Here is a 60,889-nt window from a genome sequence, read left to right on the forward strand (position 1 = left end):
AACACCAGGAAAAGACCTTTTTATGTTCCCAAACTGTATTACTCATGCTGCTTGGAGTTTGTTTTTATTTCTGCTGCTTTTATATGTTCTTTTATACCATATTAACGTTTCAATTTTTGTTGTTGTCATTTTAGCTTTCTAAAAGCTGGCTTAGGAACCTGTTGAAGGGTCCGTATGAAAATTGTAATACAGAAAAATAACTGTCGCCTTGCCCACATAGTTTGTAATGCCATTTCCAAAATTCGCAATAGCCAGAAAGCGAGAATATGCCTATGAGCAAAGCTGAGCCCTCTTCCTGTTTTTTCTTAGGCATAGAACATCTACCAGACAGATGAGAGGCAGTCACAGGCTAAATTTAAAGAGAGGAGCAATTGCATAACAGCCTAAGATATTTTCAGGACCTCCTCCATCTATAATTGCCTTCTCTATATGAACCTTCTTGAGACAGTGTGCTAGAGACCTCTGAAATATTGTTCACAAGGACAGGGCCTTCTCAGTAGTGGTGCTGTGGTTTTGGAATACATACCTGAGTCTGAACAGTGCTAAATCAGACATGATATTTTTATTCAGACAGACTAAATTTCATTTCTTTTCTATAGATGATGCTTCATTTCACCTAGTAATATTATTGATTGTGCACTTAATTTTGTTACACTCAAAATAATGGTTAAAAATTGTGATTTTTTTAATGCAGAAAAGTGGCTTATAAAATATTAAATACATAAACCACCTTGATGACCAGTTTACTATTTATATTATTTATTGTGTTATTAATACTGTATTGTATTATTCAAAAAATAATGGCTGGCTTCAGGTTTATTATTCCTCTCACCTCTGGAGACCAATGATAGAAATATGTATTCTAATCTCAAACAAAAGAAAAGGCTGACTTCTTTGACAGGGCATTGTTTTTCAACACTGGTCGTCAGGACGCATTAGAGCTTAATTCTGTTTTCCTCCTGAAGTGCTTTTAAGTAACATTGCAGCCAGTGTTGCATCTGGAATGGTTCTGAACTACTTTATGCAGCCAAATTAGTTTGCCATTTTATTAATGCTCCCTGCATGTTTGAATTTCCTTCCCCAATTCCCTGTGAAGAGTGCTACTGCTCTGTATCACATTTTTAGGAATAGCCTTGCCTATTCCCAAGTCCATCTTAAAACTGATGACAGAAACCCTGACAGAAAAGTGTTTACAACACAATCACATCCTGTCAAACGGGGTGATATGCAAAGATTTCATGAGGCACTTTGATGTGATCAGTAATGCTATTATTACAACTTACAAGCGATTCACAATTTATGTGACAGACATGTCCAGCATTCCTCTTAAAGACAATGACAATCTATTGTTATGCAAGGCGCCCACAAGAATGAAAAGTGGAAGAGAGATTTGACTCATTCTGCCCACCCCCCTTCCAGGACTTCAGCTGTGAATTATATTGGTTGCTGTTGCATTGCACCACTCAAAAAGCACCACTGCTGATCACTCACATGGCTTTTACTGCGGCCCTAAACCCTCTCCTAGGGTGTATGGGGTGCTAAGTGAGGGGAGTACCTCTGATGGGGGCACACTGTGCTCCTTCTGGGATAGTTTTCCACCTTTGGTCCCCACCTTGCACTCAGCTCTCACCTGTGGCTCCTATAAGCTGTCAGTATGCAACAGCAGCCACACCCCAGGAATGATGGGGTTGAGCAGGCAAAAGCTACAGTCAGGCAAAGAATCATAGACACCGAGAGACAACAGGACTGCTCAAGGTGCCCCGACTATAAAACTGGAGAAATCGAGAGAGAGATAGCTGCACCGGCAGCATATCTCTTCTTTCTCGTATCTAAAAATGCAAGAAGGGCCTTTACACTCGCCAGAAACTCGGCTCTGCCCTCGCCGGTCCTGGAAGGAGCCTTTAAAAAAGTCCCATATGCTCAGAGACTTTGTGCCTGTTCTTTGGGAGAGATAGGAAGCCCAGAACACTTGTTCTTTAGATGTCCCTTTTATGAACAGGCACGTAGTAAGACCATTGATCCCCTACTCATCGACCTCCCAGAAAAGCAAAAATTTGACCTTTTCCTGTTAGGCAAAGATCAGTAGATGACCTGGATGGTCGCCAGATTCTGTGTACAGATCTGTAGGTGCAGACCATCTCCCAACTCAAACTAGTTTGTTATGAAAATCCCCAAACTCGGCTCCATGTGTGACTCTGGATCAACTCCCTGCGGTAGTTTATTGTTGTACATTGTTTTTAAATTTATTGTTGTACATTGTTTTAATTGTTTGTTTTTCTTCTGTGACTGTACCCCCAAGTGTGTTTGATAAGCTGGTCTCCGACCGTAATAAATTATCTATCTATCCCAGGAATGACTTAGACTGGCTGGCTAAACCAGGTGAGGGTAGCCGATGGATCTCAAACCCTCAGTGAGTTATGGAGATCCCCTGCATGTGAAAACAGGCTCTGGCGGATTGAGCGGACGAGACCAAGAGTGGATCCAATGGTCAAGAAGGCAGTTTCTGCACATGCTGTTGTGGGAAGTGAGGGGCAGATGGGGCCTGTCAACCTGGGAAAGTAGCCCATCCAGAAGGAAAACTCTGATCCTAAAACTCAGCTTCCTTGAAGGATATCTTCTAGAAAAGAAAGGGCTAAGGAGTAAACCCTATACAGATCCTTAGTGGAGTCCCTAAGGCAGTTGGATGGCGCCTTGTGCACCTACTTCCAGCAAGTCCTGCAGCCAAAGGTATTCCTCTGCTTTCCTTTGGACAACATCAGCAAGTCCCAGGACCTCCATATACGCTGCCCAGGCTTGAGGTGCTAGTTTGACACACTAACCACTACAGTCATACCTTGGAAGTCAAACGGAATCCGTTCCAGAAGTCCGTTCAACTTTCCAAATGTTCGGAAACCTTCCTGCAGCCCATCGGAAGCTGTGAAAGCCCCGTTGGACGTTCGGGTTCCAAAGAACGTTCGCAAACCAGAACACTCACTTCTGGGTTTGCGGCATTCGGGAGCTAAAACATCCAAGGCATTTGGAATCCAAGGTAAGACTATACACCACACTGGCTTCCTAGAGTACTTCTGCTATGGGGCAGCTATATAAATTAAGTAGGTAAATAAATAGGAGGAAAGCAAGGTGTCACTTAGAGAAGGATCTGAACTGTTTTCCTTGAAGCTTGAATTCGTTTTATTCTGGATTGTTCTATTTTATGTTCTAATGTGTTGTAAACTGCTTTGAGATTATTTTCTCTTTAATGGAATAAAATAATAATTATTATTATTATTATTATTATTATTATTATTCATGGGGGGAATGGCACCTAAACATTCCATTGTGATGACCATAACCTAGGTTTAATGTGCCATCTGACAATCAGCTTATAGATCTGAGTTTCTAATAAGGTCCTTCTCCATACCCTCCTCAACTGCTTTGGCATGGATGACGGATGGGGGGAAATGTGTGTAGCAACCTCTGGTTTTTGCATGGTTGGAATGTAGCCTACATTACAAAGTGGTGCCACCCATCACTAGCTTGTATGCCCCTTCCCAATATCTCTCCTAGGACATGTAGCCCTTGGACTGAAAAAAAGTCACAGCAGTACACTCACAATGGGACATTAGTACATTGTACAGGAATATATTGGAAGATGAGGTGGCATACAATGGAAACATAATAAGAATAAGATCATTAGAACAGCTTTCCACATCCATAGTTCTCTTTGGAGTCCTAAGAACGTGAGCAAATATTTTGCACCATGTTCTTCGGGACAGATGCTCGCGAACGAGGAGCTGCTCTCAGCGATGCTTCCCAGTGCGGTTATAACGCCTGTACAAATATCTAATCCTCTTGTTCAGGTTGTGGAAATCATCCACGAACATTCGGTCACCCACCATTTTCTTTTTGCGGATGCATCTCTGAAGTTCATTCCCCCGCCAGCCGCGTAACCATTTGGGGCCGATGATCAGGTCCTTGGGGTGGGCCTTAAAGTCCCCTAAAAAGAGAGAAAGAGAGACAACAGACATAAAAAAGAGAGAGGTCAGCCTTGGGGCTGTAGGCCAGACACTGTCCCCCTTCCTCTTTTGCACACACCTCCCAAGGCACCCATGCTGCCCTGCCAACCTCCTGAGCACGAAAGTAATAATAAAAATGCTGTCAGCGATTGGCAGAAGCTGGAGTCTGACCCGGGGCAGGGGGGTCAGTGATTTTGGGGGAACTATATCGGCTAGGGGGCAAGAGTCGGAGGCAGGAGAAGATTCAGAGCTGCAGGATGGAGCACAGGATGGGTTGAAAGAACAGGAGGAAGAGGCAGGTCAGGTAAGTGTAGGGCCCATGTGCTTCTCCACCCTCTCCTGCACCACTGTCTCCCAGCACCAGGAGAGGACTGAAAAGGGAGGAGCAGAGGCAGTTGCCATGCAGGCAGTCTTGGGCTGTGAAGGGGGTAGGTACATAAAGTGGTGGAGGGGGAGTGTTAAGTATTATCCTTGACAATAAAGAGTTAACTATCTGCCGTGTGCATTCCTTCGGTTGAGACACACTCCTAACAAATACCTATTAACAGATAAACATGTCTTTCCCTTATTGCTTGTCACCAAATGCCAGCATATCTCCCCGAGAGTGAGGCTTTCATGTCACCTGCCTTCCCCCTCCCTCAAAAAGCAATGGGTTGAGGGACCCTCCAGAGCAGACTGGGGAACTGTGGAGGGCTGAAGGGTGGGGAGGAGAGGAAAAGAAAGCCTTTGTTTGCTGACATAAAGTTGCACGCTGCCCAATTTATCTGTTCAGTAACTCTGCATTCCCAATATTTACCCAGAATGCCAATATTGTCATAGACCCCAAACAGTGCTCGTTTCTCTGTCCATCGATCAACTGGTTTAGGGCGGGGGGGCTCCCTCACACGCATTTGGTTAGGGATTCCTGGAAGAGAAAAAGTGACCAGAAATGGTAGGTCTGTCATTGTAAAAACTCTACCTTTGGGATCTCTTCTTTAGGTACTCGCCTTGGAAATTCTCACGTTGCATATGTCCAAAAATACTACTTACTCAGATTTAGATGTGGGCAACTTGGGATCAAGGCCCACCCACGCTAATATAATAATAATAATAATAATAATAATAATAATAATAATAATAATAATAATTTATTTATACCCCCCCCCAATCTGGCTGGGTTTCCCCAACCACTCTGGGGAGCTCCCAATCGAACATTAAAAACACAATACAGCATTAAACATTAAAAACTTCCCTAAACAGGGCTGCCTTCAGATGTCTTTTAAAAGTAGGATAGTTGCTTACTTCTTTGACATCTGATGGGAGGGCATTCCCCGGGGCAGGCACCACTACCGAGAAGTCCCTCTGCCTGGTTTCCTGTAACCTCACTTCTCACAGTGGGAATGAGGGAACCACCAGAAGGCCCTCGGAGCTGGACCTCAGTGTCTGGGCTGAATGATGGGGGTGGAGACGCTCCTTCAGGTATACTGGGCTGAGGCCATTTATGGCTTTAAAGGTCAGCACCAACACACTGATTTGTGCTCGGAAACATACTGGGAGCCAACGGAGGTCTCTCAGGACCGGTGTTATATGGTCCCAGCAGCCACTCCCAGTCACCAGTCTAGCTGTCGCATTCTGGATTAATTGCAGTTTCCGAGTTACCTTTAAAGGTAGCCCCACATAGAGCGCATTGCAGAAGTCCAAGGAGGAGATAACTAGAGCATGCACCACTCTGGCAAGACAGTCTGTGGGCAGGTAGGGTCTCAACCTGCGTACCAGAAGGAACTGGTAGACAGCTGCCCTGTACACAGAACTGACCTGCGCCTCCATGGACAGCTGTGAGTCCAAAATGACTCCCAGGCTGCGCACCTGCTCCTTCAGGGGCACAGCTACACCATTCAGAACCATGGAGTCCTCCACACCCGCCTGCCCCCTCAAAACAGTACTTCTGTCTGGTCAGAATTCAACCTCAATCTGTTAGCCGCCATCCATCCTCCAACCACCTCCAGGCACTCACAGAGGACCTTCACCACCTTCACTGGTTCTGATTTAAAAGAGATGTAGAGCTGGGTATCATCCGCATACTGATGAACACCCAGCCCAAACCTCCCCGCGCCAGCCTTCGGAAGGCTCCTCCGAAGGCTGGCGGTGGGGCGGAGAGACCTTCTCCCCGCGCCAGCCTTTGGAAGGCTGCTCGGAAGGCTGGCGGTGGGGCGGAGAGACCTTCTCCCCGCGCCAGCCTTCGGAAGGCTCCTCCGAAGGCTGGCAGTGGGGCGGAGAGACCTTCTCCCCGCGCCAGCCTTCGGATGGCTGTCCTGAAGACTTGCGGTGGGAAGAGGGTTTTCCTTCCCACCGCCAACATTCAGAATGCTGTTCTGAATGTTGGCGGTGGGGAGGAAAAACCCTCCTCCCACCGCAAGCCCCGGGAACAGAGGAGAAGCGCTGCACGCCTTCCGCTCTGTTCCCGTACCTGTCCTGAAAGCTTGCGGTGGGGAGAAAAGCCCTTCTCCGCACCGCCAGCCTGGCAAGCGGTCTCCATAGGAACGCATTAATTGATTTTCAATGCATTCCTATGGGAAACCATGCTTCGCAAGACGAAAAACTCGCAAGAAGAAAAAACTTGCGGAACGAATTAATTTCGTCTTGCGAGGCACCACTGTATTCCAAAAGGACTGGAGTAAATTTATATGATATTTGAAAGATTATTGTTGTCTGAAGACTTGTAACGAGAAATTCTCTCCCTTTTTATATTTATTTAAATTTTGAGGTATTTTGTAGCGAGCATAATTAGAATTGGAAAATGTATAAAATGCAGTGATATAAAGGTTAATTTTGAAAGCCAGGAGGGAAGGAAGTTGAGGGGCTCTATGGAGAGATAAAGTTGATAATAAGGATGTGATTGTATATTATTAAATTGAAAACTCTCTCTATATATAGAGTTAAGAACTTAATTCGTTCTGGAGGTCCATTCTTAACCTGAAACTGTTCTTAACCTGAGGTACCACTTTAACTAATGGGGCCTCCCGCTGCCACCGTGCAATTTCTGTTCTCATCCTGAAGCAAAGTTCTTAACCCGAGGTACTATTTCTGGGTTAGTGGAGTCTGTAACCTGAAGCGTATGTAACCTGAAGCGTCTGTAACTGGAGGTACCACTGTGTGTGTGCGCGCGCACACGCACACACACACATTAAAGTTGGGTCCCTACCTACTGTTGGGACTACAATTCTCACCACGCCTGACTACTGGTCCTGCTATCTAGGGATGATGGAGGTTGTAGTCCAACAGCAGCTGGAGACCCAAGTTTGAGTAACCCTGATGACACGACACACGAGGTCCGCCTTCTAAGCATTCAAATACTGTAATGGGAACTACGGCGGCATGGCTCCGGTGACGTCATCGCCAGGCGACGACCCCCAGCCCCCAACTACTACTTCTCCGCGCAGACGGGCTGACTCACCCGTACTGAATGGCCGGCTCACTCCGGGAGCAAGGAAACTGCGGCCCAACAAGCCCCGCGAGGCTGACAAGAGCAGCGCCGCCGCCGCCGCCGCCATCGAGATCCCGAGTTACTAAACCGCTTCAGAGAAGGATAGCGGCCTCACCAGTCAACTTCCGCCATCTTGGGACCTTCCCAGAATGCATCGCTTCCGCACAGCTTCCGGTCAGGGGTTTTCTTTTTTCTTTTAATGGGAAGTGAATGAAATTACCATAGAGCTAGGAAAAGGAAAAAATGGCAAGCCAATCTGCAATGCGTGTTTAGGGCTGAATAGAAGGGTCTTTAAAAAAGAAACAAAGCACGCTTTAAATAAATTAAAAAATTTTTTTGGGGGGGAGTGAGCTGCTTAAAGAAATCGGTGAAGGAATTCGGGATTTTATGATGACTTCGAATGGATTACAGTATCTCCCTACCTAGAAGGAAAAGGCAGCAGAGAAGACCTGAGATCATCCTTTTTTCAAACGTGCGTCATATTTTGCGTGCTTAATTGGTTGTTGCTTTCAAACATTCCTTGAAATGTTTTGATAATTCAACTGCGATCGAGGAGGGGCGTTTTAACTGACAGTAGCCTGTGGGTAGGTTATACCTCCAGTGCAGTTCACTGTGGATATAGCAGGTTAAAAGGTGGGCTGGTGATGAGACTATTTGAGACTCTTACGAACCAAAAACCCTCCAGGTATCTGTAATTGTCACTTCCTTAATTTGTAATCCTCCAGATCCAGTGCTTAGGTCTATGCAGAAACATTGAGCTTTACTGATTTGCATGGAGCCGTATTATACTTTTAAGATGTTTTAAAATCTCACTTTAAAAAATCCATGAGCTCTTGTTTGGCGTTTTTTTTTTTTTTTAAATGTATTTTGTTGATTTTAAATGGCAAATAACAATACGGTGCACAAAAAACTTAATAAATAATTGTCGAAGTGGTATGTAAAGCCTTAACAAAAAGAAGAAAGAAAATATTGACGAAAGAGTTGTGGTGACTTATATTCCAATGAAAGCTGTCAAATAAAAGTGTCGTTCCATAATGTTTCCATGTGGTGATGGTGGGTGGAAAGAAACCATGTTCAGTTGTTTTTTCAGAGTCTAAGTTGTACAGAAAGTATTGGGGTTCCCGCCCCCCCACCAGTTTCTGTAAAAACAGTTAATTTGTCCATATAGAAACGGTGCCCATACTTGCGAGATCCAGCTTCGAAAAGGTTTGCTCCCCAGAGATTTCCAGTATTTTGCTGCCACTAATTTAGCCACGGGACGTGGGTGGCGCTGTGGGTTAAACCACAGAGCCTAGGACTTTCCGATCAGAAGGTTGACGGTTCGAATCCCTGTGACAGGGTGAGCTCCCATTGCTCGGTCTCTGCTCGTGCCCACCTAGCAGTTCGAAAGCACACCAGCGCAAGTAGATAAATAGGCACCACTCCGGCGGGAAGGTAAATGGCGCTTCCATGCGCTGCTCTGGTTCACCAGAAGCGGCTTAGGCATGCTGGCCACATGACCCGGAAGCTGTACACCAGCTCCCTTGGCCAATAAAGCGAGATGAGTGCCGCAACCCCAGAGTCGGTCACGACTGGACCTAATGGTCAGGGGTCCCTTTACCTAATTTAGCCACAGTTGATGATGAGCGCAGAATGAGACCTACCTCGATTCTGTGGGGCAAAGTAGGATCAACAAGGCTGCTTTCGTTCCTTATTTGAACATGATCTAATTAATTGTGTCCAGTACTTTTTTTTTCTTTTAAAATGTTTAGAGGTGCTCTCATTTTCCTACTGATATTAAAATATACTGCCCCTCAATGAGGCCAAACTTAGAGTCACCAAATGTTTAGGGGTACGCGTCGTCCCCCCCCCCCGAGAAAAAAAAACACTGATTGTGTCACTTAATAAGGGAACCGGAGGAACGACTATATTTCAGTAGCCCTAAAAAGAAAAGACAACTTTCCTCCGCTGAAGAAACTAACGCCAAAGGCAACCAAAAAGTTCCGTCTCGGAAGTATCGGGTACTTTCACATCTCTATACTTTTTGCTAAGCTCTAATTGGAATTTTGGGCCGTTAGAGAACCTCGCCCTCTGCACGTGATTGGGGCGGCCGGGCTCAGCGTCTTGATTGGGCGAGCGGGTGGCGTTCGAAGTGGCGGCGCGCATTTCGTCTTCTCTGTCTCTTATTGGGCGGCGGGTGCGCGCGCGCGCTGGGGTGCTTCGTTCGGTGCTTCCCGCGCTTTCCCCCCATTTGCTGAGGCGCGGCCGGCGGGCCGGTCGTGTTCCGAGGTCTGCTCTGCGGGTCTCTCTCCTCCTGAGGGGATTCTTTTCCGAAGCGGCCATGGCCGACGCTCCTCCGCCCGCGGCCCCCTCGTGGGAGTTCAGCCTGCCCTTGTCGCCCGCCGACTTGCTCCGCGGCGCGGGGCCCTCGCAGTACGTGGTGCAGGAGGTGCTGCCCCCGAAGCAGCTCCCGGGGCAGCTGGCAGGTGGGTAGGAGGCGGGCGCTGACGTCGCCGGGGCTCGGGGCATGCCTACTCGGGAGTAAGGCTCCTTCCCGCCTTCATCTGAGCCGGGCTTACTCCCGAGTAACCGTGCAGCTTGAGAGGCGGTGATATATGTGTGTGTGTCGAGGTCTGTTCACAGATACAACAGGCGGACTGCACGAGAATCACAGAATTGAGAGTGTGATTAGAGTGTAATTAGAATAGGAAAACGTACAAAATGCAATGATATAAAGGTTAATTTTGAAAGCCATGAGGCCGGAAGGAAGTTGATAGGCTCTAAAGAGCCAGGACGGTAAAGTGGACATCGAGGATGTGAATGTATATAACTAAATGGAAAATAAATAAAAATTTTATATATATATATATATATATATATATATATATATATATATATCACAATTTTATAGTTCAAATCGGGAAAAATAAATACAGTAAATGAACAGAAGTACAAAGATTCACAAAATGTTTAGGGGTATGCGTACTTATGCATCCCCCCAGAAAAAAAGCACAGATTACCTGACTGCGACCCCCTTGTCACATATAAAACAGCCTTGGCAAAAGCTGCTAAAATTATTTGCTAGTCACATAAAAGAAAATGTAGATTGTGCAGGGGATTCATTAATTTGATTTATTGTAAATGGTTGCTTGTTTCTGGATCTTAATGGGTTTTATTGGGTTTGGTGCTGTTGTAACTGGATTTGTAATGCCTTTTAGTCAAATACAATAAATGACTGATTGATTGATTAAAGAGAGAGAGAATCACAGAATTGTAGACAACCCCGACCAGAGAAGAATGGCAAACCAAGTTGATGGACTGTGCTGAAATGGCAAAATTAACTAGGAAGCTCAGAAACCAAGGAGACAGTTTTTGTCTGCCTCCCCACCCCCATGCAGAGCGTTTCCTATGAGAAGTTCCAGTACTACCACCACTAAATCAATAGGACACACATACACACCATCCACTGTTCTGTAAAAACACCTTAATCCTGATTTTATTTTATTCTGTAGTAGATTTACAAAAAGAAAAACGCACACCAATAAAGAAATTAGAAGGGGGCAATATTAGACGTGGACGTACAAAGCATTTTTAAAAAAAAACAGGACTCCTTGCGCTCCGCTCCCCTTTTATTCTTGCCCCTCAGAGTTGGCACATCACATGGGCCTGGGCCTTGGTAGTGGCAGCCTCTCCTCACCCGCTCTCCAGCAGCCGCTATGAGCTGCCTAGGGAAGGAAACTGTCAGCGGCAGCCATGGAGAGGCAACAGGATGCTCCCTCGCAGCCACCGCTCTGGACAAGTGTTGGCTCATCATCCTCTCTGAGCTCAGTGGCAGCAGCTGGCATCCCATCTGTCTTGGGAGACAGTGGAGGAGTTTGCCTTTGGGGGTGAGGTCAAGCTATGGGAAAGTTGCAGCGTCTGCTATGGCTGTGGAGACCAATGCGGGAAAGACATGCTTTGTGGCATCTGAAGGCATCCAGTTATTTTGCTGCAGGTGCACCATGGTCTTTCTTATCACTGCTGCAGCTCTGGCAGGGAAAATAGGGACATTCCAGGATCAAATCAAGCTGGGATGGCTTTCGTCGTTCCAAGACTGTCCCTGGAAAATTGGAACACTTGACGAGTATGCTTTTGTGGCTAATAGCTGTTAATAGATCTGTCTTCTGTGAATGAGTCCAATCCCTTTTTAAAGCTATCAGAGCTGGAGCTGAACCAGCTTTGCTCCGTTGTTTACTTTCAACATTATTCTGATACTGAACAGCATTAAGGGCAGTAATTGGAAGTACACTCATTTAAGTCACAATGAGTCATAGCCTAGTCAGCTATATAAAATTTGGCTCTCATGTGTGTGGTCTCTCTCTCTCTCTCTCTGCAGCATTTCGGACAGTTTTCCGCACACAAGGAGCTCTTGCTATCCTGCAGCATTTTGATACCGTGTACAGTATCCTACAGTGAGTTTGCATGCTCAGAAGCACTATTGCTATTATTTGAAAGAGTTCAGCCTTTTGGGGTTGAGAGTCCCTGGGGCCCTTTTCTTAACAGTAATGCAGCTCCTCAGTATACCAAGGAACAAAGTGGGCTGCACAGCATAGTGGCCCTACAAGTCTCACCATTCCATTCTAAGACTAGTGTCTCAGTAGGATCATCTGCTCTATCCACTGGGGAGGAAACCTAGAGCAGTTAGGAATAAGATACCTTCCGTCTGCAGGGGTGGGCTATCCTAACTAGTCCCCCACCCTTGCAGGGGAGAATTGTCACTGTAAATCCGAACCTCACCTGTAAGTGGACTGCCCATCGCAACAAGGTGATAACCGCTCCACCTATTTTCAGACTGCCACCCTCCCCAAAGTGCACAGGCTAAATGGAAGGTGTGCTCTGCTCTGTGCTTTGGACCAATGACCAATTGAGAAAGACCATTGGAGGCTGTGAACTCCCAAGCTGGATCCTAAGTGAAGTCATCCAAAACCCCTGTTCTGGGTTTCTCCAGCATCACACCTGAGACAACCTCAGTCAGGGAAGCTGTAAAGCAGTAGTGTGGGTGGTAGCATTCCTAACCGGTCTCTGACCCAACAGCAGATCCAGGCCTTGCATTACATAATGTACTTTAAAAGTATGGCTTAGGAGCTGGGGTCACTGAATGCAGTTCTGAACTGAACCTGGCTCTTGCTTTCCCCTTCTTTGAACTTCACATCTCTGCCCTGCAGCCACTTCAGAACTGTTGATGCTGCTCTTAAAGAAGATGCGCTAGAACTGATGATGAAAGGTGAGTGAAGCCCCTTGAGGTTATAGAAAGTGTGACTTCTTTTTTGGCAGCTTTATGATGCTATCAAGGCAAATGTGACCTCATTGGCAGGCTGCCCCCTCAGCCCATTCCCCTTATAGAGGTCTGTAATCTTGGTGGTCAGTGCAAAGCTATGTGTGTCCGCTGTAAGGGCAGACCTACAGGACATCCCATTCCTTCTGCCTTCCTCTCTAGAGGAGGCATCCATCTCTTGCAAAGTGTTGCAAGGAGTGGTCAGGGGCATGGACACAAGACAAGCCTAGCGTGCCTGGGTTATGGGTTGCTGGGTGCTGCCAGAGTTATGGCTTTTGAGGCAACATGATCACAAGTCTTTGGTAATCTGAAAGCTGTAGTGGGTTTGTATTTAAGGCAAAACATGTGCCAAGAGCATGCCTGGTGATCCATCTCCCCACTTCTCTCTACAGTTGTCGCCAGTCACTCCAGTGCCCTGACAGCCATCATGAACAATGCTGACCTAGCACCTTCACTTCGTGCTCTTCACCATAATGCTCTCAAGATGAATTGCTACCTACTAGCACGGATGGTGGAGGCTTTTGAAATAGAGTGTGGCAAAAGCAACCTGGTGGGGCTGGATTCCAAGAAGAAGGTAGAAGGCTGAGTCTGAAAACTTACTGGGCTGAAGACGGCCCTTTAGTGTCTTTACCTCCATCATTCTGCCCGGACACTGAGGTCCAGTGCCAAGGGCTTTCTGGCGGTTCCCTCACTGCGAGAAGCCAAGTTACAGGGAACCAGGCAGAGCGCCTTCTCGGTAGTGGCACCCGCCCTGTAGAACGCCCTCCCACCAGATGTCAAAGAAAAAAATAACTACCAAACTTTTAGAAGACATCTAAAGGCAGCCCTGTTTAGGGAAGCTTTTAATGTTCAATAGGTTATTGTATTTTAGTGTTTTGTTGGAAGTTGCCCAGAGTGGCTGGGGAAACCCAGCCAGTTGGGTGGAGTATAAATAATTTATTATTATTATTATTGTTGTTGTTGTTGTTGTTGTTGTTGTTGTTGTTGTTATATTATGACAGTTGCCCCAAAGTCAAATTAAAATTAGTCTTTCAAGTTGTATCATAAAAATAATTGATACATAAAATGTAAGCTAAGAACTTAAATAGGGACATGGCCTTCCACCACAAGCTCCACCCACTACCACTTTCATGTGTTGTATGGAACATCTGAAGGGGGGAAAGACACATTCAGCTGCTCAATGTCCATTGATCTTGGGACATGTGGAACCTAATTCGTGAAGGGTTGCTGTGTGTGCTCATTTTTCTCTTCCACTCACACCTGAAATTGATGCCTTGCATTTACGTTAACAGGGTAAGAAGAGCCAGGCTAAAGGCTTTCTCTGGGAGGAAGAAAGGCAACACGTTGTGCAGCTGCTCGCGCAGTTACTTCAGCTGGACCTTCATCGCCTGTGGAACAGTTTTGTAGTGGAGGAAGAGTTTATCAGGTGTGAATGTTGGGGGGGTTGAACAGGAAGCTGTTTCTGGGCAAGGTCTCTGAAAGCATGCTTTCTTACATTGTGGAAGAGTGGCAGGGATCAGTCCATTTGCGAGGAGGAAGGATTGATTAGGGCAACAAGGTAAACTTGAACTAAGGAAAAATAATTCAGGGATTTATCATCAGTAATATGTGTGCCTTCGAGGCTTACAGTGTTGTGAGTATCTGATATCCCTCCCATTTCTCTGTTCTCCCCAATATAATCCATATCTTTTCTGATTTTCCCTCCAGTTTAGTGACTGGCTGCTGCTACCGCATCCTGGAGAACCCTAGTATTGGCCACCAGAGACATCGGCCTACACGAAATGCAGTGATTCATCTGCTAGGTGTCGTTTTACTGCGTTATGGCCATATGCTCAGTAAGTCTGCTCTTTTCTTTTAGAGCTACCCTAGTGTTCGACATGATATGGTCCAGCTGCTGTTGCTGGTGCACCATAAACCCCTAACCTAAACTTCCCTACCTGTCTTCTTATTGAAAATGAGTCTTCTCTTACCGCAGCTATCTTTGGTAGGTGCCACTCTAAAGGTCGTGCAGATGCTTCAGCACTTTGAACACGTAGCTCCCGTGTTTGTGGAGGCTGTGGGTGTGTGGATCAAGGAATATGGAATGAAGAGCATTGTGGGGGAGCTGCTAAGGTGAGAGAGGCTCTTGTCCTTGTTCCCACCCTGTTCTCGGCAGCTTCAGCCACTGACTCTTGGTTCATTGTTCAGGGAAATCGGACAGAAGTGCCCTCAGGAGCTGTCCCGAGATGCCTCAGGGGTGAAGGGCTATGCTGCCTTCCTTGTAGAACTGGCTGGACAAGCACCAGCCATAGTGCTGGCCAACATAAGTGTCCTCCTGCATCACCTGGATGGAGAGGTACTCAATATGGGACCATGTGAAATGTTAAGACTGCACAACTCTCCTTTTGTTTGGCCTGAGATCTTGAGCATATATGGGAGGACGTAGTTGTACTGGCTTATTTAAAGCAAAGAAAGTCACCACCCCCACCTGCCCAGCCAGCATCTTGCATCTGTCAAGGCTCTGTTATTTTGTCTGCATTTCTTTGTTTTGGTTGCACCTCAGTAGACCAATCTTGTAATTCAGAACCTGCTTTCAAATGGGTCGTCAGCTTTCCTGAGGCTGCAGACAAATCACAGAGCTGCACAGAAGAGTTTGGTTCAAAGACAAGAATCAGCTCTGTGGTTCTTAATTCATGAAATCCTCTCTTCTGTGGCATCAGTCCTGCTCATGGTTACTTGGTAATGAGTGGTGTTGGATTCTGAGACTTTCTTTGGAGAAAACCTTGTTTGGATCAATGTGCAAGTCAGCCACAACCCTGTGCTGCAGCTGGAACACTAGGGGCACACATGTGCCAGCCCAGAAATGTCTTTCCAGCTATACGAAACGGGATGTGTGTATGGCATCTTAATTCTGTGTCTCTCTAGCTCTGACTCATCAATCATGTCCAAGTATTGCATCAGGATATTCTGGTTTTGGATTGCCTTTCCCTGCAGCTTCTAGCAGTCCATGACAAATAGGCTCAGGCTGGCACAGAGCTGCTGCTGTAGCGGGCATCTGGCCTACAAGTGCTGCAGAGATGATGCAATTCAACCTGCTTCGTATTGGAAGTTTCCTTGGGACGTATGCCTCCTCGACCCCTTGTTTGTGAGATTTTGAAAGCGCCAGGAGAAATGCCCTTCTAAACCATATTGTTGTCCTGCAGAGCTATGGGATGCGCAATGCCATTTTGACTGCTATGGCAGAGGTGCTGCTGCAGGTGCTAAATGGAGAGCAGTTGGAAGAAGCTTCCAAAAACACAAGGGATCAATTCCTGGACACCCTGCAGGCGCACACATGTGATGTCAATAGCTTTGTGCGCAGTCGTGTGCTGCAGCTCTTCACCCGAATTGTGCAACAAAAAGTGAGTTGTGAGGGAGGGGGCACTCTTGAGTTGAGCATCCTTTATCAATTCCATACCTCAAAGGGTAGGAGGATAGTTTGCATTGGGAAATGCCATCTCTCTTGACTTGGAGGCTTTTGGTAATTGTAGATTGTGGGGGCTTTGTTCTAGTTTTCCTGTCCTGCCAAGTTTAATTTGCTTGTTTAGGGTTAATTTTTCCTCCCCTCTGCACAACTGGGAGTGCGGTTGTGTCTGCTGAGCATCTACTCCCCTTCAGCCCTTGGTTCACCGTATTTTGTCCATCCTCTGCAGTTGAAGAAAGCAGGAAATGGGCAGCCATGTGTGCTAGCCGGACCTCCAGGTCCCCTCCTTATGGAAGAGGCTATGAGAATATCCACACCGTTTGTAAACACGGGCATCCCCCCACTTACGCACAATGGGCTTGTGCATGACCACACATATGTGCAGTACCAGGAAAATGATAAATAATTCAATTCAAACCTGGACATGGCGGGAGAGAGCTGGGGAGTTTTTGTGGCTCATGAGGAGACCCTCCTTGGATCCCGAAAAGGATGTCTGTGTGGGTGGAGGAAGCCCCGAGGATACTGGAGGCACAGTAGTGCTTTGTTTAGTCTGCTCAGCCTCCCCGCCTAACAGCTGATGCTTGTGATAGCGCAGCAGCCACTTATCCTACAGCCTCTTGCTGGCCCAAGAGCTTCAGTTCTAGTTGTGGATATTTATTGATACAGGTTTTTGGTCTGGATTGGAGAGACAGTGGCAGAGAGGGCATTTAAAAGGTGCTTAGATGGTCTCCCCACTTTTTCACCCAGAACGTAACCTCCACATACTGAACACTGAAACAATACAAGATTGGTGGGGGTGGAAAGGTGAGAGGCAGGGCAGTGGGCTTTTCCAGGTCGCCCTTCCCAGTCTGGTTTGTAGAGATTTGTCTCTATCTGGACTTTGTCAGAAAATGCTACGTGTGATGGCTGGAGAGAGCTGTAGGCCTTCAAGGGAACAGTGCAAGTAGGAGCCAGTCTATATTTCAAGGGCAGTTATAAACATCATACACATGTTTAGGACCAAAAGCAAAATACAGGTTTCTAGTACCACTTAATCAAGGTAACATGGCATTGGTGCCACTTACTGTTTCTACAGTTGTACCTGTTTATAGCCTCTCATCTCTTTCTTTCTTTCTTTCCTCCCTGCTTGTAGGCTTTGCCCTTAACTCAGTTCCAGTCTGTAGCATGCTTAGCTGTGGGTCGCCTACAGGATAAATCTGTAAATGTGGTTAAGAATGCAATTCAACTGCTGGCTGCCTTCCTTTCCAACAATCCTTTCTCCTGTAAGGTAAGCTCTTTATCTCACATTTTGCTTGGTACACTAACACCCTTTCCTGCCACTATAGACACCCCCTTCCCCAAACTTTGGTTCCTACTCATCCACAGTTGGATGGAAAAGAAGAGGTAACTTGGTAGATAAATCTTAAAGTCACACTGCATGAAATGTAACATGTGCAAGATAGATTAGAGCATCAAGCATTTGTCGTTATGCTCCTCCTGATAACACACACACACATAAACCTTTTCTGATGGCTTATTCCCCGCCCCCAATTTCATAAAATACAGGGGGGCACACAGCAGGGGCAGTAACTCTTCATTAGTTAGTTTGGAAGGACTCTTCCTCTGAGTAGCTTATGGGAGCTGACTATTTTTTTAAAACTATTATAAGTTACTTATATCGGCATTTGCTCAGGTAACTTGAACACAATCTAACTTTTGGATCACATTCCCTTAGATCTCACAAGATTTGGATATGAAATTTGGTGATAGTGGGGGAAGAAGGGGGTTTGGTGGGAGGAGCATGAAATTAGCTGCGTTAACAAGAATTCTTGTGTTCACAGTTGAGCTGCACAGACTTAACTGAGCTGCTTGAGAAAGAGAAGCAGAAACTTCAGGAAATGAAGAGCAAAGGCAGAACCAAAACTGGTAATGTACTTTCCCCTGTGCCGCAGCTCAACATTTGAGGTGCCCCTGGCTGGGGAGGTGTGGGAAAAGGCAGAAATGGAAAAGGAAAAGGCATGGAGAATAGAAAGGCAAAGTTTGAGACCAGTGGTGAGAGTGGAGCACAGGAGAAAAGGCAGAAATCTCCTGGAGACTCGAACATAATTCAAAATTGTACCTTCAGCTCCAACAAAGCCTGTATGAGGGGATGTCTTAGAGAACACACCTTAAGACATTTGCAGTTGGTACGTAGTTGTGTGTTGTCTCCTTTATTAAGGAGACTTAAGCCCAATTCGTAAGTCCATGGCTGCTTTGGATTCAGGAATGTTTCCCATTTCAAGCAGTTTTCTATGGCAGGGTGAAAACCAGTTACTCAGCTGGAAAAGATCTACCCCAAATTCTAACCCAGCACTCTTAACCACTACACCACTGGCTCTGTACAGAAGTAACATCTCCATTCATTGGTCCACCCACTTTTGCCTCTAGCCCCGTACATCACTGTCATGTAGCTCTTGAAAGGTTGCCTAGAAGGGAATGCAGCCCTTGGGCTGAAAAGGGTTCCCCCACCCCTTGCTCTATAGAGCACTAACTTCCCATTAACTGCTGTTCATCTTGATGGTGATGAAGGCTTAATCTGACTCTTCCACCTCGCAGCTGTGGTGATCCCTCCAGAGGAGGAGTGGGAAGCCATGCAGCCAGAGCTTCAAGCAACCTTGAAGAGTTGCCTTTGCTCGCGAAAGCAGGAAGAAGAGGTGGGTGAGCTTGAGACGGAGGATCCAGCACAATTATTTGAGAGCATCGTCCAGCTGTTAAGGAAATCCAATTACAAGTGAGTAAACCCAGAAAGGATTTGTGTGCTTCTCATTGCAGTAGGATGGGGTTTTTTTCTTGGGAGCTATGTGTCCCAAATATTCCCCCCGCAAGTAATTCTAAGGGGACGCTGCATTGCTCAAATGACCTGGATGAATGTGCGAAGGGCAGCTGGATCACATATTTTGCCACATGTGCTTTCAATGCAGGGGTGCCATTCATCTGACACAACAAGGTATGCGGCAGTTCCAGGCAGTGGAGCCCTTCAGCGGACCAAGAACAAAGGGTGATGAGGAAGACTTTATCCTGAGCGTGTTGAGAACACTTTACATAGGTAACCATACGTTTGTCATTGAAATTCTACTCAATATTGATCCAGAGTAGAACCTCAACATATAGTTAGCAGAGTAACAATTTAAATACGTTGCAGGATTCCCAAAAAAATAGACCAGAAGCAATAAATATTTCATCCAACAGAGCTTTACTGCTACTGAAGGCAAATGAGCATAAATGGTCACAAATCCAACACATTCAGGATTGGCATTGTCCATAAGAAATCCAGTTGCAGCAGACTTAACTTAAATTTACAGTAACTTATAATAAGACTAAACCTTAACACTATATACAGAACAGCACACCAGAAGGAAAAAAGATAGAAAGAGAAAGTGAAGCACAGGCTCCTACTGGCCTTACTTTTATAGTCAGCATGACCTTGACAGAAAGAGATAAGAGAACCAGTTTAAGCCAGCTGTACTCAGGTTCTCTGAAGGAATAACCCAAACATCATGAACCTTTTGCTTGTTTCTTTCACACACAGAAGCTTCCAGAACCCACTTGAATTAATTAGAATAGGAAAGATCACATCAGATCAATACTTTCTGCAAACTGACACTGTTGGTGCTCCACCTCACTTTGCTGCTTGGTTGGTTCCAGTATCCCCTTTTTACGAGGACCAAACAAAACAAACATGGATGCCACTATTGCATCTAATTGTGTGTCTTTTCTCATATGAAGTGAGTAGTGGAAGGTACTGAAATAAAAAAAGGGGTTGTGGATGTGGAAGCTAAACTCGTCCTTCTTCACCATACCTCTCAGCAGTCAGGCACCCAAACATGTTCCCTTTACCCCATCGCACTCCCACTCTTGAAGCAGGATGGAAGAAAAGCACCCAAAGCAATCGAGCACGGTGGGAGGGGAGAATGTGATGGATTCAGTTCTCCCACCCATGTTTAATGAAATTTAGCCTACCGATCCACTCCCATTTTATATATACATCATAGTGGCTGCAGCTATCGTTAGATTGACACTAGTTCCCTTCCACACTAGACATTTGTCTGGAAACATGGAGAACACTGTTATCTTTCATCAGACTCTGCATGTGGCGATAAATTCACCATTGCAATTTAGGTCTCTGCAATTGTATTTAGACCTTCCCTATGATAGTGTGTTGGAGCTGCATGGATCTTCTTTCTGTGTTTCAGGGTCCCAGGCTGAAGGTGGTGCCCAAGAAGCTACAGATGGGGAGGAAGAACAAGCCCAGGAAATGGAGCAGCCTCCAGAAGAGTTAGTAAAGCAGGAGATGCTGGTGCAGTACTTACAGGATGCCTACAACTTCTCTGCAAAAATCACTGAAGCCTTGAGCTTGGTCTCCAGACTAATGTATGAAAGCTCTGTCTCTGGTAGGTGTAATCTCCTACTCCTGGTTTATCTTTTCCGGATAATGCTAGTTTTATATAATGTTGTTTTTTAGTTTGTGAAGCCCAAGGATGCGGACAGAATTTTTGGTGAAGTAATGCCTTTTGCAGGATAGTTCATCGTTTGCCCTTCTTTGCTTATAAAAGCCCTACCAGAAGAGGGGACTGGTTGAGTGGGTAAAGGGAATGGTCATTGTCTCTGAGACAGAGCTGTTTCCATCAGGCTCAAAAGAGGCACGGTTAAGATCTTTGTTTAAAAAGTAAAACCCTCCATGAATCGCATCTTGTTGAAGAATTGCCAGACAGTCTCCAGTATTCCATTTTTTGGGGGGTGGGGGAGAAGTTTAAGGATGTTATGGCATCTCAATTTCAGTCCAGTTTCAGCCTTGGTTCTGGGACAGAGACAACTCTAGTCACCTTAGGTGATCTACAGCAGGAACTAGCCTAGGGAAGAGCACCCCAATTGGTTCTGAGCCGCTTTCAATACCATGGTACCCTGGGTCATTGGACTGGGTGGAACTGTTTTGTGGTGGTTCCAATCTTTCCTGGAAGGGGTTTCAGAAGATGGTTGTGGGTCCTATACAACACCTTGGGCTTTCTCCTATGGGGTCCTACAGGATTCTATTCTGTCCCCTATCTTGTTGAAAATCTACGTTGACATGTTCCTCATGGGGCTGCCTTTGAAGACTGCTTAGCTGCTGACCTAGCTGCCTATAAAGCCCCGAACAACTTTGGTCCAATATTGGAGGAGGGGTGGAGCACTCTATCCCTCCTCTGTGTCTAACCAGGTCTACTGCCATAGGACGAAAGCACCATCCTCTCCTTAGGATAGAGATGCAGCAGGCAGGATGGAGCTCTCGGTCCTTCTGCTACCCTTCAGGAGGCCAATAACATGTTTTGGCTAGTAACTTTTGCTGTGGCTCATTTACAAGGCTGCCTAACAGAAATGTAACATGAACATTGCAGTGTTTAAGGCATCTGGGTTTTGTTTTTTAAAAGATGCAGTAGAAAACCAAGTGCCCTCACCATCCTTTTCTCTTCTTTCCCCCCCAGTTATGCAGGAAGCTATTGAATTCTTTGTGATAGTCTCTCAGTTTGGTGTCCCTCAGGCTGTTCTTGGAGTACGTCGAATGCTTCCGCTTATATGGTCCAAAGAGCCAGGAATCAGAGATGCTGTGTTGGATGCCTACAGGACGCTCTACCTGAATCCTAGTGGAGACTCTGAAAGGTTTGGCTGACACCCTTCCACCTGCCATGACAGTGTAGATTGTGCTTTATCTTAACTTGGAGTTCCGGGGAGGGGTGGAGAAGATGCAGTTACAATCAAGTACGCTTCAGGTTACATACGCTTCAGGTTATAGACTCCGCTAACCCAGAAATATTACCTCGGGTTAAGAACTTTGCTTCAGGATAAGAACAGAAATTATGCAGCGGTGGCGCAACAGCAGCAGGAGGCCCCATTAGCTAAAGTGGTGCTTCAGGTTAAGAACAGTTTCAGGTTAAGAACGGACCTACCGGAACGTATTAAGTATGTAACCAGAGGTACCACTGTATACTATTTCTATGTGGCCAGTCCTGAGGTTTGTTTTAAACTTTCAGACTGAAATCCAGTGTCCTCCTTGGGTGCACTCTTTGGGTTTCACATAACAAGGAATGCATCTCTCAAACTGCCTTTTCCCTCTAAATGAATACACTGGTTATGGACTATGTCAAGTTACTTCTTTTGGTGTAGTCCCTATTCACCTTTTTAATCTAGGTTTGCAATCATGGCAGCTGTTAAGTAGAATCTCTAGATTATTTATCTTTTTCTTTTCATTCTCTTCCTGCTTCTCTTCAATACACAGGGCTCGAGCCCAGCACTTGGTGAAGTCTCTCTCCCTGCTCCTGGTGGATGCGTCACTGGGGACTACTCAGTGTCTCGGAGAAATTGTGAGTGTGCTTTCCCCTGTAACAGACCACCTCTCGCAAACCCAGTCACACTTGACTCAGAGTATAAGCCTGTTTTGAAAGTTTTTTTCTTGTGTTCTTTGAACTCTTGAGGAACTTACTAATACAGTGGTACCTCAGGTTACATACGCTTCAGGTTGCAGACTCCACTAACCCAGAAATAGTACCTTGGGTTAAGAACTTGGCTTCAGGATGAGAACAGAAATTGTGCTCTGGCGGCGCTGCAGCTTCTTTAGTTTAGGAAAGGACACAACTACCAGGGGCGGGGGGGGGGGAGGTTTCTTGAGGATGGAATATTATTGGGCATATGAAGATAGAACTTTTTCCTCCACAGTACTGGCTGTTGGGGTCATTCAAGTTTGAAGGGCAGTAGATTTAGAAGAAAAGAGTACTTCCCTGGACACATAATTTGTAGAATTTGCTACGCTGGTGGCCACCTACTTAGATCCCATTTCAAAGGGAGGGATAAGACAAATTTGTGGGTCAAATTGTACCTCTGTTCAGAGGCTGTGGTCCTCAGAATCCTTGCTATTGGGGGGCAAGTGCTAGGAGGAGGCTTGTTGCTTCTGTGCCCTGATTATAAGCATCATGTTGGATATTGTTGGGAAGAGAATGATGGCCTATTGGTCTGTTGTTACTGGGGTCTTGTGTATTGTAATGTGTTTTTAGTCCTTGTTTAATTATTGTGTTAGGGTGGAAAAGTGAAATTGGCCAACCAGATGATGGTCTCTTAACCCACACTCCCGACAATAGCTTTGAAAAGTTGGAATGGGCATTTAACACTCTCTCTCTCTCTCTCTCTCTCTCTCTCTCTCACACACACACACACACACACGTATAACTCACCCAAATTTCTGCAGCATAAAAGCACTCCTCTGCTCCAAATTGCAACTTCTTTATTCCAGCCACTTAATCTGCACAGAATTGACCTCACTTCCTTGGGGGGGGGATAACTTACATGCTTTGTATTTAAAATTTTAAAAATTAACAATTGATTGCTTTTTCTTCCCTGGTAATCTTTGTGGTTCCCTAGATCTCTGAGTTTGTGCAAAAAGATGAAATAAAACCTGCTGTGGTCCAGCTGCTCTGGGAACAGTTTACAGAGAAATTGCAGTGTTCAGCACTGGAGCGCCATGCTGCCATCATGCTTCTTGGGATGATGGCACGGTGAGTCATTAAGTTAGCCTCCTGTGTCCTGTCTCTTTCTAAGCAACAGATCTTCTCTCTCCCCCCCCCCAGCTTTTGCTCTTTTCTACCCTGTCTTGAGTTAGGTAGGTGAGGGGAAGCCCAAGTAATCTTGAAATTTGGTTGGTTTAGCTGTATTGCCCTTTTTGCCATAGGTATGTGGTCCTCACCAGAGTTCAAAGGTGTTGCATTTTGTGTGGGCCAATGAGTTTCAGAAATCAGGTATCAGCCACGGTGTTCTTACTGTTGTGGTACTCCAGTGAAATAATTTCTCTCCTCTCCCACTAGCTGAGGCTTAATGCATAACTAAGCATGGGGAATGATCTCTTAGGTTGTTTTGCTTCTGTGGTATATTTGGATTTTAGTGGCTTGAGTCCTTCAGAGTCACTCTCATGTGGTTCTAACAAAATGTGTTTTTGCCTTCACCAGAGGGAAGCCTGAGATTGTGGGGAGCAACCTGGATGTTCTGGTAACAGTGGGGCTGGATGAGAGAGTGCATGGAGATTATCGCCTTGCCCGAGAAGTGTGCAATGCCATCTCCAAAATTGCCAGTAGCCAGAAGGTCAGAATCTGCCTGTGATGGGTGTAAAGTTATTTTCTTGTGTTATCTGCCACAACAGGTGGCAGCCAACTTCGATAAGTCTGGGTCTTGGAGTTTTATCAGTAATGAATATTGCATGTATTCTTTGCCCCAGGCTGTAATAATATTCAGTGTAACTACACAGTATAACTATGCAGCATGTATAGTTCCTTCACTGTGCATCTTTTACAACAGCCCTACTGTGCCTGGTGTTCTAAGTGTTCTAAGTTTTAAATGGCATTTGGGAGCCACTTTCAGCTATTGGGGAATTCATGCTCTTTTAGTCACTTCACAGTATTGCACTATGCTGTAGATCACTGGTCTGAAACTGGTGAGTTGGGGCCTGCTAGCACAGGCATCCCCAAACTCGGCCCTCCGGATGTTTTGGGGCTACAATTCCCATCATCCCTGACCACTGGTCCTGTTAGCTAGGGATGATGGGAGGTGTAGTCCCAAAACATCTGGAGGGCCAAGTTTGGGGGTGCCTGTGCTAGTGGATTGTGGCTTGATCCAAAATGGATTGCAACAAGTTAACTACCACTATGCAAATACCTATGGTAAAAGATTAAGAAATGGGTATGTTTGGGTTAAAAGTGGGCCCTGCATCTGAGAAGGTTGAATATACCTACTCTAGATCAGGTGTGAGGAACCTTTGACCTTCCAGATGTTGCTGAACTACAGCTCACATTATCCCTGGTCATTGGCTATGCTTGCTGTAGCTGATGGGACTTGTAGTTCAACAGCATCTGGAGGGCGAAAGTTTCCCCATTCCAGTTCCAGATCATTGTCCAAAAGCCAGGGCTCTCCCGTGCCCTTTAAGTGCCACAGCCCAATCTGACCAAGCATGTGTCATTAAACCGTAGTTGTGAATAGAGGACAGAGTTCTGATGCGAAAATCTCAAGCTGCTGTGCTTGGCCAGACTCATGGAGCAGTCGCGAGGGTAGCTTTAAATTAGAACTTTTTATTTTTGCTACATTTAATCAGTTTATTGCTAAAAGGCAAACAGGGCAAGGTTTTGCTGGACAAAACTTGATGTGCTCTCTTTCTGCTTTCAGCCTGGCCTTGAGAAAAGGAGTCATCCCTTCCGGCTTCCTCAGTCACATCAGCTCTTTGAACGCCTGCGCGAAGTGATAACTGTGGGTGAGTTACTGAAACTGCATTACGATGGGTGAGTCTGTATGCAAGCTTGTTGCCTTACCTAATATAAGTAGTTCTTCTGCTCTTCTTCAGGCTTTGCTAGATCAAGTGCATACTGGATCCCTTTCACAGAGACAGCAATTGCCCTCATCTATCAGTTAGCAGAAGGGCCTGAAGAAATATGTGCTCAGATCTTGCAGTGCTGTAGCCAGCAGGCCCTGGAGAAGTTGGAGTCTGAAGGGGCTGAGGCAGGTGAGTTGGAGATGGGAAATGCCCCCATTCCTTCTGGTTTACTCTTATGTGGCTGTGAGGAGAAAGGGTGAAATGGAAAAGAGATGACCAAGAACCTAATAGATGAGCAGGTTAGATACAGGGCAACAAGGACTCTTTGGGTAGTAAATGTGCAGCGCTGAAAAATAAGGGCAGACTGCAAATGCGTCATGGAACAGTTTTTATTTGCTTCCAGAGCCTGGACCACCTTCTCCCAACAAGGTTGCTGATGAGCTTAGCACTATTGACACCATGGTGTTGACACATCTGATCTCTCTGGCTGGGGACGTGGCGTTGCAGCAGCTTGTACATCTGGAGTTGTCAGTGAGTGCAGAGCTACGCAGGCGCCGAGTCCTTGGGGAAGAACGGGAAGCGAAAGAAAAGGCTGCAAGCAAAACGAAGGGGCAGAATGACAAGGTGAGGGGGCTGGATTTCTATCACTGCTGCTTCATTGGCCTCCTGGCACTTTTGACACCGTAGCAGGAACTGATCTCTGTTTCTCATCTGGCCATAAAATTCTGCAGGTCCCTCTGCTGTTCAGGAGCTCTCTCTCTCTCTATTTAAAAACAGCCAAACCTTTCTGAGCAAATCCTTCTGTGTAAGACCCTTGCTAAGTGTGCTTGCTTGTCACTACTTCATCTGGAAGAGTGAGGAGAAGCAGAGTGTTACTAGGGCCTTAGATATTTATACAAGTTGATCATACCTGGTTTGACACTGTTTTTACAAAGGCAATGCTTTGTTATCTCATTAGGAGTAGTGGGATCCTTTTCCTGTACATCTCATGCTGCAAACATGCTGCTTGCTAGAATTGCTTGGTATTCAAAATCTTTCAGTTTGTTTGTTAAAGCATTGACCTCTGCTCTGCTCTCTGCTATAAAAACAAATGAATCTGATCTGCAGAAGAAGAGTTTGGATTTGATATCCCGCCTTTCACTCCCTTTAAGGAGTCTCAAAGCGGCTAACATTCTCCTTTCCCTTCCTCCCCCACCACAAACACTCTGTGAGGTGAGTGGGGCTGAGAGACTTCAGAGAAGTGTGACTGGCCCAAGGTCACCCAGCAGCTGCATGTGGAGGAGCGGAGACGCGAACCCGGTTCCCCAGATTACGAGACTACCGCTCTTAACCACTACACCACACTGGCTCTTGAGTAGATCCCCAATACTTGAGTTAGAGACAGAGCCCCAATTTTCTGGAAGTGCTTCCTCAATTGGAATTAGAGGTGCAGGGAATACTGCCTGACAAGAGTTAAAGTGCCTTTCTTTGCACTTAACTCTCTCCTGCTTTTAAGCTGGGCAGTCTGTGCTGGAGGGGAAGAGTTTAGAAAGTGCTAACTTCTGGCGGCTTCTTTCTCTCTGCTCAGAGTACTGGGAATGATACCACCATGGAGGAGGACCTTGGCTTGGTTGGGGCTTCTGCTGACGACACAGAAGCAGAGCTCATCCGCACCATTACTGAAGCAGAGCTGCTGGATGGTGAGTGTTGCTGTTTGAGTAGGAATGCAGGCTGTAGGCTACTTTGCTTAGTTTGTGAGAAACCATTGCACAAATGAAGGCCAGATGTAGGCTTCTATTTTGGACTGATCTGCTGCAACCTCTCTACCGCCTCTTTCTGTATAGGAAAACAGCTGCTTTCAACCTTTATTCCCCTGGTACTCAAGATTTGCAACAACCCAGGACTCTACAGTGATCCAGCACTCTCAGCTGCTGCCACATTGGCCCTTGGGAAATTTTGCATGGTCAGGTATTTTATCTTTTTGTGTTCTTCCCCTTCCTGCTCCTCTGGAACCCCTCGTGCATAGTTCTGTATTCAATTCCAAGTTCAACAACTTGGAGCCACCACTCTGGCATACTTGACACTGATTCCCTTTCCGTTCGCATTCAGTTCAGAGTTTTGTGACTCTCAGTTGCGGCTCTTCTTCACCATGATGGAAAAATCTGCCCTCCCTAGTGTGCGTGCCAACCTCATGATTGCAGCCGGAGACCTGGCCATTCGCTTCCCCAACTTGGTGGAGCCTTGGACACCCCACCTCTATGCTAGGTAAATCTTTGGTAAGGAAGATTGGGAGGGGTGTAGGGCTTGAATCTGGGCGGTGGAGAGCTGTAATAGCATGCAACAGTTCTTGGAGCAGGAGCAGGACTTCTCCAGACGGGGGAAACCTGCAGGAGTCCAATGGAAGCATCAGGTTATAATGGCCTGGCTGCTTACTACTGTTGTTCGGGGGGGTTGCTCTGCTCCTCAGGCTGCGGGACCCTTGTCGGAGCGTGAGGCAGACAGCTGCTTTGGTTATGACTCACCTGATCCTCAAGGACATGGTGAAAGTGAAGGGGCAGGTGAGCGAAATGGCAGCTCTTCTCATCGACCCAGAGGAGGACATAGTGGGACTCGCTCGGAACTTCTTCACAGAACTCTCTGGCAAGGTGAGGCGAAAGGGCGTGGTGCAAAACTTCTGGAGTGCAAAGCATCAATCTTGCTCACTTTACTATGCTTTTAAAATGTTATATGAAGCAGGTCAGCAAAGTATAAGGTAAAGGGACCCCTGACCATTAGGTCCAGTCGTGGCTGACTCTGGGGTTGTGGCGCTCATCTCACTTTATTGGCCGAGGGACCCGGCGTACAGCTTCCGGGTCTTGTGGCCAGCATGACTAAGCCACTTCTGGCGAACCAGAGCAGCGCACGGAAACGCTGTTTACCTTCCCGCCAGAGCGGTACCTATTTATCTGCTTGCACTTTGACATGCTTTCGAACTGCTAGGTTGGCAGGAGCAGGGACCGAGCAACGGGAGCTCACCCCGTCATGGGGATTCGAACCGCCGACGTTTTCTGATCGGCAAGTCCTTATCCCATCAGCAAAGTATAGTTGCCATATAAAAGCTTCAGTTCCTTTTTTTAAAAAAAGCGGCACAGGACAGTTCAAAACGGAAATGGGCTTAAGCACTTTGGTTTGGGATGTGCCTGTTCAGGACAGGGGAAGATGCAAACTGAATTTCACCTCAAAGTTAACCTGTAAATCTGAAACTCCCCTTATGTTGAAACCTCCTAGGGATTTGTGATGGTGACACTCCCATACACTGTTGACCAATGCCTGTATTTCCCAAGGTTTCACTTCCTCCACTAGGACTTACGTAAGCTTGAGGTTCAATTCCTGTTTCATCACAGGAATGCAAAATAACGAGGACAGCAGCACACCCGGCAGAGGAAGCAAGAAGGACAGTGCAGATGGGTCAGAATCAAGCTATGATGCTGTTCTTTGTTGGTAGGCACTAGACAATCTGGCAGCACCATTTTGTAACCAGTTGAAGTCTCCAAATACGTTATGTGTGCATCCTATATAGAGAGCAGTTTACAGTAGTCAAGTCTAGAGGTTCCTAAGGATTGAATGTCCACCGCCAAGTCTGACTTCTTTGGAACAGACACAGTTGATATACTAGCCAGAGCTAGTGGAAAGCACTCAGTTCGAATCCACGTGACGAAGTGAGCTCCCGTTGCTCTGTCCCAGCTCCTGCCAACCTAGCAGTTCAAAAGCACGCCAGTGCAAATAGATAAATAGGTATTGCTGCGACAGAAAGGTAAACGGCGTTTCTGTGCGCTCTGGTTTCCATCACGGTGTCCCGTTGTGCCGGAAGCAGTTTAGTCATGCTGGCCTCATGACCCAGAAAGCTGTCTGTAGACAAATCCTGGTTCCCGAGTTTCTGCACACACTTACGCACTCTCCTGTCCTCCATCCAGATACACGAGGCATTATCCAAGTTCAAGGACACATTCCAGCCAGGCAAAGACACTCAACGAGGGTGTGAAACAGGGCCACTTAGAAACAGGGCCTGGGGGGCCGCAAATGGCCCTTGGGCCTGAGCTTCCCCACCCCTGCATTAGGACAGCCAATGCAGTTTCAGTTGCAAAACCCAATCAAAAGGCCAGTTGGGAGGGATCCAGGCAACCAAGGTCAGCCAAACTCTGTGAGTCCCTGTTCAGTGGTCACCAGAACTAAATGTTCTTAATCGTGAACTGTTAGAACATTTTCCGGTGTGTTGCTTTGATTGTATATTTAAATGTTCCAAAACAGATCAAATTGCTACTTTCTCAACCAAGAAGCCAAAACAAAACTATTTTGCTTGATGTTCTGATGTTAGACAGTATCATCCTCCTCCTTTTTTCACATTCTCTGAAAGTATCCTTCTGTACTTCATGCTAAAGGTGGCACCTGCTTATCCCAAGGAGAGAAAGAGCCCGTATGCTCTTTCTAGGCTTGTTTGCAGGTGGCTGTGCTTGCACTTGGTCAAAAATGCTTCTCTCTGTATCCCTAGCTAAAAAATAAAAAGGCAGTCTCTGGGTCAGACTCCCGTCTTGGTTTTAGTGTGTATCTTAACCAAGAACCCCCCAAAATCCAGGGGCCCATCTTCAGGGCACAAATAGTGGACTGGGGCAACGGTTCAACAATTTCTGCTGCTTTCCATGCAGGATAACGCTGTGTACAACTTGCTCCCGGACATCATCAGTCGTCTCTCGGATCCAGACTCCGGCATAGAGGAGCAGCCTTTCCGCATCGTTATGAGGTAGCCTTGTTTTGGCTTTGTGTTTCCCACCCACCCCACCTTTGAGGCACAGAACTTCCTATGTGCCCAGACTGACAGAAGGGTGCAGCTGTGGTAAATTTGCAAATGGCTGTCCTAAAACGCTTGCTAAATATAAAACGGAAAACAGAACAGTGTGTCAGGCTGGGGACGGACTGGGTAAATTGAATCTCCTGGTTCAGAGATGCCAGTTTTTGGGAGGCAAATCGGTGAAGGCATGTTGCTTCCTTCACACCTTGCTTGTGGGTTTCCCAGAAATACTTGGCTGGTCGCTGTTTGGATCCTTGGTCTTATCCAGGTAAGCTGTATTAAGGGGTCACAATGGGAGCCAAACTTTCCCTAAACGCCTGTCCTGTTTTAAGGCTCCTGCAGGATGCAGCAGCCTTTTGGGATCCCAAGTCTATTCAAGTTTGCAGAGAGGGCTTGGTGAGACTCTTACACCTTTGTTTAGAGGAGGCCTGAGTCTCTTCTCATCATACGGGTCCCTGTAAGGCTCAGTGATACACTTCTACTTTCAATATTATATGTTAACATTCCTGATTCCCTCCACTGTTAAAGACTGTTTTCAGAGAGGGAAGCTGCCATTCTTGGTAACAATGCTCTTGTATAGTCAACTAGCATTGTAAATTCCGGCGTCGGATGTTTGGATAGTCTTCTCTCCTTTTGGTTCCTTCCGACTGTAGCTCCTGCTGCAATAAGAGAGTCTGTGTGAAACTATGGAACCCTGGGGGCCAGCAACAACTGCCTCCTTCATTCCTCTTTTTACTCTCCTCCACAGGCAGCTCTTCTCTTATATCACAAAGGAGAAGCAGACAGAGAGCTTGGTGGAAAAGCTTTGTCAGCGGTTCCGGACTTCTCGGTGAGTGAGGAATTGCTAGGGAAATGTGCTATCTGGGAACAACCTATCTCAGTCTGCTAGATCCTGAAATTAGAAGCCGTAGGCTCTGGAATGAGGAACTTGGTGGGTGAGAATTGGATGGAAAGGGTGTGCTTGCTTCACTGAAGTATGGTAACGAGTCATGGAGAGCAAAAGCTCACTGTTACTACAGTCTTAGGAAGTTACAAATGGACGATGAATAGCACTTGACCTGCCTGTGAGACAGTTCAGTGGGCAAGACTGTCTGGGCTCATCCGTTGACCAGTGGACCAATAGCTATAGAAGCCTGTAGTGCTCCTGGGTGTGGAGGGATTGATCCTGCCAGACTGTATTCTCTCCCTGGCAGGGAGAAAGTCCGTCAGAACTGTACCCTGTGTCTCTGAAGTCGCTGCATAGTGTCCTTGCAGGAATTATTAGGGGCAGGCCAAAAAAACAAAGAAACAGAACTAGTCGTCATTTCCTTATTTGCCATACTTGCAACGTTGCTAGGGGTGGAGTATATATATTTTGTTTTGAAGCTAGTGAAGGCACGCTTTCCTGAGGCGTTTTTTTCTGAAATTAAAAAGGGTGTTTTCCTAGTTTTAAGGGGAGAGGCAATGACTAGGGCATAGAAATCCTTTACAGTGCTATAAAAGAGGTGTGCCTAAATGGCAGTGTCTGCAGCCCTTTTTTTTTTCTAGGTTGTGTGCTGATTATTTAGAAAGAAGCTCTTTGTCCAGTTTGAATACTTGCCAGAAACCGAGGCAGCAGCTACAGCCAGCCAAGGTTTTCTGCAATGCTTCAACAAAGCGAATTAGCAACCCAAGCATAACATTAGTAAAATCTTGTGTTCAGTGTGCTTTGCTACACTACTGGATAATGCTTCCTTTAGTTGTTTCTGTGTTCAAAATCTCATATTCCGCCTTCCACGAAAGGCCCCAAATCCTTGTACTACCAATTTCCAACTACTCTTGCACTGGCTGTTATGGAAAATAGTATGAAATGTTCGTGCAAGTCGGTACTTTGTCCTGTGTGTCTGATTAGCTCTCCGCTTCCTGATTACTGCATACAACAGGCAGTTCTGGGTCAAGTGGTAAACCTTTGTCTGGGCTGGGCTGCAGGGGCTTACAGGATGTAAAGCACTCCTCGGGACATTCCACAGCAAAGTCGTTTTTCTGTAGCTCCTGCTTTGTTCACTGTCACTTGAAAGCTTATCTGCCGAAGCAGCCCTAGTAGCAGGTAAAGAAGCAATGTCAGTGGTGATGGTGCTTGCAATCGGAAACGGTCCAGCCCAGGCACAAATTTCCCAGCTCTTATCAGAGCTAGGCATTAGTATCTCCTTAGTGTCTTAAACCTTGAACCAGGGTTTGACAGCTTTGCTCATCATGGCAAGGGAAAGGCAAGGCTCAGGTGAGCAAGATGAGCTTTGGCACTACAGAGGAGAGTGGATGAAACCCAGCCCTCATTTTCAATCTGGGGTCTGTTTGGGCTCTGTGCTTTGCAGCAGAAGTGCAGAGCCATTGCAGGCTTCTAGCTCAGGGCAAGCCAGGGCACTTCCACCTAGAGCAGAATCCCCTGGCCACTGTGGCAAAGACAAGACACCCTCCCTTGTTTCAACTGGTTTGCAATCCCTGAAGCTGAAGGCAGGTTGCTTTTTTGCCTCTCTCCTGCAGAACGGAGCGTCAGCACCATGATCTGGCGTACTGCCTCACCTTGCTTCCTCTCACAGAACGAGGTCTTCGCAAGATGCAAGACAACTTTGATTGCTTTGCTGACAAGCTTCAGGATGCAGCTGTGTACAACTGCTTCCTGACTGTGTTGGGCCGGCTTCGCAGGATGGCCACTAAGCCTGAGATGAAGGTGAGGGCTGTTGTTGTGTTTTGTTGTGTTTTGTGTCTGTCCCCTCCCCCGCCCCCCCGCCCCAGGTAGGGCAGGGAAGAGGTTGCCATTTTTCTCCTGAAACAAAAATCAAGCTTCTTCAACTGCTGGCAGCCAGACATGCAATATTTTCCTTGCTTTGTGATATGTGTTGATTTCTGCTTTTGCATGGGATGTCATTTATCAGGCTCTTGCTGAAGAATTCGAGCAGAAGCTCCGCACGTGCCACAACAGGGGCCTGGACTCTCTCGATGAAGATCCTCCTGGGGAGTCAATAGACCACAAAGTCAGAAATACTCCTGCGCCCCGGACGACAAAGAAAGCAGCAGCAAGTATGTCCACAGTTTAAGAGTTTGCACTAACACCTTTCGGCAGCATGAACGCTCAGGGTTGCCTACTAAAGCGAAGTGCCAAATCTTGACCAGCTTGATAGGGTGGTGTTTTTTTTAACAACTCTTTGAATATTTTCTAAACTCTTGAGGGGTTAGGAAGAATTGAACTCAAGGCTGCTATGGTGCAACTGGTGCAAAGAGGCGCAACAGGTGCACAAGAGACGCTGGGAATTATGCACAATGAATAGAACTTCCATCCATCACCCATTGTATTATTTGTCTTTTCCACAGAAAAATCATGCTCAGAGCGGCTTACAGCAAAGAGAAATGCATTTCAAAATCAAATACTGCAAAACAGTTTAATAATAATGTAATAAAATAGCAATAGCAAATTTAACAATATGAAACAGCAATTCAAATCTAACAAAATTACATTAGGTAAAGGGACCCCTGACCATTAGGTCCAGTCGTGGCCGACTCTGGGGTTGCGGCGCTCATCTCGCTTTACTGGCCGAGGGAGCTGGCGTACAGCTTCCGGGTCATGTGGCCAGCATGACTAAGCTGCTTCTGGCAAACCAGAGCAGCACACAGAAATGCCGTTTACCTTCCCGCCAGAGCAGTACCTATTTATCTACTTGCACTTTGACATGCTTTCAAACTGCTAGGCTGGCAGGAGCAGGGACCGAGCAACGGGAGCTCACCCCGTCGCTGGGATTCGAACCGCCGACCTTCTGATTGGCAAGTCCTAGGCTCTGTGGTTTAACCCACAGAGCCACCTGCGTCCCTTAAAATTACATTAACAGCATCCAAAAGCAAAAATAGCAAGGAAGCTTGACAGTTTCACCTCAGTTGTAGACACACCTCTGCCATGATGTTGCTCACAGTCTCTCTCTCTTGCAGCAGCAGCTTATAAGGCTTGTGAAGGCAAGTCCTGGGGTAGCTTATCACGGTTGATTAAAGAATGCCTGTCCCTATTCCATGATTTTTGTAGACCTGTTGTAGAAAAACATTCGTGTTTTCTTTGAAACGGGGAAAACTTGACCTTCAGCCTTTTTTTCTTTTAACAAAAGCACACAAAAATACTCGGGATACTGGGGAAAAAACTTTCAGCGATTTGGCAGTATAACTTGCAGATTTCTATTAACCTTCAGAGCTTGTACCTTCCATCTCAGCTGTGGGGCTGCACACTTGGAGATGGTGTGTAGAGCACTTTGCACTGGAATTGTCCCGTGTAGAAGTAGGCTTGGGAAAACTTTAGGAATCAAAATTGTAAAAATGGGAGGGGACCCTGAGGGTCATCTAGTCCAACCCCTGCAGTGCAGGAATCTCAACTGAAACATCTGTGACAGGCTAGGAAAAGGTATGTGTGGTTTTGGGGTTTTTTTTTAACATGCCCAATAATAGAACCTTTAAAAAGTGTCCCACTTTTGCTTTATGAAGAATGTAGTATCTACGTAATCATTTGCACGTTCAGTCTGTGGTCTTGTAGCTTCTTCAAACTCCCACTTCTTACGCAGGCTCCCGGCGACGACCCTTGCGTGCAACCAACAGAGAGGCAGACTCGTCCTTCACCACTCCAGAGCCCCGTGTTTCCAAACCCCGCAGAAAGACTTCAAGGCTCAAAATTGCTGTTGTCTTCTCTAGCGATGAGGAGAACGCCCCAGAGGAAGGTGAGATTATGTTCTGTATGTGCCTGAACATTGAGATGGAGGGGTCTCATTTTGGAATGGTCTTTTTTTTTTCCCCCATGGAGACAAGAACACATAAGGCCACCTCTTGGGTGTTTCCTTCATTTCCTGTTTGATCCGTTAGCCACCCTGGACATGTTTTTATATTGAAAAGTGGGTTAGAATTTCATTAAACGGGAGATTGTTGCTTGAAGCTTGCTGCAGCTGTCACCCAGTGCACAGGCCATTTCCCTCCAAAGCCAGCTGTTGCTTTCTTCTGTTTCAGAACTCTCTGCCAAACTGACGGATGCGGAGACACCAAGCAAAACGACTCCCATTTTACGTGCTTCATCCCGCCGCGCTCGGCGATGAAGACACCCTGCATAGACTCTCTCCTGGTTAATTTGGGAGTAAAGCTCTCTGGGTTTTGGAAGTATTGCTTCTCCAGGTTTTTGTATATGCTAAAGCAACGCAGAATGCAAGCTTGGACTTTGAGTTCTTGCATCACAGCATGGAGATTGCGCAGCCTCTCTGCCCCATGGGTTTTCAAAGGAGGTGAAGGTGCCGGTACACACAGGCAAAAAAGATATTTAAAAAGGCAGCGTAGGCCTTGAGAAAATATGTGCCATTCGCTCGTAAGAACTATCCTTGCATTTTAGATGGGTCCCAGATTTTCAGAATTGGCCTTTGAAAAGCCACTCATGTGTATCACTTTTTAAAATGTAAAAAATGTAATCACAATAAATGCAATTAATACAAACATGCTCCTGTCCAAAGTTATGCGATCACAGTGCCTATTCCAGCATTGAATAAAGTCTGTTCACTTGTCAGCTGAACCATCCATTGCATACCCATTTGTGTGTGTGTTATATCAATCATCTCTGCCAAATTTAAACATTGAGTATCTTGGGGGCTCTACATTGTCTAGACCAGGGGTAGTCAACCTGGTCCCTACTGCCCACTAGTGGGTGTTTCAGGATTCTAGGTGGGCGGTAGGGGGTTCTATGGCACAAGCTGAATCCTCCTTCTATTGAGTACTGGTGGGCGGTAAGGAAATTTTACCATCAAGAAAGATGCATTAGCGGACGGTAGGTATAAAAAAGTTGACTACCCTTGGTCAACCATGCAATTAACAAATCTAGACCTACATGCATAACATTAAATACAGCTAACAAGGATCTAAAGCAAATATGGACCCTGTAAAAGTATTGGATGCAGATCATATGAGTTGACAGTTCCACCACATATGAAAAAAATACCTGCTTATAGTAATAATAATAGTTTATTATTTATACCCCGCCCATCTGGCTGGGTTTCCCCAGCCACTCTGGGCGGCTTCCAACAGAATATTAAAATACAATAGTCTATTAAACATTAAAAGCTTCCCTAAACAAGACTGCCTTCAGATGTCTTCTAAAAGTCTGGTAGTTGTTTTTCTCTTTGGCATCTGGTATAGAGCCTTATCTCTCCAGTATTTGAAACCTGGTGACAGAAAACGCTTTATTAAATCAACCTTAGTGTTAAATACTGTTACAGCATCAATTCATACTGGCTCTTGCTTACAGGCATAGAAAATTACTTAGCAGAGCAACCATGTATCTAAAGCAGTGTTTTTCAACCTTTTTTGGGCAAAGGCACACTTGTTTCATGAAAAAAATCACGAGGCACACCACCATTAGAAAATGTTAAAAAAATTAACTCTGTGCCTATATTGACTATATATAAAGTAATTCTCTTGAATAGGAATCAAATAAACACAAAGAAAGTATTTTATAATTGCTTTATTATGAAATAGTAAGTAAACAGAAATATGAAAAATTATAAAATACTTTATTTCTAAATTTTTCGGATTTTTTGCACGGCACACCAGGCAACATCTCGCCGCGGAACGGTGGTTGAAAAACACTGATCTAAAGCATATAACAAAATGGCTTAGAGAAGGGGAAACAGTTGCTAATTATAGGGGAGTTACAGAAAATATGTGAGATGGGGTTGCAAGCTATTGCCAGCAGATGGCAGCACAACCCCCAGTATCTCGGCGACAGCATTTTTCAGGAAGCTCCGAGTTAATCTTGAGTCTCATTTTCCAAGCCGTGGTCAGAAGGCAGGGAAGGGTGTCAGAAATGTTTTTAGCCTTTGAAAAGCTCTAATGCCAAAGTGTTCCCTACAGCTACCACCGCTGCATTTAAGGTCAAGGCCTAGGCTGGCTGACATGCTGCAACGATGGATATTCTCTCGCATAACCTCATGGAAAGAGAAGCTCTTTATTGCAGCTTTTGTCAGACGTGAACAAATCTCCAAAGTCATAGATGCATGTGTGTGTGGCTCTATCTGCAATGCACTTTTAAAGCAGTATCCTACCTCTTTAAATAGCTGAGGCTTCCCACTGCCAGGATCCCACCAGATTTTTTTTTCATTAGTCAGCACTTGAAATTGAGGAGGTGGCATGAGCTTTTTACTGCATTTGTGCTTGTGGGGCTTTTTAAATTTTATTTTTTATTTAACAATTGTTGCAAAATGTAAGCAAAATATTGCAAATACATAGATATTTCAAATAAGCACATATATATTAAAAAAGAACAAAAGAGGAAAAAGAAGAGGGAAAAAAAGAACAAAAGTTGGAAGAATTTCTTCCAAGTTCATTTTACAAATATCTCAATATGAAAATAATAATAAAAATTTCATTGATTGACTTCCATTGCTTACACTGCACTTCCTATATACATTTTAAGCAAGATTGTATCTGTTATTCTGTATTTTTCCCATACAATCTCACCCAAATATTCTGATCAATAAGTTTTCTAAATCTATTCTAAACACAATCAATACCTTACGTTTAATCCTTGTCTACATAAATAATCATTTAAGCATTTCCATTGTTTCAGGATTATATTTTTTTTGTTTTTGTCTTATCAAATCAGTCAACTTCGCTAATTCCAAGTATTTGCATAATTTATTCAACCATTCTTTGGTTGGAATGTGTTTTCCTTTTTAATTATTGGCATTTGTGCATGTTGAGCTATTGCCTCTTGAATATTTTTTCACGTTAAGAGGCAGAAATTGTAAAAGCTTTTCCTAGCATGGCAAATACGCTATAAAATATTGCTGCAACTGACAAGGTGCTGCAAGATTGTGGGGTGCTATGAAAGAGGCAGCTCCATTGAGAGAAAATGCTCAAAGATAAAAGTGTAGCATATTGCGATCTCCCTATGGCAGAGACACAGCTCTCACTGCTGTGCCTTATCACTCTCGCCTTTCAACTTTATCCACTTGCTGCCATGTTTCTTCCCCACCCACCCCAGCTTCAAGCCCTAAAATATACCACAGGGGTCAACTATGAGCCATAACTGAACGAGTGAGAGTTTAGTGGTTGGGAAACAGGCATAGCTCAGTGACAGAGGACGTGCTTTGTATGCAAAAGGTCCCAGGTCCAGCCCTCAGCCTCCCCAGGTGTTGCTGAGAAAGACTCTGCCTGCAAGGCTGTTGCCAGTCTGACTCGGAGTAAGGCAATTTCCTAGGTTCCTAATAAATGGGTGTTTTCCCAGCTGGCACCTCCCACCTCAAAGTACTAGGGTGTTCTGGTGATAGTACAAACTTCAGGCGAACATTAGCATTTGATGTGCCTGTGTCATTTGTCCTCTGGCCCCTGAAAGCAGAGTCCTTGCTGGCAATTGTTTGCTCATCAAACAGAACACTCGGATTGTGCAAATGCTCCGAGACTCTTAAAACCACTTTCCTTCGTAGTAGCCCAGAGCATGTTGCCATCAAAGTCTCAATGCTACAGTTCTACTACAGTGGTACTTCGGGTTACATATGCTTCAGGTTACAGACTCTGCTAACCCAGGAACAGCGCCTCGGGTTAAGAACTTTGCTTCAGGATGAGAACAGAAATTGTGCTCCGGCTGCAGCAGGAGGCCCCATTAGCTAAAGTGGTGCTTCAGGTTAAGAACAGTTTCAGGTTAAGTACAGACCTCCGGAACGAATTAAGTTCTTAACCCGAGGTACCATTGTATTCTAAATCCACTCTTGCAGTAATGTATTATGTGTACCCCAACCTCCCGAGCAAGTGAAATAAGGGGTGCACCTGCATACCTTGGGTTTGGTATCGCTGGATACGATGACACATTTTTGCTGTCTTTAGGATATACAGTGGTACCTTGGGTTACATATGCTTCAGCTTACATACGCTTCAGGTTACAGACTCCGCTAACCCAAAAATAGTACCTTGGGTTAAGAACTTTGCTTCAGGATGAGAACACAAATTGTGCTCGGGCGGCGCGGCAGCAGCAGGAGGCCCCATTAGCTAAAGTGGTGCTTCAGGTTAAGAACAGTTCCAGGTTAAGTACGGACCTCCAAAACAAATTAAGTACTTAACCCGAGGTATCACTGTATGGCTTTCTTTATGCACGTATTCAAGCCATAGCTCTGGATTCAGTACAGAGAGCAAGTAGATAATGTGTTTCTTTCTAGCTCAATTTATTACTTTTCTTTGTCACTCACAGATGGTGTCTCCTCCAGCCAGGGGAGTAGGGAGATGGCCTCACCATTTAGCTCACTTTTCAAGAGCAGCTGCAGCTAGTAGTAGTTTATGTGGCCCACCAACTACATGTACTCTTCAGTCTTGCAAAAGAGGCATGACTTGGCAGATGGCTTCAACCATTTTAGAAGCCTCTCTGCAGAATCCCATCTTCCAGATATACAAATGCAGGCTTTGAGGGGACCCCAAAGATTATACCCAGTGCACCATCCCTAATCCTATGACAGTCTTGTGCCTTCTCAGAGCCTCTGTGCACCTGCTCCTTTTGCTGCCTGCCGGGCGGTTGGTGGAGATTAAAGGCCACAATCCACACTCAGACTGGTGCCTCACACTTTCTGCTGGCTTGCCACATAGTAGCCCATATCCAATAGAGGGATTTATCATCCTAGGGCAGACCGTGGCAACGGGGTCTTTCCTGACTTCCTTGGCATCCTTTTAGTATCAAGTTATAAACCGTCCCCCTGGCCTTTCGTTAAAGGTCATAACCTCAGCCAGGGCTAAACTTAGTGCCTTGGTCCTTCAGTAGTATTGGGAACAGCAGCTGAGTGATGAGAATCGGGTTACCTCCTGAGCCAAATGAACTTTCTCCAACGTCTCTTGAAGACGGCACCTCCCACCATCTCTTCAGCCTTTTTTTGTCCTGTTTTGCAGAGCCACATAGGTCAAGGAACAAGTCAAGAGTTCCACTGCAAAAGCTACAAAATTTCAGTGGCAGTGGCAGGTTTTTTTTAAGAAAAGAAAAGATCGATCTTTCAATCTGTGGTTCTACTCAAAATCCCAAGAGAGTGCAACCTTGATTTTTTAAACTGGCATTTGGAGAAATGTGTGTGTGCATGCAAGGGTTTGTGCGCAGCTGGGTGGCTAGTTAAGAACTTGTGGGCACTAATCACAGAGGACCTCATCTCCCAGGTGTCTTTACATAACTGCAAGAGCTATGCACCAATATGTTAAATCCTGGCAGTGTTGAGTCTGTTTTGGTTCTCCTATCACTAGCTTAGGACTTTGGATTTCCTGGAACTCAGTGCTAGGGAGAACAATAATGATGATGCAATTGTTGTCTGTTGGATTCATTAATCCATTAAAAGCAGAATCTTTTTGTCCATCATAATTGCGCGGGTGGTGCAAGGGACGCGGGTGGTGCTGTGGGTTAAACCACAGAGCCTAGGACTTGCTGATCAGAAGGTCAGCAGTTCGAATCCCCGTGACTGGGTGAGCTCCCGTTGCTCAGTCCCAGCTCCTGCCAACCCAGCAGTTCGAAAGCACGTCAAAGTGCAAGTAGATAAACAGGTACCGCTCTGGCGGGAAGGTAAACGGCGTTTCCGTGCGCTGCTCTGGTTTGCCAGAAGTGGCTTAGTCATGCTGGCCACATGACCCGGAAGCTGTACGCCGGCTCCCTCGGCCAGTAAAGCGAGATGAGCGCCGCAACCCCAGAGTCAGTCACGACTGGACCTAATGGTCAGGGGTCCCTTTACCTTTACTAATTGCAAAATCTCACTATTGCTGAGACTCCTGGTTCAGCTATCTGAGTGCTGTCTGCACTGGCTAGAAGTGTCTCTTCAGGGAGTGAGACGGAACATTCCCAACCCCACCTGGAAATCCCAGGAATCAGACCTGAGGCCTTCTGCATGCAGAAAGGATGCTCTACCACTGAATGTCTTTCCTATACACACAGTAAGAGTGACATCTCTACCTCTCAGAAGGCAGGAACACACAGTTTCAGATTCTGCTAGTGTTCCCTGGCCCCTATCAGCATCAAATGTCCTAATATGTATTCAGTTAAGAGGCCATTGTATATTGCCTGCAGACATTTTACTCTGGTGCTCATGGTGCAAGGTTGGTAAGAAGTCCCATTGGAAGATATATTTTGCCTTATTGTCTTTTAATTCAGCAGGGCAACCATTTTAAAACTAAAGGCATTATCGGCCAGATCACATGTAGGCTTCTCAGGACTATGTCAAGTGACACATTTGAATTCATCATCTGAATTCATCACAGTGCCCCATGGCAAACTGCAGCTCGGCTAAATGTCAACTCTCTCATGTTTTCCACACCATGTTTTTGATGCCAGATGTTTCTGCACTCCATGCCACTTTGAAGAAGGAGGAAGTTACATCAGCAGGTGCCAGGTGGGCCCGGTGGAAATGAGGCAGCGGTGGGGAACCCTTTTCAGCCCAACGGTTGCATTCCCTTCCGAGTAACTTTGAGGGAGGGGGCACAAGCTAGTGGGGGTGGGACCAGAGGCAAAAGTGAGAGAAGCAATAAATGTACATTTTACCTTTGTACCCTAGGCTAGTTTCTGTACACACACACACACCCCTCTGTAGCCTCCATCCAGACAGGCAAATGACAACAGAGGTCAAGGCCGCATTCTAGCTGGGTAGATGCACTTGGGGTGCAAAGCAAGGCTAGCGAGCTGTGCAGCCTGGGGAAGAGTTTTGAGGGCCAGAGACAGGATGGCCTGGAAGGTCACCTTGGGCCCCTAGTCTGTCCAACTCTGGCCTAGATGGTGCCTTTCCCCTGCAGCATCCCTTTGTCACACATCTTCTTTCCTCTAGATATGGTGCACTTTGCAACTCTCTTGTTGCTTCCTCTCTCGCTGCTGTACTCAGCTAGTAATTTGCTTTTTGGTGAGAGTCCGTTTACGTTTTGCACATTTCACTATGGTGGTGGTAGTAGTGGTGCTGTGCCAACACTGCTGCTGCTTCAGCCTAGATCCATTGCCTGGATTTGAGACGTTTCCTTCCCAGCACGTTGCACAGTCTTGCAGGAAGTAGGCGGGCGCTGCCCGTTCCACCGCTGCAACCTCACCCTGCTCAGCCTCCTGGCACGCTTGCGCCCAAACACTACCTGCATGCTCCCTGCCTGCTTCTCGGGCTAGCGCCTTCCGGGAGCTGCTCGGGGGAAAGTGCTTCTTCTCGGACCTTCCTTCCAAACCCTCTGCCCCTCTCGCGCCTGTTGCATCCAGCGACGACTGGCAGGGCGCCCTTGGCTCCTGTTTGCGCATGCAACCCCAAACTGCAAAGGGGAAGGCGGGATTTCCGCTGTCACGTCCCTCGGGTAGAGCCCTGGGGGAGACTTCCCCTCGCCTGGCCTTATTAGAGATGCGGGTCACGCTGCCGCTGCTGCTGTTACGGGGAAGAAGCGGGTCGGCGGGCGTTGCTGGGTCAATGAGCAAATCGCAGCGCGGCCGCAGCAGAGCCAACAAAGAGCCCCAATCGGGGGCGAGGGAAATGGGGAGAGCAGCCCTTGTAGGGAGAGGGAGCGTTTTGCAAAAGTTGGCCCATTGTATTTGGAACTTTCTGCCCTGATTCACACAGCGAATGGGTAAAACGCGGATCTACACGGATCCTCCACTTTTTAAAAAATAACTCCAACAAATCCAGTGTCATCCCCAAACCGACCCAACTATTCTCCATGATACGAGGGCTGCGTCTAAGAGTCTGCAGTCTTGTTTAAATTGAAGTTAAGGTCTGCAGAAATTAACGGGACTTCCTCCTTGGTAAACGCGGATAAGACTCGATTGCAATGGCTAGACGTTTCCCAGACATGCATATTTGGGAGCCCAGCTGATGCAATCTAGTCATCCTCCTACCCAGGCTTGTTCATCGGTATGTCTCATCGATTTCAACATAATTCCAATTAACGATGCGTAACCTCTTAGATTATTTAACTGTATTATTTAAGGCTAGGGTGTCTAGCTTCGCGAGAGTTAAGAAAGGTGTGTCCTTCATCCTTTTGGCGCAGTCTAATTTGTTCTACTTTCAGGGTTTTTACCATGTTCTGCGTTACTCAGTTTAACTACAGTGTTTGCTGCATTTTATAAAGGTTTGTGTTAAAACTTCCATTAAATCTTCAGTTATAAAAAGGACACACACTTTTTCCTGGCCGCCAAGAAATCAGTGCTGGCCTTCTTCATATGCATCTGGGGCGTTGAATCCGAAGGAAGAAAACTCAGTCGCTAGGCAGGATGGAACACCATGTTATAAGAGAATATAACACTTTTCACACAAAAACGGAGCGGGGTGAGGAGCGGGGATTGGCCCTCTTGTAAAATTAAACCAGGAAAGCAATGTTCGTTGGTTTCAGCCCAGGATAGAAGCGACCTTGCTGCCGCCGGAGTTTGGCGTGCCGGATACAAATGTAGCGCAAAAGGCAAGCGATACATTGCATCGCAATGTCTTCCTCTTTTTTCTTTTTTCTTGCAATAATGTTTATTCAGTTTCTTATAAATATAACACATACTGTAAAAACAAATGAAACAGAGAATGAAAAGAAAAAGAAAAAAAAACATAAAACAAGTACAGCAAATAACAACAAATTAAAAAAACATATAACAACTAACACATAAACAATAGAAATTGATTGAATAGTTAAACTTCCAACGTCATAAACATGTTGCTTGACTTCCTCCGGTCCCTTCCATCTGAATTTCCCTTGTAACTAAATGTAGCAGTTTTCCAATATCATTATTTCTTCCTCTTTTTACGCAGTTACGCGCGGCTTGGTCCCTCCGAACTTAGTGGGACATAGATGAGCTTTCAGATCCATCATGCTAACACTATTCCAAGCATATTTCCCCTGAACTGGTGTCTGTACGTTGCTCTCTCTTAGTGATTTTATTTCCCATCCTGGAAGGTGGAGTGAGATATAAAATCAGTAAAAGGTTACAATATGTGCAAGACTGGGAAATAACAAATCTAAGGGAAACATTTCCCAAAAAAAAACCCCGCGGGGGGGGGGAGCACGTCTGTTGTTGCTTGGGTAACGAGCTGTTAATTATTCGGGGGGGGGGGGATGGGAGAGGCTGGAAGGAAACCTATTTCTCCCAACCCCCATGCATGCCTGGGTTGGAAGGCTGGGTTTCGCTTTGCTCCCTTTTACCGTATTAACTGTGATATATGCGTTCCTTAATAGCCGCCGAGGACGAGATGGTGGGACAGTGTTCTCGAAGCTACCAGCATGAGTTTGACCAAACTGCGGGAGGCAGTGGAAGACAGGAGTGCCTGGCGTGCTCTGGTCCAGGGGGTAGTCGGACACCACTAAATGACCAAACAACAGTTGACCAATAGACACTCCTAGGCCAGAAGGGTTTCCTTTCTGAGAGATAAATATCCACCCAGAACTGCTCTTCCATGTAGGTGTGTTTTTATATTATTTTATTTCACCTTGAGCTGGAGGCAGTGGGAGACAGGAGTGCCTGGCATGCTCTGGTCCATGGGGTCACGAAGAGTCGGACACGACAAAACGACTAAACAACAACAACAAAAGAGCCACCGAGGTGGGGAGAGGAATGAAGGAATTGGGCAGTACCGAAGGCTTTGCTGCAGAGTCTTGGCCCAAGTGGCACTTCTCCAGGGATGACTTTGAGTGGGTCCTTAGACGGCATAATCCGTGTTAGGGGGTGATGCTCTTCACTCAGCCCATGATAAAAATCTGCACTCCTCCATTCAGTTCAAGCATCTAGCTGCTGGCCAGTGAAATGCATAGTAATTCTAGTGTAGAGCAACACAATGATGGGGTGTCTGCAAACCAGATCTGAGTCCTCTGCATCTTGCTTAAAGGTAAAGGGACCCCTGACCGTTAGGTCCAGTCATGACCGACTCTGGGGTTGCGGCGCTCATCTCGCTTTATTGGCCAAGGGAGCCAGCGTACAGCTTCCGGGTCATGCGGCCAGCATGACTAAGCCGCTTCTGGCAAACCAGAGCAGCTCACGGAAACACCGTTTACCTTCCCGCCGGAGTGGTACCTATTTATCTACTTGCACTTTGAGGTGCTTTCGAACTGCTAGGTTGGCAAGAGCAGGGACTGAGCAACGAGAGCTCACCCCGTCATGGGGATTCGAACCGCTGACCTTCTGATCGGCAAGTCCTAGGCTCTGTGGTTTAACCCACAGCGCCACCTGCGTCCCAAAACCGCGTCTCTCTGCTAAAACACAGCAAATCCACAATGTTTGCAGCTCACGTCTCTCCGCCCATCCCCATCAGCCCCAATGATGGCTGATCATCTTGCCGGCATCCTGCTAAGGAGAAATGCTGCCTCGGGGTCCCTTTACTGCTGATCTGTGGCAGCAGCATGGAGGCTGGTCAGCTAGGACACATGCACAAAGCATCTTAGGGATGCAAAATAAAACAGTTCTTAAAAAAAACCAAAAAGGGTTCTTTGGCATGATGAGGGTTTTTGTTTTTTCAAAGAACCATTTTGGACGAAAGAACAAGCACTACCATATCCTGCAGAAAGAAGCATCTGTGGACCTTATGGCCCCTCTGTCTTCCAAAGACAGCTCTCCAAAACTGCCTTCTGTTTCCAGCAGCGGAGGGCTGGTGGCTTGGAAGGTAGACTGCCTCCAGCATGGAGGTTCCATGCCACCTTTATGCTTAATGTGGGCCCAAAAAATCCCTGACCAATGGCCGGCATTTAGGTGGCCAGACAGGTATCTCCAGGGGTCCATGAAGGCCTATCCAGCTTCTGAGCTTTGAAAATCGCAGCAAGCTGTCATGGCAGGTTCAGGGCCTCAGTTCAGCACCAAAAAAGGCCCCTTTTGTTGGAATGGTGCTATTCTGGACAGTGCTATTCACCTAAGTAAGAAGGAAGGGCGCATTCCAGACGTGAAGGTTGGAAAAGGGAAGGGAATTTATGCCGCCAGGCAGGCCTGACTTGCTGGTGCTTGTTCGTCCCTTCCTGGACGGGGGAAAGCGCTTAAGAGTAGCGAATTCACTCCGTGGCCTTCACTTTAACTCGGTCGAATAATCAAAACAAAAATTTTTTTTTCCTTCCAGTAGCACCTTAAAGACCAACTAAGTTAGTTCTTGGTATGAGCTTTCATGTGCATGCACACTTCTTCAGATACACTGATGGACTTCCATTTCATGCGGCTCAATGTGGTGCCTTCCATAGTTCCAGTTACAGATAGGTAGCCGTGTTGGTCTGCCATAGTCAAAACAAAAAAATTTTTTTTCTTCCAGTAGCACCTTAAAGACCAACTAAGTTAGTTCTTGGTATGTGTATCTGAAGAAGTGTGCATGCACACGAAAGCTCATACCAAGAACTAACTTAGTTGGTCTTTAAGGTGCTACTGGAAAGAAAAAAAAAATTTTTGTTTTGACTATGGCAGACCAACACGGCTACCTATCTATAACTCGGTCGAATAATGGGTAAGTAATGAAAATTCTGCCCCCTTTGCCGACCTCTGAGGTGCCCTTTTTTGTGGTATCCCTCCGCCCCCAAAACAAAAGGTTGGTGCTGAGGCGATTTGGCGGGAAGGAGCCAGGGCTATTTCCATCTGAATCGGGGGCCGGGGAGCCTCCCCTCGCGCCATCCGGGCCGCCCGTCGCCTCCCCTCGGGCTCTGATTCGGCGCCTGCGCTCGGGGCCGGGCCTGGCCATTACCATACGGGGAGCTATAAAGGGCCGGGCGCCGAGGCCCTTCCTTCTCACCTCCTCACTGCACGGCGGAGCTGAGTTAGGTCAGGGACCCCTCGGGTAAGACCAGGCGGAGGGGCGCGCCATTTCGGGGAAGGCGGAGGAGGGGAGACGGCGCTGCTGCTGTGGAAAAGTTGATGTGGGGCCGGGGAGGGAGGAAGGAAGGGAGGGCGGCAGCGGGGCTGGTTGTGGGGCAAAGAGCCCCCCTCAGAGAGTCGCCGCGTCTCCTCAGCGAAGGGCAGTGGCGTAGCGTGGGGGGCGCAGGGGGGCCGGCGCACCGGGCGCAACATCTGGGGGTTAGGGTTAGGGGGCGCAAATCCACGGGTTAGGGGGCGCAAATTACTTGCCCCGGGTGCTGACAACCCACGCTACGCCACTGGCGAAGGGGCTTTGGCGAGGCTGCCGGCGCTTGTTGGCGAAGAAGTCCCACAGAGCTCACTTGGGGGGCGGACTTTCCTTCTGAGCAGGCGCGCCGTGGGGCGGAGGGGGGCTGGCTCTGGGAAGCGGGGAGCTTTTCTCCTCTTGGCCCCCCACCTCGCCCAGTCCTCGGAGGCTCCGCGCCCTCCAGCCCTCGGGCTGCGACGGCGGCAAAGTTTCCCCGGCCGACTTCCGTGAGGGGGGAGCCTCGCTGGAAAGGCGGCCGCGGAAGCGCCTTCTGATCGTGGGGCGAAGTTGGGGGGGGGAGAGAGAGGTTGGCGGAAGGAAACGTAGCCTGGCAGCGTTTCTTGAGTACACGGATCCCCCACTCCCCCCCCCAAAAAAAGATTAGAAGCAACTTTCGTGGCCTCTTGGATCCCGAGCTTCGCTTCCCTCGGCTCTGCCGGCTGTGGGGCGGCGTCTCTCTCTTTCTCCGCCTAAGGGATAGGTAGTCGTGTTGGTCTGCCATAGTCAAAACAAAAAAAAAAAATTCTTTCCAGTAGCACCTTAAAGACCAACTAAGTTAGTTCTTGGTATGAGCTTTCGTGTGCATGCACACTTCTTCAGATACCATGCACACGAAAGCTCATACCAAGAACTAACTTAGTTGGTCTTTAAGGTGCTACTGGAAAGAATTTTTTTTTTTTGTTCCGCCTAAGGGGACATTATCCTGATGGGGGGGGGAGAAGGATAGAGACAAGGACCCCTTTGAGCCTGGGGGCTTCTCTGGCATGAATCGGGGTGGGCTTGCTGGAGTGACGGGGGTGGGGAGCCCTCCTTGAGTTTTGGCGCAAGATAAGCAACCTTGTAATTTCTGGATATATATATATTTTTTCTCCCAGGATCACAATTTCCAGAGACGAAAATGGTGAAAATCGGAGTTAACGGGTGAGTTTTCGGAGGGGGCGGACGTGCGGCGAGGCTGCCTTCGCATGGCAGGGAGGGAGGGGCGTGTAAAGTGGGGAGGAGGAGGAGGAGATCTGGTTGCTGGGAGAAGCAGGGGGGGTGGCTGCCCCCTGGGAGAACTTGGAGAACTTTCCAGCCAATGGGAGAGCGTTGGCGCCTGGCTGCCTGTTGCTGTCTCTTGGGGCAGTTCTTGGGGGGACCCGGCTCGCATTCCTGTCCTTTGCAAGGACGTCTGAAGGTCACTCCCGCTCCTCTGCCTCCGCCCAGCAGCTGCTCCTCTCGAAAAAGGATCTTCTTGTGTCCTTGTCAGCCCAGCTGCCCCATTAAAACAGGTGGCACCCAAAAGGGTTTTCTCCCCATCTTTGAGCTCCGCGTGCAGCAGCGAAAGCACATGGGGCAAGCCAGTGGCCAGGATGTGCCTAGGCAGGAGAGGAGTGGTGGTGGTGTGACTCACTTCCTTGAGCTTTGCACTGCTGAATCACTTGCGGCAGGAAGCAGCAGCAGTGGGGCTCCCTGGTCCTCCTCGCCCCACTTCTCTTTTATTCCCATCTTTTGCAACTCTGGCTGCTTTCTCCCCGCCCTGCAAATCAAAGTGAAACTCTGTGCCTTTTGGTCTGAAGGGCCCACAAAGAATGTGACCTTCTGCACTACACCCCGTGGAGGCAGAAAACTGTAACCAGATAACTTGCAGCTTGGTGCCGGAGGGTGGGGGGAGCTGGCGCTAAAGTTAGTGCCTGACCTTTCTGCAGCGGCGGATGGTGCTGTAAAGGAAGGGGAGAGGTGTCTGGATGCAACATGAGAGAGCGAGAGCCTGTCTAAGCAATACCTTTCCCATCTCAAGGCTGCTAACGAAATAGTAGCAGTGTCCTGTAAGAATTCCCATAGAGCTGAGTGGCAGGCTGCATGCTTTGCATTCAGAGGGTTTTGGACTCAGATAAGGGGAAGCTGCTTATTGGTTTATTCTCACAAGTTGGTTGGGAATAAACCATGTGAGCCAAGTGGAATTCCTCAGAGCAGCTCCACAGGGAGGGTAGGACTTGCATTTCTGTATGGTGGTTTAATATCTTATCTAACACCCTCGCAGTGGCCATGAGCAGTGAATCTCTGCAAATCAGGCAGTAACTTTTCAAGCACATGCACTTGCTGAGCAGTGATTTGAGGTTCGTGATGAAAGTGGAGAGATCAGAGCCTCCTCTGTCCACGTTTTTCTTGCCCCTTAGATTAGCTGGCTGCCGGTTCCAAGCATTTTAGAGCTAATAAAATGGTGGCTTGGCCTCTTATGCAAAAGATGCCCTTTGTCTCAAACACAAAGCCTTCATCACGTGACCCGAAAAAGCTGCTGCAGTTGTAGGGCTCTGGAAGGTTTGCAGAGGTGATGTTGCATGCCCTCAGTTGGTGTCCTTGCTGCAATTGTTCTACTTACCCTGCATTTCTCTCACTGGTCCTTGACTTGCAGCCACAGGAGAAACTGAGAAAGACCAGAGCTCACCAGAGCAGATGATGGCTGTGTGTTGGGAGATGCCCCGAACTTAAGGCAATATCATGCAGCTCTCTTGAGCATCAGACGCTGGCTTGCTGGTTCAGGGTGCCAGAATAGGATTTGAAAAGGTCTAGGATATGGGGCACAATCTACTCTGAAGGCTTTGGCAATAAGCCTAATTTGAAACTAACTGGGATTGTGCATTTTAGTGAGGCTTGCACAGGGTATTTAGATAACAGAAAGATGTTGGCTACATTTCTTGTGTGCCTAAGGCAGAAAATATTTATAGAATAAGCCTGATTTTATCTTAATACGGTTAGGTTCAGGTTTAAGCCCTTCTCTAGTTAGTGCCCTCAAGCTGATTGCCAAGTTATCACAAACTGCAATGTGATGTGCCTCATCTCTGCTGCTTCTCCCCCCGCCCCAATTACTTGATTTTTAATACTTTCTCAAAGTTCTATTCTCTGTTTTGGGGTTGGTTTTTTTGCTTGTAGAACAACTAGATAGAGAGAATTCTGTTTTTGCTTCCTTGTGACGGTTGCTCTTCTCTTTCTCTAGATTTGGCCGCATTGGCCGTCTGGTCTGCAGGGCTTCATTTAACTCTGGAAAAGTTGAGGTTGTGGCCATCAACGACCCTTTCATTGATCTGAACTACATGGTGAGAATCCAGTATTCTTTCTAAAGTCAAAAAGCAGGCTATGGCCTTACCTTGTGAACATGTATTTGTGTTACTAAACAGTGTTCTTGGTATTTTTCCAGAGATCTGGCAAATGGTATCAGTTTCTTTTGGGGAAGACAGTCTATAAGCTGAAAGCAGCATTGGGTGGTTAGGGAGCAAGTGCCTCTTGAGATTTTAGAATAAAGCCCACCCCCACCCCCAGCTGAAGACTACAGAGTATGAGCCACATTGGCACATAACCCATAATATTACATTGTCCCTAGTCAGATGCTGAAAGTCCAAACGCAACTTTCAAAGGACCAGGTGCAGAGAGAGGTGTACAAGGTTCTGAAGAGAAAATATTGCATGAAGCGGCACATAAGAGTTTTGTGGTCTTGTGTGACCACAGCAGCACTTGGCATTCTCCCCATGACCATAACACACAAACAGCAACAGCAACAAACCTGCCTTTCTACTTTCAGTTCACACAGCCCTGTCTTCATGGAGTTGTGTATTTGAGAGTAGCTTGGGATGGGGGGAAATTGTATTGGGGATAGAGATAGAGGCAGGCAAGATGAGGGATTAATGTGGAACCAGACTACAAAACTCACGTTTTGAATGTCTCACTCTTAGGTCTACATGTTCAAGTATGACTCCACTCACGGCCGTTTCCGTGGTGATGTGAAGGCTGAAAATGGGAAACTTGTGATCAATGGACATGCCATCACTGTCTTCCAGGAGTGAGTAATATCTCTCACTCTTCTCTTTCCTTGCTGGCTGGGCAGGATCTGGCTCTGTCAGACACTTGCAGAGTCTAAAACTGTGATTCTTTTTCTCCTTTTTTTCCTCATCAGGCGTGACCCTGCCAACATAAAGTGGGGCGATGCTGGTGCGCAATACGTTGTTGAATCCACTGGTGTTTTCACCACCCTAGAAAAGGCCGGCGTAAGTATCTTTTGTGCAGATGAGCAAAGGGGACCATGCATCTCTCCCGGGCAGAAGGAGAAGTGTCACAAATTGGTGCAGGAGTTTTCTGTTTCCCACTCCCGTTTCTCCCCCTAGCTGAGCAATGATAAAAGTCAGAAGGATAACATAGTTAGCCTCATCCACATGGCTGTAGCCTTCCTTAGCAACAAGATTCTTGTTCATAGTTCTTAAGCAACACATGCTCTGTCAGTCTTGGAACAGATTGCTACAGTTCTTGCTTCCTTTCCACTTTCAGGCTCACTTGAAGGGCGGTGCCAAGCGTGTTGTAATCTCTGCCCCATCAGCAGATGCTCCCATGTTTGTGATGGGTGTCAATCATGAGAAGTATGACAACTCTCTGAAAATCGTCAGGTGAATATGCAAGCGAAACTGTGGTACTGTAATAGTAACCAGAGCAGTGCTGCTCGCTGGCCTATTAACATTGGACGACAATATGGATGGGGTTAAGAGTTCTGACGCTCCATATAAATACCCTCATTTCCTTCCAGCAATGCTTCTTGCACCACCAACTGCCTGGCTCCCCTGGCCAAGGTCATCAATGACAACTACGGCATTGTGGAAGGCCTTATGGTAAGTGAATTGCATGCTCCTAATGCACTCCTCATTACCAAGGTCCTTTACTGTGGAGGGGGAGGCCTAGCCCCCCCCCAAACAGATACCCCAAGTTCCTTCACATATTGTTGGGCTCCAGCCCCCATCAGCCAGCATGGTCAGTGGTCAGGGATGATGGAAGCTGCTGTCCAGCAACAAATTTATCCATCCTTAGTGTAGCCAAATTTGCAGCTCTTCAGAATTGTGTCTATCCTTCCCCTTGTGGTTGTACAAGGGGAAAAGTGCATAGAGTATTCTATCCAATTACTTGCAAAGATTTTGACTCTTTCCGTTATTGCGTCATACTTTTAAACCCTTTCTGCTTCACTGCAACCATTTCTCCTCACGCTGAAATGTTCTTCAAAGCTTAACCTCAATGATCAAAGGCAGTGTAGGATAAAAGTTGGCTGAGAGGGACTATACAGTTCAGAGCCCTTCCTCTCAGCAGTGTACATGGAGGGGACACACATCTTGTGCTTGGGGGTGAAAAATTGATCTCTCTTGCCCCTTGTCTACCCCAGACCACAGTCCATGCTATCACAGCCACACAGAAGACTGTGGATGGTCCATCTGGGAAACTGTGGCGAGATGGCAGAGGAGCTGCTCAGAACATCATCCCAGCATCCACAGGTGCAGCAAAGGCTGTCGGCAAGGTCATCCCTGAGCTGAATGGGTGAGTCCTCTTGTCTCTCTGGGTGGCGTCTGAGGGAAGGGTATGAAAGTGAGGAATGCTTTGCACCCTAACTCAAGTAATCTTCTACACCCTCAGAAAACTCACAGGGATGGCTTTCCGCGTCCCAACTCCCAATGTTTCTGTCGTGGACTTAACATGCCGCTTGGAGAAACCAGTGAGTATTTCAGAACTTGCAGCGCCTTTCCCTGTGGCCTCGTGTAGAAACTCACCTTTGTAGCTCTCGGTAATATTTTGTAACGCTTGGCTGTACAGAAACCACAAAAGGGGGTTGCATCACCATACAATGCACCATGAGCTGTGCATTTATGTCTAAACAAGCACAGCTAGGGCTGGACTTATCATTTGAAGCCCGGTCCCCTCTCTATGACACCCCCCCAAAAAAAGTGGCAGGTGATGGTGGCAGAAGCCAAGATTAATACCTGAATCTTGCCCATTGTGGTTGGCACTGGTCACTCTAGTCCTTCCTTCCTTATGCTTAAATATATATACTTTGGGATAATCCTAATTTTATTTTTGCTTTAAAAATATATTATTATTTTCTACAAGTAAATGTGTTTAGCACCAGGGCAGCAGACGTAAACTCCCATTTTATTCCTGCAACCATGATAGTGAGGTTTTTTGCGTGCGCGCGCGCGCACACACACACACAGAGAGAGAGAGAGAGAGAGAGAGAGAGAGAGAGAGGTTTGGTGTGTTTTACTATATAAGGAATGTAGAAATAGTGGCAAATCACAGACTGGTGGATGGAGTGGGGGGCAGGAGGGGAAGAGAAATGTTAATTGTTTTTTTTTTTTTTTTAAATATTTTTATTTTTCCATATAAACACAATACAACAAACATAAACATACAAAAACAAAAACAAAACAAAAAACATGTATCATTTCATATCCTAATTTCATATCCTATCTTCCCCGACTTCCTCATGCCTCCCCTTTCTGTATTCCAAATTCTTATCGATTGTTCAGCAAATCTTCCCTTATTTTAATTTAAATTTAGACTATTCTTCCTTATTTTCCTTGTCTTAACCATTGCTAATAGTAACCATTTACTTTCCAGTCCAACATCATTCTAACTTTCATTAACTTTATGATATTTCTTTAAATAGTCCTTGAATTTTTTCCATTCTTCTTGCGCTGCTTCTCTTCCCTGGTTTCGGATTCTGCTCGTCATTTCTGCCAAGCCCATATAGTCTATCACCTTCATCTGCCATTCTTCCAGTGTGGGTAGTTCTTGCGTCTTCCAGTACTTCGCAATGAGTATTCTAGCTGCTGTTGTAGCATACATAAAGAAAGTTATATCCGTCTTTAACACCCCTTGGCCGACAATACCCAAGAGAAAGGCCTCTGGTTTCTTGGGGAAAGTATATTTAAATACCTTTTTAAGTTCATTATAGATCATTTCCCAGAATGCCTTAATCTTCGGGCAGGTCCACCAAAGATGAAAAAATGTACCTTCAGTTTCTTTACATTTCCAACATTTATTGTCAGGCACATGGTAAATCTTTGCAAGCTTGACTGGGGTTATGTACCACCTATATATCATTTTCATAATGTTTTCTCTTAAGGCATTACATGCCGTAAATTTTATCCCGGTGGTCCACAACTTTTCCCAATCAGCAAACAAAATATTATGACCAATGTCCTGAGCCCATTTAATCATGACCGATTTAACCGTTTCATCTTGTGTATTCCATTTCAGCAGCAAATTGTACATTTTGGACAAATTCTTAGTACTGGGTTCTAACAGTTCTGTCTCCAATTTTGATTTTTCCACCTGGAAGCCAATTTTACTGTCCAGTTTAAACGCTTCATTTATTTGATGGTAGTGGAACCAGTCTCTCACCTTCCCTTTTAATTTCTCAAAACTCTGCAATCTCAATTTGTCCCCTTCCTTTTCCAAAATTTCCCAGTATCTTGGCCACTTGGACTCCATATTTAACTTTTTAACTGCCTTAGCTTCCATTGGCGACAGCCACCTTGGAGTTTTATTTTCCAGCAAGTCTTTATATCTGTCCCAGACATTTAGTAGTGCTTTTCTGACAATATGATTTTTAAAACTTTTATGTGCTTTAACCTTGTCATACCACAAATATGCATGCCACCCAAAAATGTTATTAAAACCTTCCAAATCCAAAATGTCTGTATTTTCAAGAAGTAGCCATTCTTTCAGCCAGCAAAAAGCTGCCGCTTCGTAGTAAAGTTTAAAGTCTGGCAGGGCAAACCCCCCTCTTTCCTTTGAATCCGTTAGTATCTTAAATTTAATTCTGGGCTTTTTGCCCAAGAGAAATGTTAATTGTGTCCACATGGCCGTTTAGAGCCCAGTCTCCTCATTAAGACCATTTGAATCCAGGGTCTAAATTTATATAACTGCCTGTCCTTTCCCTGGCCTTCTCTGTCCTGTGTCTTAAGTAATTTCCTTAAATTCCTGCACAGCTCTGGCAGGTGGGACCATTTCAACCTTTCCCATCCTTTTCCACGCAGGCCAAGTATGATGACATTAAGAAGGTTGTGAAGGCAGCCTCTGAAGGCCCCATGAAGGGTATCCTGGGATACACCGAGGACCAGGTAAGCCGCTATAGCTGCTTCAGCAGACTGTCAAATGTGGATTTTTCTCTTCATTTATACACACCATTTGTATGGAGAAAGCACATCGGTACATTTTGTAGCAATTTCTGCTACCGTGATAGTGGCAGTAAAGATAATTTTTGACATTGCATGTATCTATGTGATACATTTTCTTTCCTCCGTCTTCTTCCTTGCCCTACGTGACTGGTGGCATGCGGTTTCATCCTGCATTTCTTCCATATTGGAACCCAAGGTGTACATGTTTCACCCAGGCAGTGACCTGGGTGCTTAACTTCAACAAGGCGATGGCCCCATGCACCTTTAGACCATACCAGTTTTGCTTCAAGTTTATACATTATGTTACCCTCTGTTGGATAAAATGTGAGATCATCTTTTGAGACTTGTGTTGCCTTGTATTGTGAGTGTCCCTTCTTCTCTCAAAGGTTGTCTCCTGTGACTTCAATGGTGATACCCACTCCTCCATCTTTGATGCTGCTGCTGGCATTGCTCTCAACGACCACTTTGTGAAGCTGGTCTCCTGGTAAGAGATCAAGCTAGATATAAGGTCTAGACTTGTGTAGGATCAAGGAACTTCTTGCTGTTTGAATTGCTATGGTAATCCAGTGGCCTGCTGAAATTTGGGAAGGGGGACATAGTGTGTGCACACATGTGTGTAGCAGTATAGCCTTCCTGCTCTCTTCCTACCACTTGTCAAATAGAGCAAGGCTATTTTATGATGAGAGGGATACTGTAGGTAACCCTACTATTCCCCTGCCTTCTTTTCCAGGTACGACAATGAATATGGATACAGCAACCGCGTGGTAGACTTGTTGGTTCACATGGCATCAAAGGAGTAAAGGCAGAGTTCCATTTCTTAATTTTCTTACAACTCGGCTCTGTATCTTGCAGTAAGAGGCCTTCTCTTGTTCCACCTGCCTCTGAGGAAGTGGAGAGGCTGGAAGAAACTTGACCGTTTCAGTAACATCTCCCCTCTCAATAAAGTCATCACTGTCTCAAATCCTTGTTCTCTTCCTTCTTCTTGTTGTGAGGGTGTGAGCACAAAGGCTGTCCTTTCTCCCCAAAAGAGCTGGGCTGCCTTGAAAGTTGATAGCCCACAGGACAGAGTTTCTGCATGAAAATTTCCCACTTGATGGCTGCATTGTTGAACAGCAGTTGTACTTCTGTATGGACCAGCAGGCGTGGTGGTGGAGGCTGCCTGGCTTGGAGTTTCAGGGGTTCAGAATGCCTGTAGCTGAGGGGGTTAAGCTGAATGTGCTGCTGCTGAAAGAATGAGCAACAGAAGATAACCAAGAGCAGTTGCAGCTTCATTGGGGGGGACGGGACACCGTGACTTGCTGGTAATATAAAACATAAAACAATGTGATGGTGCTTAGCCATCAAGCTAGTCTTCATTTTTGCTGTAAAGCTGACACAATTGCACTCCACCTGGCTCCATCTGCTGCTGAATGCTGGAAACCAAAACCAGGGCATCATCACCCAGATCTTCACTAGATCACCACCTAACTAGCTGAATTGTTCCATTGTCTCAGAATGGCTGTTGCTATCAAGAAGTTTCGACACCCATACTCCTCGAAACTGAAGCCCATGTAAGATCCAGTGTCCAGAAGTGGACACGGCATGCCACCAGGTTTAATTAGTACAGAGTACAGTGGAACTATTCCTTAAGGCTGCTGGAAAATAATAAGTTCTGTTAATGCAGCTTAAAGATTGTATGCAGCATCACATTGCTAACTCAAGTTCATCTTGTGATTGTCCACAGTCCTGAGACTGTTTTGCCTACATGGAGAACTTCACATTTGTCTCTGTCGTCTTAGAATGGAAAACTGCTGACACTACACTACTGAGGCAATTTTTAAGTACTCTTGAGGTGTTCACTATCCCTGCCAAGTTTCTTACCAATGATTTACCTCTACCCCGTTTCTCCAAGTTGTTGATAAAATGTGTAAGGAATACAGGCTCTGCATCACTTCACTCAATTTCCTCAGTTTCCAGTCTTTTAAAACTCATACTTTTACCAACCTGCTGCAATGCTGGTTAAGGCAAGGAGCCACAAATCTTTCATGGGGGTGAATGCAACCAGGAAGAAAACAAAACACAGCATGAGAATGTTCAATAGGTGGCAGCTATATTAGTAATTTGCCTCCTTTAGTATGGAACTGAAAATGTGGAATCTATTTAGTAAAGCATGTACTTAGTTCTCTTTCATTATATGATGTATAAGAATTAACCAGCTGTACAATGGCAGTGAAGTAGATGAATAGTTTGGAGTTCCACAATGGGAGACTAGCCATGACACAAACTGCAGTACCAGCTGCTGGTAGAAACACATACAGGCTATTTAGCCTAAGGAGAGCACACTCACCCTTAGTTTTCTCTGACAGGCAGCTGTGGAATTGACAGAATTGTAGAGTTGGAAGGGAACCTGAGGGTCATCTAGTCCAACCCCCTGCAATGCAGGAATCTCAACTAAAGCATCCATGACAGATAGCCATCCAACCTCTGCTTTAAAGCCGCCAATGAAACAGTCCACCATCTTTTAGTGGCACCTGTTCACTGCTTACAATTTGCTGAGATCTTCCCTGCTCGCTCTGCTTTGTGTATGAACAGGCTGTGTTTTACTCCCTTTAGACTCAAGCTCTTGGCTTGAGCCTAAGTCCTCTGCCTTCAGCGGAGTCGGACTTTCAGGATGTGTGGGGAACAGCCGGTTCATTTATTCTGCTTTGGGTTCTGCCTCCTTATGGCAAACACACAAGGCTAAAGGATGCATCTCTGTCCCTCATGAACAGGTGTCAAATTTAGCATCACACAATTACCAGCCGCAGAAGCAGCAACAGCTCGGACTCTGTGCGACTGGATTTCGCAAGGCCGCTTCCTGGAGCGTCCCCATCTCAAGTTAATGGGAAGTGACAGCCGTTTGGATTTTTGGCCTCGGACACTGTGAAGTATTTGGGGTGGGCAGGAGCTATTTTAGAGGTGCCAAATTCCTTGCCGAAGGAAACCTTTTTTGAATGGGGAAGAGGGGGCGATGCATGATTATTTCTTTTGCTGAACTGTGTACAAGAACTATATGAGACAGTCAAATGCACTTAAGGATAAAGACTGCCACATGTTCCTAGTCCTTCCCTTGCAGGCGATGAGTAATTAAGACAGATGATGTAGGATTGAAGAACCTATCCTGCAGAGGGCACTGCAGCCAAGCTTTATGGTCATTCATGGCACTTTCCTTTCTCCTTGTCTCCGTTGGCAGAATGAGTCCACAGGCCTACAGCAACACAAACTTATTTTTAAGCTGAGAAATTCTGAGATTGGTTGGGTAGTTTAAGTAACATTAACAGGCTTTCCGCCCCAGGCAAAATCAATGTTTAAAGTCCTATTTTGCCTTTGTTTTCATTCATAGCTCTGCAGCATGGAGTCCTCCCCAAGCAGAAACAAAAACTGGCCTCATCCAGTCCCCAAATCTGCCAATTTTGACAGATCAAAGTATTGTCCTAGAAAAGCCTGGGCCTCACTGAAGCTCTACATTTCTATTTGAGAGCCAGGGGTGTTGTATGTTTAGAATGCTGGACTAGGACCTGGGAGACCAGAGTTCAAATCCTTGTTCAGCCGGGAAGCTTCCTGGGCAACCTTGGGCCAGTTTGCTGCCTCTCAGCCTAATCTACCTCTCAGGTTGTTGTGAGGATAAAATGGGGAGGAGGAGAACCATGTACTCCCCTTGAGCAACTTGAAGGAAAGGTGGGATAAACATGTAATAAATAATACAACAATAATAAAATTTCTAACCCAAAGGATCTTGGTGCCAGAGGGCAGCAATTCTAGGCTTCGACTACCAGCGCTTGGTGCATAACCTATGTTTCGGCCAAACAAGTTGGAGAGCTACCGTATTTTTCGCTCGATAACACGCACCTGACCATAACACGCACATAGTTTTTAGAGGAGGAAAACAAGAAAAAAAAATTCTGAATGAAACAGTGGATGTATCATTTTTGTGCTTCATGCTGCGGCCACAGACATGTGATTTGACGGTGAGTTTGGGGTAGCCCAATGCAAAGATCCTGAGGATCCATGTGGATCCATGCTTTGTAACCACGTTTTTGCACCATTGCAGCCCCAGGCAACAGTGGGTGCGTGATTTTTTTGGTGCAGGCTGTAGCCATGGACATGCTATGTGATCTGAGGGTGAATTTGGGGTGACCCAATGCAAAGATCCTGAGGATCCATCTGGATCCATGCTTTGTAACCACGTTTTTGCACCATTGCAGCCCCAGGCAACAGTGGGTGCGTGATTTTTTTGGTGCAGGCTGTAGCCATGGACATGCTATGTGATCTGATGGTGAATTTGGGGTGACCCAATGCAAAGATCCTGAGGATCCATGTGGATCCGTGCTTTGTAACCATGTTTTTGCAGCATTGCAGCCCTGTTTTTGCATCAGATCATTGCTATGTGATCTGATGGTGAATTTGGGGTGACTCAATGCAAAGATCCTGAGGATCCATGTGGATCCGTGATTGGAACCACGTTTTAAGTAGGGAGGGAAGGAAAAACATAGAAGCGACAAGGAGAGGGGTGTGCAGAGAAGCAGCTGGCTAAGAATGCAGGAGAGGGGTTTTACCGGAGGGAGGAAAGGAAGGCAAAAGTCCCCCCCCCCACAAGCCAACCAGCTCTCTCTCTCCCCCCCCCCCAACCTGCATGTTGCCTTCGAGTCCCAGACGCACGGAGAGGAATCTGTTTTCCACTCTGCTTGCCTGGAGGGGAGGGGTTTTCTCTGCTCTTTGTTCCGTCTGAGCAAACACAGTAAGGAAACAGAAGCGGGCTGGAGGGGAGGGGTTTTCTCTGCTCTTTGTTCCGTCTGAGCAAACACAGTAAGGAAACAGAAGCGGGTGGGCAGTAAGACCCTGAGGCAGAATGCAGGAAAGCCGCAGCTTCCTCTTTCCTCCCTTCTCCGGACGATTTGATATTTGCCTGATTTTTGCCTTCACTCGCGCTTGTCAGCTCCAGGGACCACACATTCGCTCTATAACACGCACAGACATTTCCCCTTACTTTTTAGGAGAAAAAATCTGCGTGTAATAGAGGGAAAAATACGGTAATTCATTGTTTCCCACACCTCTGACTGTAGAGGTGCACCCTCCCACATCGCCTATATAAAATAGGGGGACGTGGGTGGCGCTGTGGTCTAAACCACCGAGCCTCTTGGGCTTGCCAATCAGAAGGTTGGCAGTTCAAATCCCCGTGATGCGGTGAGCTCTCATTGCTCTGTCCCAGCTCCTGTCAACCTAGCAGCTCAAACAGCATGCCAGTGCAAGTAGATAAATAGGTACCGCTCTGGCGGGAAGGTAAACGGCGTTTCCATGCGCTCTGGTTTCCGTCGCGGTGTTCCGTTGCACCAAAAGCAGTTTAGTCATGCTGGCCACATGACCCAGAAAGCTGTCTGTGAACAAACGCCGGCTCCCTTGGCCTAAAAGTGAGATGAGCGTCGCAACCCCAGAGTCGCCTTTGACTGAACTGTCCAGGGGTCCTTTACCTTTACCTTTTATATAAAATAGCATGAGGTCCAGGCACTTTACTTGTCTACCTTTAA

General features: G+C 46.4%; 3 protein-coding genes across 7 annotated transcripts; 2 read left to right on the top strand and 1 right to left on the bottom strand.

The window, feature by feature from the left end:
* Positions 1-3,605: 3,605 nt before the first annotated feature.
* On the bottom strand, positions 3,606-7,577 carry MRPL51 (mitochondrial ribosomal protein L51). Its single transcript, XM_083594181.1, has 3 exons — positions 7,429-7,577; positions 4,792-4,899; positions 3,606-3,976 (listed from the first exon to the last, which is right to left on the bottom strand). The coding sequence occupies exons 1-3, from the start codon at positions 7,523-7,525 to the stop codon at positions 3,780-3,782; spliced, it is 402 nt and encodes a 133-aa protein (XP_083450307.1). The 5' UTR covers positions 7,526-7,577; the 3' UTR covers positions 3,606-3,779.
* On the top strand, positions 7,398-35,878 carry NCAPD2 (non-SMC condensin I complex subunit D2). 4 transcript variants are annotated; one of them, XM_083592841.1, is made up of 31 exons: positions 7,398-7,632; positions 11,813-11,888; positions 12,642-12,700; positions 13,144-13,325; positions 14,044-14,177; positions 14,459-14,586; positions 14,740-14,863; positions 14,939-15,086; positions 15,934-16,131; positions 17,326-17,460; positions 18,014-18,098; positions 18,768-18,942; positions 19,133-19,257; positions 20,405-20,602; positions 21,671-21,845; positions 22,462-22,546; positions 23,598-23,731; positions 24,179-24,311; positions 25,386-25,470; positions 25,561-25,719; positions 25,934-26,154; positions 27,098-27,209; positions 27,354-27,477; positions 27,619-27,774; positions 27,977-28,154; positions 30,192-30,286; positions 31,083-31,163; positions 32,834-33,020; positions 33,226-33,370; positions 34,888-35,040; positions 35,324-35,878. In XM_083592841.1, exons 1-31 carry the CDS (start codon positions 7,608-7,610, stop codon positions 35,407-35,409), a joined length of 4,101 nt encoding a protein of 1,366 aa, XP_083448967.1. In that variant the 5' UTR covers positions 7,398-7,607; the 3' UTR covers positions 35,410-35,878. The 4 variants fall into 4 exon arrangements, with proteins under 4 accessions (XP_083448967.1, XP_083448968.1, XP_083448966.1 ...); XM_083592842.1 differs by lacking the exon at positions 7,398-7,632 and adding an exon at positions 7,677-7,893; XM_083592840.1 differs by lacking the exon at positions 7,398-7,632 and adding an exon at positions 9,549-9,923.
* A 10,950-nt stretch (positions 35,879-46,828) lies between these two features.
* Positions 46,829-56,307, top strand: GAPDH (glyceraldehyde-3-phosphate dehydrogenase). 2 transcript variants are annotated; one of them, XM_083593872.1, is made up of 13 exons: positions 47,061-47,233; positions 47,378-47,857; positions 48,069-48,297; positions 50,354-50,453; positions 51,087-51,193; positions 51,308-51,398; positions 51,676-51,791; positions 51,929-52,010; positions 52,553-52,704; positions 52,801-52,879; positions 55,206-55,289; positions 55,733-55,830; positions 56,077-56,307. In XM_083593872.1, the coding sequence occupies exons 3-13, from the start codon at positions 48,275-48,277 to the stop codon at positions 56,144-56,146; spliced, it is 1,002 nt and encodes a 333-aa protein (XP_083449998.1). In that variant the 5' UTR covers positions 47,061-47,233; positions 47,378-47,857; positions 48,069-48,274; the 3' UTR covers positions 56,147-56,307. The 2 variants fall into 2 exon arrangements, with proteins under 2 accessions (XP_083449997.1, XP_083449998.1); XM_083593871.1 differs by lacking the exons at positions 47,061-47,233; positions 47,378-47,857 and adding an exon at positions 46,829-47,052 and having other exon boundaries at positions 48,252-48,297.
* Positions 56,308-60,889: the final 4,582 nt, after the last annotated feature.

The sequence above is a fragment of the Podarcis filfolensis genome (assembly GCF_964270895.1).
Source record: "Podarcis filfolensis genome assembly, chromosome: 17".
Lineage (NCBI taxonomy): Eukaryota > Metazoa > Chordata > Lepidosauria > Squamata > Lacertidae > Podarcis > Podarcis filfolensis.

Coding starts and splice junctions, on each gene's coding strand:
- MRPL51 (XM_083594181.1), bottom strand. CDS start 7,525: ATGGCGGCGGCGGCGGCGGCGCTGCTCTTGTCAGCCTCGCGGGGCTTG. Junction 4,900..7,428: donor GAGCCGGCCATTCAGTACGG/GTGAGTCAGCCC, acceptor TTTCTCTTCCAG/GAATCCCTAACCAAATGCGT. Junction 3,977..4,791: donor TGACAATATTGGCATTCTGG/GTAAATATTGGG, acceptor CTCTCTTTTTAG/GGGACTTTAAGGCCCACCCC.
- GAPDH (XM_083593871.1), top strand. CDS start 48,275: ATGGTGAAAATCGGAGTTAACGG. Junction 51,399..51,675: donor CCACCCTAGAAAAGGCCGGC/GTAAGTATCTTT, acceptor TTCCACTTTCAG/GCTCACTTGAAGGGCGGTGC. Junction 52,011..52,552: donor GCATTGTGGAAGGCCTTATG/GTAAGTGAATTG, acceptor TGTCTACCCCAG/ACCACAGTCCATGCTATCAC.
- NCAPD2 (XM_083592840.1), top strand. CDS start 9,779: ATGGCCGACGCTCCTCCGCCCGCGGCCCCCTCGTGGGAGTTCAGCCTG. Junction 21,846..22,461: donor CCTAGTGGAGACTCTGAAAG/GTTTGGCTGACA, acceptor TTCAATACACAG/GGCTCGAGCCCAGCACTTGG. Junction 25,471..25,560: donor GCGCGAAGTGATAACTGTGG/GTGAGTTACTGA, acceptor GCTCTTCTTCAG/GCTTTGCTAGATCAAGTGCA.